The 72,089-nt window shown below is 36.1% G+C and overlaps 1 pseudogene; it reads right to left on the reverse strand.

The window, feature by feature from the left end:
- Positions 1-12,323: 12,323 nt before the first annotated feature.
- On the reverse strand, positions 12,324-51,753 carry LOC125869842 (probable indole-3-pyruvate monooxygenase YUCCA10; annotated as a pseudogene).
- Positions 51,754-72,089: the final 20,336 nt, after the last annotated feature.

A 72,089-nucleotide genomic window follows, 5' to 3' on the forward strand; every position in this document is an offset into this window, starting at 1 on the left:
AAAAATTCATTCACAACACAACAATAATAACATTGATACTTCACTCTCAAAGCATCCTTAAAACATTTACATCACTTTCATAAGAACATGCATAATTCATAAACTCATCTTTCACATTTCAAAATCCACTTTCAATCATGAATATCTAGAAAACATGGGTTAAGCATGAGTTCATGGGGGATTCATCATAAAATCATGGAACTTTATCAATTTATGCATAATATTTCATAAAACAAATGATTATATCAATATTGAAAGGAACGCATGACATAGAAGAAAACCTTTCCTCTAATTTCTAACTAAGCAACAACTTACTTTTTTCCAATTACTCATGCCTAATGCGATGACAACCAGACAAATATTTTCCATGAAAATAATTAGTATGTTTAATTTGCAGCAAAATTACAGAGAGCCTCATTAGTACTTCTATGCGTCAATTATATTAGGAATAAAGATCGTTCTACTCTTTCTTTTTTCTTATCACTATTATAACTTGTTTTCACTATTTTCTACCACATTTACCTGTTACATTGCAGACAGAATTGTGGACAGTATTCCATTCTATGTTGCGCGGACTCTGCACTTTTGACGCCGCACCCATGTCAGATTCCCCAAAAGTACACTAATTTTGGAGAATCTGAGACTCACTTGTTGATATTTTTGAAGAGTCCAAGCAACATAGATTCCATTGAAAAAAATAAGAAAACCAGGTCTCTTTATCAAAATAAATTGCAGTTGATATTTGCCTTAATGGAAATAGTAATTCCCTCATTTATTTAGTTGGTTCTACTAATGGAAATAGTCATTTCCTTGAAGTGACAACATATTTTTTACCAAGAGAACATTCATAGCATCAAATCTATGTCGTCTAAAATTCGATAAATTCTTCAAAACTAAAGACAATATCAAGGAAAAGAAGGAATTAACTCAACGATTTACTTTGAAATGTGTATAACTTCCTTGCAAATTTCCTCAGAGTTTGAATCTTCTTCTCATGTGAAATTTTAATTGAACTGTTGTCAAACTTAACAAATAGATCTAGGTCACTCTTTGAATGGAATAGATCCATTACGAATGATCCAAACTCCTCCACTACAGGAACATTACCAGAACATCCTGAAAAAGAAGAGAAGAAGGAGAAATTGTCGCATCTGCAATATTTGAAAAATACAATCCACCAAATACCTAACCATTCAAATATTTTTTATGATACTACAAGCCAGTTCAAACGATCAATTTGCTCAATTGTGTTATAAAAAGTTTTTGTGCAAAGATTAGCATGATATCCTTTGCTATCTCATTAAGAAAAAATATCAAATCTCTCTGAACTTCATAATCACTTGGTTTAGGGCGGCAAGATTTATAAATATCATTAAGCAATTCTTCATTTGAAGATAGTCGCTCCGCGTTCACTTTGTAGTTTTGCATTCGTTTCCGCTCAAGCTTCTCTGCTCTCTTACGAATATCTGTCATCATAGTTTTATCAATTGATGATTCAGCCAATAGTAAATGAATTGATAATTCAATAATAGTGACTTGTTGCTACTAAAGGAACCATTACATATCACCATTGAGTTAATATGTACAACTAACACTCTGTTTGGATAATTGTTACCCATTGTTTCACAATGTATTGTATTGTATTGTATTATATTGCATGATAGATACAAGAGAAAATGGTCTAAAACCCCCCCAACCTATACCCGAAATCCCAACTACACACTCCAACTTTACGGGTGTCCTATTACTCCCCTAAACTTCATATTTCTCTATTTTCTACACATTAAACGCTGACCTCAGCACATAAACCAAACAAATAGTCCATGTGATTGTACGCGCCGGGTCCCCCACCTCTTCAACTCCCAAATTTTTGTTTTTCCCCCATTTCCCTCCTAAAATGTAAAAGACCCAAAAAATATCCTTTTCTCCTTTTTATCTCCTTCACCATTTACTGAGTATTTTGAACTTGATGATCGAAGGATTTTGAATTTCTGTTGATGATCGAAGTATTTTGTTGTGTATTTTGAACTTGATTTCGTAGTTATCAACTAATTTTGGGTCTGATTCATCCATACAAAGCTTATTCAAGTTTTCATTTGCCATTTTTGATGAATTTAGAGAAAATTCAAAATTCAAATTAGAGACCTAAATAAGAAATTAGAGCAGATTACAAACCCTAAATTCAAGATTTGAAGTAGAAATGAACATAAACAACTAAACCCTACTTATTTTTGAGAGAAAATCGTGAATTTTTTCTAAAAGGAACAAGGGTTAATGGTGGGGAAGAAGAAACAATGGTTTATTGAAGGGTGGGGAAGATGACTGTTGGAGAAAGATGAAATTTTCGTCAAAATTCACCTTCTAACGCGCCTAAAGGAGGTGAGAACACCTCCTATGACAGGTCAACGTTTAAGTGTGTAGAAAATAGAGAAATATGAAGTTCAAGGGGTAATAGGACACCCGTAAAGTTGAAGTGTGTAGTTGAGATTTCGGTTATAGGTTGGGTGTGTTTTAGACCATTTTCTCATAGATACAATGTTTGGTTAGACTTTATTTCTTATTGTTGTTTAATAACAATTTTATTGTTTGGTTTGATTGTATCATATTGTTTTGTAATTTATAAATTTACTAAAATGTCCTTAATTATTCCAAGTTAGGAGGTTTGATTCTGATTAAATAATATAGGTAAAGGGTAAAATAGTATTATGAAATATTAACTAAGGATATAATTAGAAAAGAAATCAAGTAACAATGAGAACACACAAAATCGGTTGTTCCATAAAATGGAGGTTTCATTGTTATGTAACAATGAAATTTAACAATACAATATAATACAATTTAAGTAACAATCAAAACAAACATTGTATGTATGGTAACAATACAATACAATACAATGGGTAACAATGATCCAAACAGAGTGCAAGACTCAAAGTATGTTTCTAAAATTCAAAGGTACAACAAGCCCAGAAAATATAAAGTTAGCAAGTAACAATTTTCGTATTATAAGCATTTTATTCTATTGAAATCATATTCTTTGACTTCTCTAGGATACCTAGTTAACTAAGTCGCAACTCTTAGTTGTACTGATCAAAAGAATTGGTACCTAAAAAGGGAAGAAAAAGCTGTCTGATATATTTATTTTCACTGCATATAGATAAAGACAAGTTTCTTTACTCTTTCTGTCCTTTGCAACCAATCAAACATTCTCAAGTGACGAAGATATCACTTGTTATCAGTAGGAGTACTTTTTATCCTCATTAACCTAGTGTATTCAGCGGAACAACATTCACTACATAAGTTCTATATTAAGAAAAAAGGCAAGGAAGTACACTTAGTTTTGCACACAATAAGCTCAAATTGGAACTGCTTTTCTTTTGCAGGGCTGGTTGGGCGATACAAAATGGCTCAAAAATTGGTAATCTAGCTTTGTATTGAAAGAGAGACGCATTAACAAAAACATGCAAGGGGATTATGTATTAAAATAAACATGACACTCACATATAGCAACACTAGCAGTGTACCTAAGTATACCATAATGAGATAATTCTCCTTTCACACTCCCATAAGCCCACAATGAGAAATTACGTCGCAATTTAACCATTGCAACAGTTTCCATAAGAAATGCTACCATTATTTTTCTCTTTTAATTTTAGCAAGAACAAATGCTACCGTTATGTCTGTTCATATTTTTGTAACCAATAAATCTTGAGAACTAGATGTACACGACCCAAAACTTGGTGGATAAAGAGACACCCGTCTACCCTTCTGCACTTAAATACCAAGTTCTTGTATGCAACATATCATTCGATGCACCGCACCCTTATCATTAGACCAAAGCATTGGGGACAAACAAAGGTCAAACACTACTTCTGGACGGTGTTATGGCTAACTTTGTACTAATGGCTCTATTTACATAGTCAAACCATTTTTTTCTTTTTTGTTTCAATGATCATGCCTGTACCAGCTAAGATATATTTTTTTTCTTTAACTATGGTATCCAGGCCAGTTCCCATACACCTTAGCTAATCCACAAATTAGATACTACATAACTCTGATCACCAAGACTTAGATACAAATTTGAACCATAGTCTCCAAAGTTTGTATTCACTACATTTACCACTACGGCCGATACTCTTGGATACAAGTAACAATTTTTTTATCACCATTGCACCCAAGGGTGTGTCCTCCTAGTGGGTTGAGCTAAATTTTTGTTTTATCTTAATAAATGTTAAATCCCCTTTGACACAAGCCAAAAGTTCAGTTCCATGGTAAAGGGAGTTCAAAGTCTCTTAGAGAACACACATTCAACTTCCACTAACCACAATAACTAATCTTGATAACTTGAAGCATTTTTTTAATCCCCTTAGCACAAAATTCTGCCTCCGCTACCATGAATGACATTGTCAAATCACAGTGGAGGAAAAACCCTCCTTCTGTCTGAGACTTGGTGGCTCGATTTACTTAATACTTGTGCTAGGGGAGGTATGACTATCCAAAATAATAAAACAGAACTTTCTTACTAGGGTTAACAAGAAACAAGCAAATAACTCATTAATTCTATCAAACAACCTAAGAAACAAAAAATCAGAAATAAGGGTCTTCAAATTTATAGTATAAAATGATTTAAGCTCACATACGAAAGTACTGACCTTTAACTTGATACACCATGGACATGGGAGAAATGGGAATTTGATGATGATCTTTCTTATCTATAGCTCAGAAAAAGGGGGTCAAAATCCATTGTTATAAACAAAGAAGAAGAAGAAGAAGAATGGAGCAGAAATGTACTACAAATGAAAGCACAAGCTACAAGTTATTGAAACAGAGTGAGCTTCTATTTCTTGAAATCATCACTTCCTGTAAGAAGAGGAGGAGTGAGAGGGGAACAAGGCCAAGTGTATTTAACTAAACTTTTTAAAAATTTCTCACCGGTGTTAAGAGCCTGGACTAAATTCGGATCACCCGTTTTCAACAAAATTTTCTATACTCAAGGCTTGAACTGGAAAACTCTAATTAATAGTGAAGTTGTTCGACCAGGTTACCACAACTCATGTTGCTTTAATTATTATTTTTGGGGGATTCTATTTAGAATATATATATACCTTATATTTATAAATGAAATGTAACATTTATACCACTATTGTTACTAAAATGACTTAAATATACTTCTTTTTTTATTAACGGCAGTAAAAAAATTATTTAAATTTACTTTAAGAAATATAATTAATCCTTTTCGCAAAGTTTAGGCCTTAAGGATAATCCTTTCGCATATTATTTTCTTGCTTCATTATCTTTTGACATAATATATAAATGTTACACTCAAATTTAGCCTAGTTTGATAAGTAACCATTACAATTTTGAATATGTAAATCTAGATACTTTATATTCCGTAACAGCGTAAAACACTTCAATTTACGAAATGATTATTTAGACACTTTCAAAATTTATGTGTCACGTCAATATTAACTGTCCACAAGATAGAGAAAAAATAAATTAGAATATTTAGTTATTAATAAAAATTAAATTTTAATGTCTAGCTGTGCACTTTCAAATTAAAGAAAGTCCATTAGTCTGAAAACATGAAGAATTTCAGGAGTTGCACTTAATATATAATACAAATACAATTTGGACTAAATTCATTTATAAAAATACAAATTATATCTAAAATTCATTTTTATTGTTATAACGTTATATGAATACAGATAAGTATCTCAAATTGTATTTGTATAGATAATACAGATTTTAACATTGTGGTTAGGGTGGTGTGATTCAATATAAAGATATTGCTATCGAAATTTTTTATATTGTAATATTTAGTATGTATTTTTTAATTTTTTTATTCAGTACGATATTTGATATTCATAAAAGAAATATCAAAATATTATACATAAGCATATAGTTACATATACAACATGTATATTATTATAATACTACAAACATATAAGCTAGTATAGATATATAACTAAATGTTTGAATGTTTAAATTTTAACTACTTTATTTTAATTAAGATGTTCTTTTTGTATAATTGATTAATGAAGGTATCAATTGCTTGTACTTCTTTTGAAAATCTCTACGTTTGTAAGATTTTAGTATTATATAATCGAGATGTTTCTTGAAAATTTAAAGCAATACTTCTCTATTAAAAGATTATATGGACGTCAAAGTTCAACAAACTATGATTACAAATATATTAATTAAACTCAAAATACCAAAACCAAACTTAGTAATATCAAAACATACTGAATTAATCAGATATGGTAATTATGATACATGATTTTTAAAAATCAAAAATCAATTAAACTGAAATTCTTAATACCATATCATGATCACCCCTAATTATTGCAACCCATAAATGCAAACCTGATTATTAGGGAGAATTGCATCAGAAAAAGGCAAGAAAATAAAACTTATTATATAACTAATCAAGTCAAGAAAAAGAAGGAAACAAATGTATATCTTAAAGAAGTTTGGTAAGCTTCATCTGCTTCTTTTCTCTTAATTTGTACATTTTCCAAATAATGGATATTTTATCCCCTTCGCTCATATATGCATCCAATCATAATTCTGTTGTAAGGGAAAGTTGAATGTCACTTATCCAAAAAAAAAAGAATGAAAAAAGAAGGTGGTGAAATTTCAATGGGAGACAGCCAAGTGGTGAAGAGAGATGTATATCATAAGGCGATATCAATGAGGGAATGTATGAAATATCTCTACTACATGTACTTTTATTCTTTAATTATTACAAATACCTTAATATCATAAGAAAAGTAGAAAAACAGACTTGGAAATGTGAAAAATCCATAAAACTAGAAATTTGTAAGGTGTCTCCTCATGTTTTGTTTGTTTGTTTGTGACCATCTGAATCCTTTGAATATATTTACTCCATTTAGCATTTTAATTTATCACTATCAGGATTTAGTGTTTGTCTTTTTTCATCTGTGGTTTTCCGTGCTTCAGGATGTGTGCATGTTTATGGTGTTTATCCAATAACAACTGTCAAGGTGCCCATTCTGAAAGTTGTTGATTGTGGTACGAGAATCGAGTGCGATATATCATTTGAAAACAAGAATGGAGTTCCAAAGTCTAAGATAATACACATGATTTGTTCACTCGATGAATGGTTTCAGAAGCTGAGCTTTTTGGTAAAATTCTACAATCTCCTGTATGTTTGCAATATGCACAGTTCTTCAATAGTTTGGAAGGCCTCTTATTTGATTCATGGATGCATCGTAGCAATACCACAGAGCTATAGTTCTTGACACAATTACCTATGTCCCTAGAACTTAAATGAATAGGATAGCCATTATATCAATTTCTCTAGCTTCACTTGAAGTACATTCAGAATTAAAATTCCCATCACATGCCACATGATATATACAATACAAAGCAAGTAAGAGGAAGTTAACAAGTTAGGACTATGCCTTCTATTTTTGGAAGACAAAAAGACATGGTGTGTTATCACACGGGACAATGGAAGTGGAAGATTAAAGAGAAGAAAAACAAGAAACAAAAGGAGCCAATGGCCTTTGTTGGTAGCATAAAACAAAATTACACTTTTCTATTTTGAAGGCGAATTTCAAATTGAAAGGAAGCAAACTCGGAAGGTGCATCAATTAGTTATGCCACAAAGACTTGCATCTTTTTAGAACACAAAATGACAAACAAAACCAACTAAGGGGATAGTTTCTTTTAATTATATGTGAAATCTTTTTGAAATGTTTTTCATCCTTTTGAATCATCTTAACATGTAAAACATGTAAACGAAACTGAATCCTACCTACTCCAAACATTGGGGAAGTACAAATATTTTATCTATATCTATAACCCAGTGTTATCAAAGGCGAAGAGCGCAAAATAACTCTAAGGTCTGTGGGGGCTTTAAGTGCAAATTGCAAATAAAATGTGGGCTTTAATGAAAAAAGGCACAAACGGGAAAAAAATACAAATATATATGTTTAATCCAAGACTAATGATCATAAACATGAATGACAAATATATGACCAAAGAAATTGAATTTTTTTATGATAAAAAGAAATATTAATTGTTTGGTGTCACTTCTTCAGAGGAGGATCATTGACAAGGAAAATTTTGCCTTAGAACCTTGATGACGAAACAGAAGCGCATATAAAGAGTGGCGAAGCGCACAACACGTTTTGAGCCTCGCTTCAGGGTTTAAGAGCGCCTTTGACTACACTGCTATAGCCTCAACAAAGAAATTATTAGGTTATGTGATCTTCCATGACTGTTTATTTATGAGAGAACTTCAGTGGGAGGAAGGAAATACCTAAGTCAAGTTATATTGATGAAGGGTCAACGATGTAGTTTCCAGAGCTTGTTTGCTCCATGTATGATCTCTCTTTTGTGCTGCAGAAAATCACCAAAATATTTCTTTTACTTATTCTGGACATTTTACTAAAATAAACATTCTTAAGTTGTTTCCGTTCTTTTTGCTAGAAATTTTACATTTTAGCCTAAGATCTTCTTTAAAATGTACCTTAGGAGTTTCTACAGATTTTTCCTGCATCACCCCTATGACGATTACATGGGAAAATGGTGGAGGCGGTGGGGGTTTGAAGGATGGGGGAAGGCGGTAAATTTAACACTAAGTAGATCAGACCATACAATAGACAACATATTCTACTTAAATGAAATGCTATCTAGAATTTTTGGAGATCAGAAGCTCATGCTTAATATCTAAAATTAGTATCATTGTGTAATTTGACATGTAGTGGAAGGTATGGAACTTTAATTGTATCGAATTTAATGTAGCTAGATGGATAATCTTATCAGAAATGTATTGCTTATGCTATGTTCAAAAGCTTGTCATATCCTTATATTCTTTGCTGATTAGATCTTTAATTACTTGGAGGAAACCGACATCTATTTTTGTGAAGAATAATTTTCTAAATATTTATGAATGGTAGGCTGCAATATCAAAGTTTAGAAAGTCCATGTAACTTCTGTAGTATGTTGAATGCATGTTACTACCAATTTAAACAGAAGTTAGAAAAAGAAGAAAGATGGAAATCAAAGTTGTTGCTTAGACAAGGACTACTAAATTCATTTTTCAGTTCATATTCTGATAATATATGCCCCCTCCCCTCCTCCTCTGGAGGCAATGTTGATTGTTTTAAACTTCATGTTCATCAGGTCTTATTTAGAAGAGGATACATAGGTAAATTTATGTATGTGCTGATAGATATCAATTGTTATATGATCCGTTGTTTTTGCTAGTGAAAGCTTGGGCAAAAACACAGAATATTAATAGCTCAAGAGACAAAACTTTGAACTAATTATTTGTAATACTTTTGGTTGCTTATCATTTGCAGGTATGATCCATGTACAAGTTATTTTTTTGTTTCATCTTACTCTTTGTTTCTTGATTACATCTTACGGAATTTGAATGCTGATCAATTTTTAGTCAATACGAATTGTGCCTTCAACTAACTGTTTTGTTATATTGGTTAATCAGTCTGCCAACATTAGAGCTACTAGTGAGCTTATACTTTACATAACCTTACACAACATAAAATTTGTACTGATTATAGTAATGAATAATTTCATTAACTTATTAGAAGAAAATTGACTCTAGTAAAATGTGCATAATATGCTATAAGCAGTATCCTCTAAGGAGGCTATTCTAAGTACAATAAAATGCCCAGTTTGTTACAGTGTCCTTACCACACCAAGTTTGTATTGTTTCAACTTTCAAAACACAAAAAGTAAGAAGAAATTTACTTTCTATACTTTTGCAGACTTACAGTACCTTCTTGGTATTATTTAATGAGATTTGCTTTGTCTTATCCAAAGAAAAAAGGAGAAAGAAAAAAATGGTTTGGTGAATCTTTTGTAAAGCACCCTCTTGTACAAGAGGACAATGGTTTTGCTCTTGTAAACTTCTTGTTGCTTTATTTAACCCCATTTTGTCCATAAAAACAAAATATCCTTACTTTTTAGGAAGGCCATAGCTTATTAACATCTTCTCAATTCCCCCCCTCATGGCCTTAGCTTATTTAGAATAACTTTTAATGTTTCTGAATGCCTTCTTGCTTATTTAGTTTTATATGTGTATATTTCTTTTCTAGAGGGCTATTAATGTAGTGGTTTAGTTAATAATCTGTTTTTTTCTTTCATTTTAGGTCATGTGAACTTCATAGACACGAAATCCTTCAATACTACCGCCATTTTCTGCCATATTAGAAGGTAACTATGAATCTTTACTTTTTCAGTTATCGAACGCCTTTTGAAAGGGATGTACTGACTTTAGTTTACTACATAGTTTTGTGAAGTACTCTAGTAGAAAAGAATAATTCTCAGGAATCACAAGATCATGATAGAAATACATCTTCTGATGAAATATATAGGACCCTAAGAATCGGAATTGGATGTGTATGAAAAATCTTCCATTTGTGAGGCTGTAAATGTGGATGAAATACATACTCATAATTCTTTTCTCTTATACATAACTTGGCAATTTTTGTTTAAGCACTTGCTGCCTTGTTTGACTTTTAGCACTTTTCTCTTTGCATTAGTTTTTTCATGAGAATTTTAGTTTTGAGTAGCTCGGTATTATTTCTTGGCTTGTAAATATTCTAGATGGCTTTGATCCAGATGCGGTGGCAAAGTTGTTGCATAAGTTTGTGAACTATGGGAAAATAACAAAGAGCCAGTGGCGGCTGAGTTGTTAGTTACGTTGTTAGTCAATGTACTATGAATTCAGTAAATCTGACCTCATCTTAAAAAGACTCCCAGTTCCTAGAAAACATCCCGTTATCTGGCTCATCGTGGTCTAATTTCGTTGCAGTTATTGTCGATTGAGAGGCTATGGGCCAAAAGACTATACGCAAGTTTCTACAAAGCATCGTGGCTATCTAAGTCATGGGACTCCAAACTTTGTTGCATCAATGTAGTTATCTTTAACTTATTAATGTCCTTTCTACTAAGTAATATTTGAAGTGTTGTATTAATGGCTTATCGTGATCTTTATAGGCTGAGGATTTCACTAATCAGTCTCAAAATTCTGCAAGGGATGTTGGGAAAACAGAAGTGAAACGCATATACAAGTGTATCCGGTGTACTAGAGAATACATTTATGCTTTTATAGATGGCCTTGTCAAAATACCCACATTAAAATATCAGTTGTTTGGACGTGCTACTCCCTTTCAAGACAGTTCTGAGACAAGGAACAATATAGAAGAAGGAAATACAACCACTCTTCCTTGTGGAGATATCAAGAAGCGGGATCAAAATAAAGAAAGTCAGAAAGGAAGTCAGTCAGCTATATCTTCTGAACCTATTGCGACAAAAAGAAAATTGTCTACCAAAGGTTGGGAAGGATTAACTTCAGTGAATCTCCCTTGTCAAAAGGGGAATGGTATACCAATGATAGCGGAAAAGCATCTTCAGCGAACTGGGGACAGTGTACCACCCGACTCTATTTGGAAAAAAAAGAAAAGATCAGAAGAAATCTGGAGAGAAACTTCTTCTTCTCAATGGTTGGGAAAATCAGAAACAAAAAGTTGGCCCAAAAGAAAGCACGACAATAAGCATGCACCTAAAGCTAAGTGGTAAAAAATGCATACAGGAGGTTGGGGAAGAAGCTAAATGAACCATTTTGTTTTGGATTAAGTAGGTTGCGCTTATTAAGTTGAATCATCTACAACAACTTTTACATTCTTGGTAGGATGTAGGGAGTATGTCGTATGAGCTAGGTAAGATACCTCTCATTATCCTCTTGTTTTTGTACTGGTTTGTTGGGAAATTTTGGACGAATCGACTTCGCAATGACCTTAACAAGATGGAATGTTAATTGCTCAATATACATTTAATTTTATGTACCTTATGAAAATCAAATAATTGAAGGAAAAAGAAATTCTCAAAAAGCCAATTCTATCTCTCTCTCTCTCTCTCAATCTACTTTACTATGAAAAACTGAGGAACTGAAATGTTAGATTTCATTCATGTTGCCAACAAATGTCTCTAATTAAAGTTACCCAATTTGGTGGGTGGAGTTATTCGATACTTGAGCTGGCAAGAGATGGCTATAAAAGTCGAAATTTGTGCGGAACCCCACATCATCATTATAAAAATAAAAAAATCAACAAAGAAAGACAATCAATCAGAAAAGATCCATCAAATTTCTAAGACAGTAGAAACTATATCAAAAGAAAACATACTAAAATAAACAAGGTTTTTAAGTTCTAGCGGAACCTAACAACATAGTAACAAGTCAAGCCCAGTGAAAAAAACATCATGCATTCACACAGGGTCAACAAAATTTATTTAACAACATAGTTTGATATAATAATAATAAAAGTCCAAATTTTGTCTCCTCTAACAATCTTAATATCATCGGCAATAACTATAGCATCGATTGAAATACCAGCAATCCCTCTTTTTGAAAATCCAGCATAGTAGAGCCCAATCTCTCCTTTCCAATTTATCAATGTGCCATGTTCAAGAAATATTGAGCTATAATCCTGCATACAAAAGAAAAATAAACTATACATTATTTGAGACAATGATGGTAAAATTAATAGTAAGTGAAATAAGTAACCAGGAAAACTTATCGAGAAAAACTTATCCGCACACGATATTTACAAGCAAGTGGAACAATTTTAAGATTCAAAATTAGAATTAAAAAAAAGAACATAATGATAATTTGCAAAACGTACCTTTAACCATTTGGTAGCAACATTCTTGTATCCAGTAACAAAAATGATTGCATCGAATTGATGTTCATCTCCATTGTCAAACACTACTATATGTTCCTTTATTTCCGATATTTCAGGAAGTACCTAATTAACAATTCACCAAAAGTTATTTAAAAAAAAACAAGTGTTATTTCTTATTTTTAATATTATATTATTAATGCATATTAGATGACACACAAATTTATTGTTTTAGCCAAAATTACTAAATTCTACCGATTTTTAACTATATCAGTTCAACTGTTGCCCATGATACTAAACATGTTTTTTTACTCTTCTTCATTAAATACTACTACTAGTTTCTTGGCAGTAATCAAATTTGAACTCGTGATATGCGCCTAACCAAAACCCTCATAGAAACTAAAGTCAATTGTATTTCACATAATATTTCTGTAAATTGAATGAAATAAAATAAAGATAGTATCATACCTTAATTTTTCCAAGTTTAATCTTGTCAATGGCACCAACATCAATTACTGGGATCTACCTTTTGAGAATTTAACAGAAAATGGGCCTTCTTCTGGTTGTAGTTTTCCTAATTCTGTTAAATTTTCAAACTAAAACTTTGCATACTTTGCAATTATAGTATCAACCAAAGATATTGGTAAATATTTAGCAAAAACATTGCAGTATACACCATCTCGCTTGTTAGAATATGAATCTGTAAAAATATTAGGACAAAATATATTAAAACCTTTAGAATTAATAACCATACTTATCAAAAATATAATTGATTGTGCATGTGAAAAACTTGTATTATCTAACTATAGAAATGTTATAGCACTTTGGGAGAACATCATGAACTATAATATACATTTTTACGGGTGTAAGTTTCATATTTGACAATATATTAAAAAAGAAGTACAAAATCAGATCAATTATAATGTAATTGCATATAACTCTTTATAGTAAGCATTATTAATAACCATATAAAATTATAAACGTTAAACTATATATGATACTACTATAAAAAATTTTAACATTGTAAGTTTACATAATTTAAATTTGATACAAATTACTCTCATCACAAGGATAAAATACAAAACTCCTTAGTCAATGTTGCATTTTGTGAAAATGTTGAGATCTGAATTTGAAATATTAATTTCAATCAAATATATGCATTTCATTCTTTCGATATTCTTTTTGATAGTTTTTGTGAGGTCGCATCGGGAGTCTATGCTTGCAATGTAAGAATTTGTCTATAGATCACATTGGAATATTTGGTCACTCTTTGGGCTTCTTTGGCAACTGTGAAGTCACCAGATGAATTACCACTATTCCTTTTGTGCATTATATATCCTTTCCTTGATTCTCATGTTAAAACAATTGGTTCAAGTAAGAGAAGAATGATATGACATTCCATTTGTGGAAGAAATCAAATACTACTTATGAATCAACAACATTCATGCAACTGTTGTGCTCTTTCGCCCCGCCTTGAAAATATTTCTCAACATCCCAAAATTTAATCATTTATGTATGATTTATCTTACATTGATTTATCCATGTTAAGCAAACAATGGTCATGGCTACATAACTCGTTGAATATAGAAATGGAGAATGTAGTTAATCCATCAACTCCATAAATTGAGCTATTAATGAGTATTGACCTCTCTCCCTATGAAAAATAATCTTACCACACATGAATTCGATTGACTCTGATTAGGTAATCACATTTATTTCGACGAAATCACTTACAATAAGTTTTTAAATGATTGTAGGTGGTTGATGTACCAATTGGTGGTTCCATCTCTCAAGCACAACTTTTTTGAGCATAACATCGTGAAAAACCTATTGGCATAGAGGGAAGCCCGGGACGAGGTCGGCACTTGAGAACCATTGCTGGCCCCAAGCGAACCCTTGGCCTGGCTCAACTCTCTGCAGGAAAACTTACTCATGATAAGATAACTCAAAGAAAACCTTAACTCAAGAATCTCAAATACTTAGAACATTTAAATATTCAAACTGACCACAAGGGCAACTCAAGTCTCGAACATTTAACAAAAGAAAATGGAAAAAGGCTCATGAACTAATACTGTCTATCTATCTATGAAGCCTCTAATACTATGAGGGACGTCGGGACAAGATCACCGATCATCCTACAAAACTGAAATAACATGACATAATAGAATACTAAGGGATCTTCCGGAAGCATGAAGGTTCACCAAACAACTCTGGAGTTGCGAATGGTATCAATGAATCGCCTGCTGATGAACCTGATCTCCTGTATTTGCTTCATAAAAGATGCAAGCCAAATGACGTTAGTACATGGAATGTACGAGCATGCAAGGGGAAATATAAAACATGACATAAGCTTGAACTGGAACTGAAGAAACAACTTACCTCGTCTCAACTCAACTCAACCTCAACTCAATCTCAACTCATTTAAATATAAAGCAGTAGTAAAGATGCAATATAAAGAAGAGTTTTTAAAATAGTAAATAACAATTCAATGTATTGAAAAATACAATATAACTCTGTTTGCATATAAGAATACAAAAGAACTCTGTGGGAGATTCTCTAATTGACAACCATCACTATAAGCTATGTGATGATACACCGTCTCGCCCACACTGCCAAAACTGTCCTATAATTTTCTGGAGTACAGGACCTACTCACTAAGTAGATCCACTAAGCTATTCTTAAAAGCAACAAGGAATCATCTAAAAAGTACGACCCTTTCTACCCACGTTGGCTACATGGTTTATTAGGACTTTGAGTTATCTGAACTCGTCCCCATATCGGTGCTCAATACTACTCCCAAAATATAACTTAGCTCAGATGTTTAAAAACATTTCTCTTCCTCTAGTTTGAGATAATTACTCAAAAGATTTCTTTAAAAAGAGATAGTACTCAGACTCCTCTTAAACTCCTTTGGAAAATCATAGTTTCCTCCTCTTTTAAATGTAAAGACATTTACTCTTCGTAATACTTAGTTTCCATACATTCATTTTGTAAAATGAACTCAACCTTACTCATTATCATATTCAAGAACTCAAGTCTTAAAACAAGTTATAAAATATTGTAAAAGACTTCTCAAAAAGATTCAAAATAACTCTCAAGACTTAACACTTAACTCTACCTTGAATATGAATTATGGATTTAAGGTTATGATTCAATTTATGAATGATCTTTCAATGTTTAGATGTAGTTTTGAGTGATTAGAATCAGTGGGGGCAGGCGATCCTTGCGCACTGCTGGCATGGGGCGCCAACCCCTAAACTTCAGAGAAAAAATTGTGGCCCACTGCTGGGGCGCTGTGCCATCCCCTCTGGCACATCTGGGGGGAGCCGCCCCAGCCCTTTCCCAAAACGTTCCGACGAATTATTTACTCGTTTTCTGATCCTAAAACACTTTTATTCAATTGATTTCCTCAAAATTTCCTTATATTCAATTACCCAAAACAAGAACACAAGAATGTTATAAAAAAACAACTCTTAAACTCCATACAATTATCTCAAGAACTCATCAAACCGCTCCTAATTCAAGAACGAAAACAACACTTCAAGAACACTAATCAATAACTTAAATCTTTCAATATTTATGGACGAATTTGAAAATGAAAATCATGATTGGTGTTTGGGTGAACGAACCCAACACTATGAGAACTCACATGCCTTAATTCGGCGAAATCCCTCGACAAATATTTTGAATCTTGACGAACGCCTTGAACTTTTCTCCTTTCCTCCTCTCAAAACCCTAAGCGTATTTGGGATTTACAAAACTGATACAAATCAGATTTGACACGAAAAATAATACTAAAATAGTTTTAATCTGAAGGGGTAAGGAAAAGACCAAAATACCCCTCTTAAATTCGGATTACTTTCCTTAATTGGAGAGACAGATTTCAAATGGACATATCTCCCTCATCCTAACATGAAACATAGAAAACTCGGTTGCGTTGGAAAGATGATTCCAAGACCTTTCATTTGATATCTTATGGTCCTCCTAACTCATCCTGTACTGAGAGTTATGGTCGTTTGAAGTTGACCCAAAACTCATAACTTAAGCATAACTTGAAAAGTTCTCAATTTAGCTATTTCCAATTTAGTGCTTTCTAAATTTAGTTCTTTCTAAGGCGGGATATTACATAAAACTAAGAAAACTTTCGATAATTTTAAATTAGCATTCCTATTTTATTTTCCAAAGAAGATACAAAGACATATAACTTAAAAACTACTTTCACAGGACAACTTAGGACCTCATACCCAATTAATAGGCATATATGTCCTTGATTATTCTTTTGACTTCCCCTTCAACACTTATCCATAAGATGTGTATAAGAACTGGTCTTTGTAGCTGTAACACCTTGGACTTCAAAAGAGCTAAATTGAGAATCGTACAAGTAACTCTTCAAATTTTGAGTTTTGGGTCAAATTCAAATGACCATAACTTATAGCACATAACGAGTTAGGTGGCTCATGAATTATCAAATAGAAGGTCTTTGAGTCCTCTTTCCAACGCCACTAAGTTTTGTAATTTTTAAGTTCAGATGAGGGAGTTATGCCTGTTAAAGTGTAGCCTCTCTAGATAAGGCATTTTCATCCATTTTAAGGAGGGGTATTTTTGTCTTTTCCTTACCCCACTATCCTAACACGTTTTACCCACCCAATTCAAGGGGTCTAATCATACTAAGTCAATTTTCATTCATTCTTAAACGTTTAGAAAGTTAGGAAAAAGTTCAAGAGGAGAAAAAGAGAAGGTTTCAAGAGTTCATCAAGAAATTTGGGGAAATCACCAAGAACTTAGTTCTTTCAAGATATGTAAGCCTCTCATAGTGTTGGGTGTATTCGCCCACATGCCCCACATGTAATTTCTTCCATGAATTCTTGCTGAAATCGTTGTATTGGAATTTTTGGTGAAGTTCTTGAGGTTTTAGCTTCATTATTTAACAATGGAGTCTTGTTGTGTTCTTAAGGTGAGGGTCTTACGAATGAGTTTTGTTCTTGGTGGTTTTGTGTGGATTTCGTTGTAATTGTGTTGGGTTTATGATTCCATAAGGAATTTGAAGGAAATTATTCTATTTTAGATAAGTTAGGACTTGGAATTGAGAAGAAAAAATTGTCGAAAATCTGGGCACGAGGGTAGGGCGGTGCACCACCACTCCGCTAGGACTACTTCCCAGTAGTTTGGGGCCTGGCATGGTGCGCCACTCAGTGCACCAGGGTTGCCAGGTCCCTTACCATTAGACCTTATTCCCGTGTGTGTTCCCTCGAATCGTACCTATGTTCTCTACTTGATGTCCACACTTAAAATCTTCATTAATCCTTGAGAAATCATGCATATTCTAATCAAATCTCTTAATTTACATTTCAAGTTAAATAAAGTTAAGAGAAAAGGTCAAGAAGTCTTTTTCGATTCATTTGAGAAGTCTTTTGCAATTAACTAAAGATTTGAACTAAGTCTTGAGTAAACGAGTATGAGGCTAATGAGAGTTGAGTTTCATATTTCGAAATGATTATAAGGGAACTAAGTATTCCCAAGTATATAATACGTACACATTTAAAAGAGAGAAAGACCGACTTCTAAATGAGTTTATGATTAAGTCTAGAGTATTACCTCTTTTAAGAGGATCTTTTGAGTAATTATCTCAAATTGAGGAAGATTAATGTTTTTAAAATATTTGAGCATGAGTTATATCTATACTTGTTGGAGTAGTATTGAGCACTGATTTTGGGATGAGTTCAGACAACTCAAAATCCTCATAAACCATTGTTGGCTGTACTTTTTAAATGATTCCTTATTGCTTTTAAGCATAGCTTAGTGGATCCACTTAGTTGAGGATGTTCTATACCCCGGAAAGGTATAGAACAGTTGTTGCAGTGTGGGCGAGACGATGTATCATCACGTAACTCATAGTGATGCTTGTCGGTTAGATAATCTCCCAAATAAGAGTTAAAGAGTTTATTATTGTATTTTTATACATATTGAGTTAATATTCACTGTTTTAAAAGCTTTATATATTTCATCTTATTACCGTTGCTTTCATGGTGAGTTGAGTTGAGTTCAGGTGATTATGTCTTCCCTTTCTATCAGTTCAACTTTATATATCTTTATGTTTCTGTTTTCCCCTTACATGCTCAAACATTCAATGTACTGACGTCATTCGACCTTTATCATTTTATGATGTAGGTACAAGTGTTCAGGGTCATCAACATGCGCTTCGTTGATACCACTTGTGATCCAACTAGCTTTGGTGAGACTCCTTGTTTTTGGAGGGTTCCAGATTTATCTATTTCCTTGTTAAGATGTCATAGGTTTTTTCCTGATTTTTATCATAGTTATTAAAGGCTTCATAGACAATAGTAGTTGAGGAGTCTTTCCCCCTTTTTCATTGTGGATGTTTTTAAAGACTTAAAGTTGAACACTTATGTTCATTTGAGTATTTCATATGGTTTGAGTTAAACTATTTTTATTAATGAGACATTATGAGGTGTTCTTTTTATTTGGGTTTCCTATAATGTTGAGTAAGTCTTTCAGTGAGTACTAAGCAAGGCCAATGGTTTTCTTAGGGACCAGCGATGGTTTTCGTGCGTCGGCCACGTCCAAGGTGTTGGCTCAGTGCGTGACAAACTTCGTATAAGAGAACAGAGTTCAAGAGTCCTAGGGTTCTATGAAACCGTGTGTGTAGAGTCCATGTTATCGGTGTGAAGCGCGCCACATCTATAATTAGAAGGCTACAACATTTAGGAAACACTTCACTTCTTTCTAACTCTCTTTCGTGAGATAAAGTTCAACTCTATAAAAGTTTCCTTCTAATTCGTGCTTGCGCATATCATTTTAGATCATGCCTCCATGAAGAGCTATTTGAGGTCGTCCTACAGGGAGAAATTATGATCCTCAAGATGAAGGGGTGCCTAATGCACTAGAAGTGCAACCCCTCAAGGAGAGGTCACAAATGCTGAGTTTCAAGATGCTAGTCGGATATTGAGTCAAGTGGTGGCCAAACATGTTGGTCAACAAAGAGTGGTTTTTCAGGGTGTCGCTTTTACGTCCAAGATCTGTAAGTTCTTGAGAATGAACCCTCCAGAATTCACAGGTTCAAAGGTCATTGATGATCCGGAAAACTTTGTGGAGAAACTGTAGAAGGTGTTTGAGGTGATGCATATTGCTGAAGCTGAGCGTGTGCAGTTAGATGCATAAAAACTCAAAGGTATTGCTAGGATTTCGTACGACCATTGGAAGAAGAGCAGGGCTGAAGGGGCAGCAATTATAAGCTGGGTTGTGTTTGAAAGTGCCTTCATGGGACGCTTCTTTCCCCGTGAGATGAGGGAGGCAAAGGTAAGAGAATTTCTGAATCTTAAACAAGAGTCCATGAGTGTGCATGAGTACAACCTCAAGTTACTAAACTATCCCGTTATGCTCTGGATATGGTGGTTGATATGAGAAGTAAGATGACTCTATTTGTATCTACGCTATCCCGTTTGTTAAGCAAAGAGGGTAAGGCTGCTATGTTGATAGGAGACATGGACATTGCAAGGCTCTTGATCCATGTGCAGCAGGTTGAGGGAGAGAAGATGAAAGATAGGGAAGTGTTTCGTAATAAGAGGTCCAAGAAAACAAGTAATGAGTTCAGACAACAAAAGGCCAGAAATGCAAGCCGTTCATCTTTTCCGCCAAATCCAACTGCACCTACTCCATTGTCAGCTAGTGCACTTTCTTCAAATAACAGTTGTGAGTTCAAGAATCAGAATTCACAGAACTTTAGAGCTCGACCTACTCAGTCTTAGGGTAGTGTGGCACAAGGGGCTAATTCGACTCCTATCTGTGCTAAGTGTGGTAGAAACCATCTAGGAGCGTGTTGTGATGCCTCCAATGGCCACTCAAGTGTGGTCAGCCAGGTCTCTTAATGATAGAGCTCCCTAAGAACAGGTAGGGTAATGGTAATGGGAGGCAATAAAGCCCAGTCTTCTTCAGCGGCTCCAACAGACAGGGTTGCACCTAGAGGAGCTACTTCAGGGACATGCAGAGGAGCTAACCGTCTATATGCTATCATTTGTCACCAAAAAAAAGAGAATTCACCTAATGTTGTCACTGGTATAATAAAAGTCTTTACTTTTGATGTATATGCATTACTTGATCCAGGTGCGAGTCTTTTTTTTATGACTCCAGATGTTGCTATGAGGTTCATTATTCTTCTCGAATGACTTCTTGAGCCCTTCAGTGTTTCTACACCTATTGGTGACTCTATTCTAGCCGAGAGAGTTTATCGTGATTGTTTCATTTCAGTCAATCACAAGGAAACTATGGCTGACTTAGTTGAGTTAGACGTGGTGGACTTTGATGTTATCCTAGGTATGGACTGACTTCATGCTTGTTATGGCTCAATTGATTGTAGAACTCGAGTAGTCGAGTTTCAGTTTCCTAATGAGCTAGTTGTAGTGTGAAGGATTAGGTCAGCAGTGCCTAAGAGTCGTTTCATTTCATACCTTATGGCCAGAAAGTCAGTCTCTAAGGAGTGCATCTATCACTTAGAACGGGTTAATGACTTTAGTGTTGATACACTGCCTATCCAGTCAGTTCCAGTTGTGAGTGAGTTTCCAGAGGTCTTCCTAAATGATCTTCCTGGAGTCCCTCTTGAGAGGCAAATAGACTCCGGTATAGATATTCTTCCCGCTACTCGACCTATATCTATTCCGCCATATAGAATGGCTCTAGCTAAGTTAAGAGAGTTAAAAGAGAAGTTTAATGATCTTCTTGATAAGGGTTTCATTTGACTTAGAGTCTCACCTTGGGCCACTCCGGTCTTATGTGTGAGGAAGAAAGATGGTTCTCTTAGGATGTGTTTTGACTACCACCAATTGAACAAAGTCACCATAAATAATAAGTATCCTCTTCCAAGAATTGACGATCTTTTCGATCAACTCTAGGGTTCCACTTGCTTTTCTAAGATAGACCTCAGATCTGGCTATCATCAGTTGAGAGTGAGAGAGAGTCCTGAATACAGCTTACATGACCCGTTATGGTCATTATAAGTTTCTTGTTAGTCCTTTGGCTTGACTAATGGTCCTGCATCGTTCATGGATCTTATGAACAGAGTATTTAAGCCGTATCTTTATATGTTTGTTATCGTATTAATTGATGACATACTGATTTATTCGAGGAATGAGGAGGATCATGCTAGTCATCTCAAAATAGTTCTCCAAACTCTCAAGGAAAGAGAGTTGTATGCTAAATTCTCTATGTGTGAGTTTTGGCTTGAGTCTATGGCATTCTTAGGCCACATTGTATCTGCTGAAGGGATTCGAGTTGACATCAGAAGATTGAAGCAGTGCAGAACAGGCCCAGGCCCACATCTCCAACTGATATACGCAGTTTCTTAGGGTTGGTTGGTCACTATATGTCACGACCCAGGGTATCCCTAGATGTAACAAGGCCTATAAGTCCCCGAAAGGCCTCATACAAGCTACTTAGCATATCATAACATAGAGTAGTAGAAAAGATGCGAAAATTTGAAACATTTCAAACAATCGGAGTCTTTCATAAAATGAGCGGAGGTCTAACAACATTGTCTCTACCAATCTAACATAAGTGAATACAATCTTGGGACGCAACCCATAGCATAGTCCAACATGAAAAGAAAGACATAAAAGAGAAAGAGTGATCCAATCCTCAAATACAATGAGGACTTACCAAAGCTTTACTTCCTTCATCAACTACGAACTTAGCCACAAATGTGTGAATCGAGAGCGCCACACCCTACACTTATAAGAAATGTAGGCAAGAGTATGTGTTAGTACAAGAATGTACTAAATATGATAGATTGCATAAATAACATAAACATAAGCATAACATAGGCATTAGTCAACATAAGACATATACTATAATCATAACAGATAATAACATAAGTCATAAGCATATTCAATGCTCATAAATCATCATATCATGAGAGGAACACTTCTCAAGTAAGCTCAACTTATTCTTACTTAAGACTTTGGTCATCCACCTCTAGTCATACATATCAAGGAAGGCAATTCAAGCAACAATCCAAGCTAATCTAACATCATACAAGTAAATCTCATATTAAATCATACTTACAATACTTCCTTGAAGTAATCTTGTTTCATCATAAACATGCTACTCTGATTATAGACTTGTCTCTCTTTAGTCATTATTACTATTCATGAGAGAGTATCTCTCTACTAGTCCAAGACAAATCATTACTGATGAATGGTTACGATTTACCAATTCAAGGCTATCAAGGAAAAACATCTCATCATGCTAGACCAAGCTATCATTTTCATAACATAATTACATTATTCATACTTACTTTTAAAGACATGGGGATTCACCTCTTTGCCTAATTCATAATGGCTAACATGTATTCGCCACTTGCCTTACTTACTTTTAAGATTGCATGTGCTCGCCTCCATAATCACATCATATGACACAGTTACTCGCCTCCACATCATTTCATAAGGATCATGGGTACTCGCCTCCAAGTCAATAAATCATAATAGGAACATGGGGAATCACCTCTTGTTCAATTTAAAGGAGTATGAGAGATCATCTCACATCCTTATAATATGGAGGTCAAGGGTAGTCGCCTCTAGCCTCATCACCCATTAAGACTTTTAGTATAGATTCATTTTAGGTGAGCAATCCTTTCAACCTAGAATCATTCATGTGAGTAAACCTTTCACATTGATTCAATCATGCTTATCAATTCATTGTGCGAAGTATCCTTTCCACCCCATAACATCAACAACCAACCATTCATAGTATAGGCTTTACTTCTGAAAAAACTACATCTCATGATCATCAACTAAGCTTTACTCTCAAAGTCATATTAGTCATAACTCATCATATTAGCTTTACTCTACAAGCCCTACTAATCATCATACATCATACATGCCTTAGTCTCAAGAAAATTCTAATCTCAAAGCCTTACTAATCATAATTCATCCTATATACTTTGGTTTCAATCAATTCTTGTATATATTCTTAACTCTCAAGAGATCTACAATATATATTATCAATTCTAGAAGATTACATCTAAATCCTCAGTTTCCCCTTTCATGGCTTAAACCTAATTTAATCAATTCTAGGTTAGAAACAAGGGTTAGGCATGGGTACATGTAAATTCATCCTATAATCATGTAATTCTATAAATTCAATCGTAAACAATCATAATCCACTAAATTGGATCATAACCCATAATATTAGAAGAAGCCCTAACTAGAATTGAGGAATTCTTCTTCTAAATTGGGGGAAATCATGGGGGCTCCATGGATGAAGGGGTTCCATGTATAAATAAACCATCATACCTTGATAACAAAGCCTACCAATCTTGGAAGAATGGAGAGTTTACTTGACCTAGCTTGAACACTCTTCTTATTCTTCAAATTTCTAAAGAGAGAATTATTTGAGAGACGAACCCAATTCTTTTGGTGAGTTTGAGAGAATGACTTGAATAACTTAATTTAGGGGTCTAAAGTAATTATATAGGTGGTTTAGGCTAGGTTAAAATGACACCATTTCATTCTAATTAAATTCAGAAATGACCCTTGTATCCCTTATTTAATTGACCAGTCACCAACCATGAGACCACATCGATGTGCCATGGATGGACCTATAGTCCGTCCTGGTCGAATGTTTTTTGTGGTTAGAGATTCTGTAAATGGGGCCTTAGACCTACAAAACCTAACCACGGGCCGCGGACCCATCCACGGGGCATGGGTCCTGGCGCGGTTACTGCCTTAGGATTTTTTCATGGTGCCCTTGAACTTGGCACACCTACGGGGCGTGGATCCAACCACAGGGTGTGGTTGGTCCTCGTGGGTGACACCTGGGAGTTCCAAAATTTCCTAAGCTTCATTTTTTCGTATACGGGGTGTTACACTATAGGAGATTTGTCGAGGGGTTTTAATCTAATTCATCCCCATTGAAAAAGTTGACTCATAAAACAGTTAAGTTTCAATGATCTGAAGCTTGTGAGAAAATCCTTTAGGAATTAAAAACCCAGTGGATTTGAAAACCCAATGGAATTGAAAACTCGGTTAACTACTGCCCCATTGTTGACCCTACCAGAGGGTACACAAGGCTTTGTTGTGTATTGTGACGCGTCAAGAGTTGGACTTGGTTGTGTATTGATGTAGAATGGTAAGGTTATAGCCTATGCCTCTAGACAACTTAAGATTCACGAGAATAATTACCCAACTCATGATCTACAATTGGTTGTTGTAGTATTTGCTTTGAAAATATGATGTCACTATCTCTATATTGTTCATGTAGATGTGTTCACCAATCACAAGAGTCTCCAATATGTTTCAGTCAAAAAGAGCTTAATCTCAAATAGAGGAGGTGGTTAGAATTACTCAAGGATTACGACATGAGTATCCTCTATCACCCAGGTAAGGCTAATGTTGTTGCTGATGCTTTGAGCATGTTATCTATGGGAAGTACGACCCATGTTGAGGAAGGAAAGAAAGAGTTGACCAAAGATGTGCACATACTTGCACGTTGAGGAGTCCTTTTGTTAGATTCTAATGAAGGTGGGGTGGTGGTGATTAATGTGTAGAATCATAATTAATGTCTTAGGTGAAGGAGAAACAAGATCAAAATCATGTTTTTCTTGAATTAAAGGCGAATGTTCATAAGCAAAAGGTAATGGCTTTTGAACAAGGGAGAGATATTATGTTGAGGTATCAAAGTAGATTGTGTGTACCAAAGATGGATGAACTACAAGAGAGGATCATGGAGGAAGCTCATAGCTCCAGATATTCGATCTATTCCAGTTCCACAAAGATGTATCGTGACTTGAGAGAAGTCTATTAGTGGAGTAGTATGAAGAAGCATATTGCAAAAGTCGTTGCTAAGTGCCCAAATTTCCAACAAGTCAAGGTAAAACACCAAAGGTCTAGTGGTGTGGCTAAGAATATAGATATTCTTGAATAGAAGTGGGAGATGATCAATATGGATTTCATTTCTGGTTTGCTGCGGTCTCGCAGGCAACATGATTTGATTGAGGTTATTGTAGATCAAATGACTAAATCAGCCCATTTCTTGGCAGTAAAGACTACCAACTTAGTAGAAGATAATGCCAGGTTGTACATTCAAGAGATAGTCTGGTTACATAGAGTTCCTGTGTATATCATTTCAGATAGGGGTACACAATTCACCGCTTAGTTTTGGAAGTCTTTTTAGAAAGGTTTAAGTCGAAGGTCAATTTGAGTAGTGCTTTTCATCCCCAGATTGATGGCCAACAAAAGCGCACAGTTTAGACATTAAAGGAGATGTTGAGGGCATGTGTGATCGATTTCAAAGGTAATTGGGATGATCACTTACCTCTCATAGAGTTTGCTTACAAAAATAGCTATATTTCTGGTATCCATATGACTCATTATGAGGCTCTTCATGGGAGAAGATGTAGATCTACTATTGGATGGTTTGAGTTTGATGAAGCTCAGTTGATAGGACTAGATTTGGTTCATTATGCCTCGGAGAAGGTAAAGATTATTCAAGAAAAGTTAAGAACAACGCAACGTAGTCAGAAATCCTATACATATGTTAGGAGATGAGAATTAGAGTTTGAGGTTGATGATTGGGTTTACCTGAAGGTTTCACCTATGAAGGGTGTTATGAGGTTTAGCAAGAAGGGGAAACTCAGTCCCCGATATATTGGTCTTTGCCGGATATCCAAGAGAATTGGCAATATAGCTTATGAGTTGGAGTTAGCGTCAGAGTTAGACGCAGTTCATTCAGTATTCCATATTTCTATGTTGAAGAATTTATGGGTGATCCTTCACTCGTTGTGCCTAATAAGAGTTTTGGTATTAAAGACAACCTATCTTATGAGGAGGTGCCGGTTCAAATTCTTGAATGGCAGGTTGGCAAGTTGAGGACAAAGGAGGTGGCTTCAGTCAAGGTCTTATGGAGAAATCAACTCGTCCAGGAATCTTTTTGGGAGGCTGATGAGGATATGAAAAAGAGATATCCGCATCTCTTTCCTTACGGAGAAATTCCAGACCAAGGTAATGATTTCTTGTAAAATACTCTTTAAATTGATATGTTGGATTATGTTAAATGCATGTTGGGTAGTTGAGTTGGGTTTTAGATGTTTCGCACCCCTATTCTACTTAGAGTGATCTCATTCAAGGATGAATGTTCCCAAGGAGGAGATATTGTAACACCTAGGACTTCAAAAGAGCTAAATTGAGAATGGAACAAGTTACTCTTCAAATTTTGAGTTTTGGGTCAACTTCTGACGACCATAACTTTTAGCACATAAGGAGTTAGATGGCCCATGAAGTATCAGATCGAAGGTTTTGAGTCCTCTTTCCAACACCGCAGATTTTGCTAAATTCTGAGTTCGAATGAAGGGGTTATGCCCATTAGAGTGCAGCCTCTCTAGTTAAGGCACTTTCACCCGTTTTAAGTAGGGGTATTTTGGTTATTTGCTTACCCCACTAGCCTAACACAATTTATTCACCCAAGTCAAGGGGTCTAATCAGACTAAGTCAATTTTATTTCATTCTTACACATTTAGAAAGTTAGGGTAAAGTTCAAGATGAGAAAAGGGAAGGCTTCAAGAGTTCATTAAGAAATTTGGGGAAATCGCCAGGAACTTAGTTCTTTTGAGGTATGTAAGCCTCTCATAGAGTTGGGTCTTTTCAACCACATGCACAACATGTAATTTCTTCCATGAATTCGTATTGAAATCATTATATTGGAATTCTTGATGAAGTTCTTGAGGTTTTAGCTTCATTCGTTAGCAATGGAGTATTGTTGAGTTCTTGTGGTGAGGGTCTTGCGAATGAGTGTTGTTCTTGGTGGGTTTTGTATGGAATTCATTTTAATTGTGTTGGGCTTATGATTCTAAAAGTGTTTGAAGGAAATTATTTGATTTAAGATGAGTTAGGCCTTGGACTTGAGATGGAAAATTCGTCAAATATCTGGGCACGGGGGTGGGGTGCCGCTCCACCACTGAGCTAGCACTACTGCCCAGTAGTTTAGGGCTTGGCGCGGTGCGCCACTCAGTGCGCCCCAAACATTGTTCAGTAGTTTTGGGGCTAGTGGCCCGTGCCACTCTGTGCATCAGGATTGCCACGTCCCTTACCCTTTCGACCTTCTTCCCGTGTACTTTCCCTCAAATCGTACCTATGTTCTCTACTTGATGTCCACACTTAAAATATTCATTAATCCTTGAGAGATCATGCACGTCCTAATCACATCTCTTAATTTACATTATAAATTAAAGTAAAGTTAAGAGGAAAGTTCAACAAGTCCTTTTCGAGTCATTTGAGATGTCTTTTGGAATTAACTAAAGATTTGAACTATGTCTTGAGTAATGAGTATGAGGATGAGGAGAGTTGAGTTTCATATTTCAAAATGCGTATAAGGGAACTAAGTATTCCCAAGTATATAATACTCTTACATTTAAAAGAGAGAAACACCGATTTCTAAATGAGTTTATGATGAGTCTTGAGCATTACCTCTTTTAAGAGGATCTTTTGATTAATTATCTCAAATTGAGGAAGAGTTATATTTTAAAACATTTGAGAATGAGTTATATATATATATATATATATATATATATATATTGGGAGTAGTATTGAGCACCGATATGGGGATGAGTTCAAACAACTCAAAATCCTCATAAATCATGTATGTGAAAGAGGGTAAGGGGTCATACTTTTTAGATGTTTCCTTTTTGCTTTTAAGCATAACTTAGTGAATCCACTTAGTTGAGGATGTTCTATACTCGGGTAAGGTATAAAACAGTTCTGGCAGTGTGGACGAGATGATGTATAATCACCTAGCTTATAATGAAGGTTGTCGGTTAAAGATTCTCCTAAATAAGAGTTAAAGAGTTTATTGAGTTGATATTCACTATTTTAAAAGCTTTATATATTGCATCTTATTACCATTGATTTCATATTGAGTTGTGTTGAATTTGGTGGAGTTAAGGTGAGTATGTCTTCTCTTTTCATCAGTTCAATTATATATATCTTTATGTTTCATTTTTCCCCTTACATACTTATACATTCAATGTACTAACATCATTCGACATGCATCATTTTAAGATGCATATAGAGGTGTTCAGGGTCATCAATAGTCGCTTCGTTGATACCACTTGTAATCCAACTAGCTTTGGTGAGCCTCCTCATTTTTGGAGGATTCCATATTGATCTTTTGAATTGTTAAGATGTCATGGGTTTTGTCCTGATATATATCATAGTTATTAGAGACTTCATAGACAATAGTATTTGAGGAGTCTTTTTCCCCCTTTTTCCTTGTTGATATTTTAAAGACTTTGAGTTGAGCACTTATGTTCATTTCAGTATTTCATATGGTTTATGTTAAATTATTTTTATTAATGAGACATTATGAGTTGAGCTTTGTATTTGGATTTCATATACTATTGAGTAAGTCTTCCTCTGATTATTGAGCTAGACCAAGGGTTCGCTTTGGGACAAGCAATGGTTCTCGAGTGCCGGCCACATCCAAGGTGTAGGTCCGGGGTGTGACAATAGTCATAGAAGAAGTTGAGACAAAAACAAGATCACTTAGCCAATATCTAGTATGATATTATCCTTCTATATGTAGAAGATTTTGTAAGACAACTTCCCTAATAACGACTTTGTGTATCAACATAGTCTCAATAAGGTACTATTTCAATGTCCCCAACATTGTGACTTTGCATCTCTTCATTAGAGAAATTGACGTTGCAAAACATGTAAAAAGTTTCTTCAACAATACTAGTGTCACACCCCAAGCCTACACCCTGAATGTGGCCAGCACTCGAGAACCATTTCTGATCCCCAAGCGAACCCTTGGCCTGGACGACTATTTAGCGAAAGACTTACTCAAAAATAAAGAAGCTTAAAAATTGAATTTATGACATTCAAACTCAAGTAAATACTTAACTCAATGGTCTGAAATATACTTAAGTGCAAAAATAATAATACTTTGCAAAACAATCTCAAAACAACTCAAACAAAAAGGGAAATACTGAGAGACTCCTCAACTCTAACTATCAATTAAGTCTCTAATACTAGGATTGAAGTTGGGACAAGACCAACGAAAACTCAACAATAACATGAAAGTAAATTGTGAAATCCTCTGGACAACAATAAGGCTCACCAAAGTTGTCTGAAGCACAAAGTGATCTCAACGGAATGCCTGTTGATGTTACCAAACACTTGTATCTGCATCATAAAAGATGCTGGCTGAATGACATCAGTATATTAAATGTAAGAGTATGTAATATAGTTGAATAACAAACAACTGAAAGAAAGGGGCTGCAATAGATGTAGATATATACTCAACTGAATGTACAGAAATAAAGAAGTGAGATCATTAAAACTTTACATAAAAATACTTTGTCATTCTCTGAATTTTAGCATAATAAGTGATATGTAAACATACACTTTAACTCTATTGGGAAATTCTCTAACCGACAACCATCACTATGAGCGCAGTGATGATACAACATCTTGTCCACGCTGCTTGAACTGTCCTATATCATGCCGGGATATAGAACACCTCAACTATGTCGATCCACTAAGCTGTGCCCGAAGGCTCTAAGGATTCATCTAAAAAGTATGATCTTGTGCCTATGTTGGCAGGACATGGTTTATGGGGGCTGTGAGTTGTGTGAAATCTCCCTCATATCGGTGCTCAATACTACTCCCAATAATATTTACCTTTTCTCAATGTATAAAAACATTAATCTTTCTCTGGTTTGAGATAATTGCTCAACTATCCTCTTAAAAGAGGCAACTACTCTGAATTAACTCCAAACTCATTACTTGTTTAGAAATCAAAGTTTCTCTTTTCTCAATATAAAAATGATGAATTTGGGAGCCAATAATTCCCTTAAGCTTTACACAAAATGCTTCTTTAAACTTTCCTTAAACACTCTTTTTTACCTTATGAGAAAATGAATTAAAGATAACTATTCGGTTAAAATGATTCTTATCAAGAACTCAGTGAATACTTCAAATAATAGGGGTCATGCTGAAAAATAGGCATGAATATTCAACTAAAAAATCTCAATACTTAATATATAGCAACTCAAAACTTAGGAATAGCAACTAAGAATTCAACAACAAATTCGTCTCAAGAATTTTAAAAACTAAGGATGTAACCCTAGATTATTATTTACTAATAGAAAGTAGATGTAGAGCGTGAGGACGAACTCAGCCTATCACTATGATAGTCTTACGTACTTGGGAAGAACAATGTTCTTGGCAAAATCGATGGACTTTAAATAAAGATAGAAAACCCTAGCTTTTCTCCTCTTGAATCCTTGCTCTAAGTCTTTGAAGTATTAAAGAACGTAAAATAATGTATTAACACCGATTAGACCTTAATTAGGTGAAAATAGTTGTTAGTTAGGCTTAGGAAGGGTGAGAAAAGACTAACCTACCCTTCTTAAAAATTGTCAAAATAATCTATGAGACCATCTATGGGTCGTGGTTTGACCCACGGATCGTAGATCCCATCCGTGGATTCTATACTGTGTTTTGAGGCTCAAATGTCCATATATAAGTCCAAACGACAACCCGTAGGTCCACCTTCTGAGTATCGATTGGGTTCGTTGGATTTGGGTCCAAAAGGTTGATCCCAATATTCTAATGACGTCTTGACATGATGGGTCATCGTTTAAACCATGACCGAACGATTGGAGTCGTCATTCACAGATTTAGAAAACACTTGTTTGACAATCTTTGGTAAAACGGTCATAACTTTTTACTCCAACCATTAAATGAGGTAAACTTGGTGGCGCTAGAAATAAGATTCAAATACCTTTAATTTGGTAGGTTATAGACTACCTAATTAATTATGAGCTGGGAGATATGATTGTTTGAATTGACCTACGTAGAATCTTATGTAAAAACTTAATCAGAAATGAAGGTTTCATTTCAACTTTGTGTTAGGGGATTCTTGTGACCTTAAATCATATCCAAATCCATTTGAACACCAAAGAAATGACATTTACACATATGAGTAACTTAAGGATCACCCAATTCAGTTTTATAGGTAATTAAAGACTGGTTCGGGCCTTAGCTTAGAAATTTTTGGGGTGTTACAACTAGGGGTCATTTGGTTACAAGGATAATGTATTTGAAATACATACACAACTAATGCCACAAAAACCAAAATCCAAACAAGTATCAATTTCACACCTTTCATGCCTCAGACGGTCAATATCTCTATGTTTTTTGGGAAATGCATGCACGCACAATCACCATTTCCTTCTTCAATTGGTTATTGTTGTTTATTTCTTAAGCTCAAATCAATAGATATTTATATCTCGCATCATGCCTTGTCATCTGAGTATATCTATGGTAAAATCTGGATGAGGCATACCACTTTCTTCAAAAGGATCAATTGGTTTTGCGATCCATTTTGTTCCCTACAGATAAGAGATTGAAGGTATGGGTCCCCTTGTAACGATTCGAACCATCGTTAATTAGGAAAAGCAAAAAATCAGGAAATTCTGGGCCGCTGTCCAGGTAGGTTAGGTTTTATGAATTGAGTAGTTATAAATCTGTGCTCACTATGTGATATATGTAAATCAATGGTAAGATTTATGTGTAGGCCTTCGTGCACTAAACAAAAGATGATTTAATCATAGGAAGAAGCCTTAGGTGATCTAGAGCTAAGTTGGTTGAATTATGGTTAAGTGATATATGTCGTTGAATACTTCATTGCGATGGGTGTGATTTCATGATTTTGTGCTATGTATTATTCTAGCTTCATTATGATACATGTATGTATGTGAATGTTGCATTGTTAATCACATTAGTTGTAAAAGAGGATACACGAATGATGAATGCCATGAATCAGGACTTGATTGTATGATTATGAGAATGTGATTTGTGATTGTGATTGTTGCTTGTTGAATGGATCGGGTGTTGCGTTCCGACACACAAACTTGGATCGGTTGCCACGTTCCAGCATATTTATGGGATCTGTTGCCACGTTTCGGTATACTAACTATTTAGGTTTGGGTTCCCTGAGAGGACCAATGATTTGACATAATTGTATGCCTTGAGGATTGTGAAACTATACCTTGTTCGTACTGATAATTGATGTTGTATTTAACAGAGTTGTTTTTATGGTTATAAGGACTTATGTTTGATTGTTCTTCTATGTTGAGTTACTTCAGATGTACCTTCATGTTGAGTGAACGGAAGGGGCACACCCAACCGGGATGTGATACGGTAGGTGGAGAGTCAATGTTTCAAGAATTGTTGATGTCCGAGTAAAAGTTGTCGTGTGTTGTAATGGTGAGGTGTGGGGGTAGTGTTCGGGATGTAAGTGCTTAGGTGGATTTCACTTTGGAGAAAGGGAATTGTGTTTAATGGTTTGAAAGCTTGATGTAATGTACTATGTGGCCAAAGCTGGGTAATAGGAAGAGGGAGTAAGGGTAGGAGAGGTTAGTTGAAAAGCCTGTAGTTGTAGTGGAGGGACTTTTCTATGCGTTAGAATGGTTATGCTATGATCAAGAACCTAGTAAGTAGGTTGACTGAAAAGGTGGTTAGTAGTTAGACTACTAGCGTGATTCGAAGGTAGTTTGAGAGAGGGTAAAGGTGGAGAAGCGAGGGGTTTTATTGCATGCTCTAACTAGATGTTTTATTATGTTATATGGTGGGCGTCAGGTTGACCGATGATGCCTACCAGTACGTGTGGTTCATACTGATACTACTCTTGCTACGTCTTTTGACATAGTCTGGATGCAGATTGGTAATGTTTCATTAGATGAAGATGTAGAATTCTCTGGCAACTTCTACTTTTACTTCTGCATGGTAGCAGCTGTGTCTTTTATTAATTATGTCCAGTTTGTACTCTTAGTAGCTCTTGTACCTTTTTAGACTAGATTCTTGGGGGTGTTAGTTACTTTACAAGTTTTAACTCTAAATTGTTTAAAATTTTATTTATGGAAACTCTATGATTTTGTTTATATCCATTTTTCATTAATTTTCCGCATGTTTTAACTATTGGGATATGAGGGTTCTGCTACTTAGGCATTAGAGTGGGTGTCCGCACGGCCCGGTGGGTTGGGTCGTGATAAATTGGTATCAGAGCCCAGGTTACTGGTCTCCTAATACAAGAGCAAAATATGGACTAGACTCCTGCGGATTGGTGTGTTGACGTCCATATATAATCCTTAGGAAGCTAGGAAGCTTTCTAGGAAATAGTTCCACTCATTCTCTCCTTTCGTGTGAAGTGTCGATTGTGGTATGAGTTGATTCCAATTGGTTTCTCCCAATTCCAATTGGTATCTCAATAAAGTGAATCGGATGTCGTGGTCACAACTGAAGGAACACAAGCAAGGTAAATTGGAACTGAGAAGGTTCCAATTGGTATCTGGCCCTAGGGGCGGTGTGAATACATAGATGATCGGTAATGGTCATCCATGGAACGAAGTAACTAATTAAGAATTTGGACTTGTCTATGAGTTGTAACTTGAAGTTTGAGAATGTGCTCTTCTTGTTTCCTGAAGTATCTGTGAATGTGAAAGTTCTAATTCCTCGAATGTTATTATGTGGTTATGTGCACTATAAATGAGTATCTAAACTTTGATATGTGCAATGTGTTGTCTTAATTGATTGAAATTATGCAAGTTGTAAAGGCCTGAGTATTGTGAAGCCCGTTGCGAAAAGAAGGTCCTAACTAGATTCGATGAGAGGGTTTAGAAAAAACTATGGGGCGATTTGTGAGGAAGACCTGAATGTGTCTTGCGCTTGTGTAATGACCACGTGAAGGCCTGGGTGTATCCTGGGGATGTGTGGGTTGTGGTGCTGAAATAGTGAAAATGTTTTGGTTCGCGTATCGGGTAGACAGTGATTTTTCCTAGCTTGTAGAATTATCCTAAAATTGTTTGGTGAGGCTGGGAATATTGGGGAAAATTAGAAAACAGAAAAACCCCAGAAAAATGTTGGCTTGGTAACTGGTTTTGGTTGAGCCGTTGAGGTGGGATTATTCCCCCCAAGGCGAGACCGCCAGAGCGAGATGAGGCGAGGTAGAACCTTAGCCTGCCCTCTCTAGTTTTCCAAGTTTCCCGATAAGGAACCCAAATGGTATTCGAGCTAACCCCTGCAATTCTATCAGTGTTCAACAATTTAGAATAGCTTATAAAACTTAGTGATTAACCTTTCCTACGAAAAAGCAGGAAATCTAGCATCCAAGTGCTTATAAAACATAAGAAGGTCGAAAACATAAAAACCAAGTTGTCCTAGAATTTACAAGCCCAAGACGGGCGAAAAACCAAATCAGGGACTATGGGGCTGGGAGGTGTCCAATCGGAGTCTAGCTCCTCTGGAGGTACAAGGCCTGTCACGACCTCGTCCAAGAGAGTAAAGTGTTGGAAATTTCCTTTCTTGACCCGGGGAAGCTCCTGATTAGGGGCAACGCAGGTGAATATGGTCCTCACGGTCTTCCATATTTGGACCAGCAGACGATCCCTCTCCATACCTTTCATCCTCTCCTAGAGTAGCTCACGACGGAGCATCTTGACCTCTAGGGTAGTGTTTGGTGGAACCGGAGTGAAGTTAGTAAAGAAACTCCCCAATCTCTTTCAGACGGCCGCTAGATCCTCTTCGACCCATGCACCTGAGAGTGGGGCCTCGCCGTCCAAATCCACGACCGCCTTACTGCTGCTAGCCTTGCCCATTCTCATCCTCTTTCTCCTGGAAGTAGAACTTGCTCTAACCAAAAGAGGGTGAAGGGGGGGGGGATCAATAGAAAGTACCTCATTGGCGTCAAAAAGTGGCACTCCCTCCCGCTTGCACAACGCAGTAATAAGTCATGGTAGGAACAAAGCATTCTTGTTACCCCGATAGAACATCTTCTACTCCGAAATGATCTGCTCCCCCTACATTCAACTCGATGCCCTGTATAGCACACACAACCACCAAGACCCAAGGAAAGTTCACGTCGATACGGTTGCCCGACGGGCAGATCCTCCTAGTCACCAAGTGTAGCCACCTCTTAGCATTAGGTGACCAATCCGTGCTAGTAATGCCCTCCGCAGTGGCCCAATAGACTCGGTCCCGACCAGTAGGTTCCACCAGGGTGTCTCTTAGCCGTTCCAGATCCATCTCCCTCAGCTTGGAATCGCACTCTGTATTCGAGACCTCCGGCACCTCTTGAGCCTCATAAATGGCGGTGGCATTCAGGGGAATGTCAACTCCCCGGATATGGATGACGGGGTGAGGGTCGTCCCATCGCACAGTAGGCAGGATGGCGTAGAACTCCCACACCCTAGTGGAACGTGCATTCGGGGGAGCCACAGTTAGTTGAGCCTATCCGTAATCCATCAAGCGAGCATAAAAGGTAGGAGCCTTCTCTTCCAGCTTAAGTAAGACCAAACCTCTCACACAGCAGAATCCTATGTTTCTATTATCGTGATGCGTTTCCCGACTCATGGCATCGGGGAACCGAATGCAAGGTAAGGTTTCCTCATTTAGACCTGCCATTTAGAGAGTTTGCAATAAGTTAAATATAAGTTATAACACGATTGGAATAGATAGGTTAAGGCCAAAGTGAGAAGAAAGAAATTTTCTGAGTTAAGGGATGTAGGCCGCTGGTTTGGCATATCCCGCCACAGTGGCCAAAATCCCGCCAGGGCGGGATTATGAAGGCCGCCACAACGGGATGAATGTCACCAGAGCGGCCTTCATCTAGGACAAACAGTAATGAGTCCACAAATTGGACTCATTTAGGGCCATATTTTATTAGAAATAGTGTCCTCAAATGCTTCTTTTATGTCAATATCTGAGGAAAACTCTTAAGTTTCACGTATTTGATGATTTAAGGAGAGCTTGGACACTATGGGGCTGAACAGTTCCGTGAAGCAGTACTATATCTCCCAATGGTCCATGATGTGAAGATGTTGTAGGCAAGAACGGAAGGCGATGAACTGTACCAAAGGGCGTATCATGACTTGATCGGCAATTCCGACTAACTTCGCCGAGTGATCCGCCGCAACACTATTTTTTGAAAACTATAAATACTAGTTGTAGCTTTTATTTTAGATATCAAGAAATCACTATCATCGAATATCAATTACTACTATCAGATACAATATTTTTCTCTCAAGTTTGAGAGGGTTTTGAAAAGAAGAAGAAGAAAAGGGTTTCATCTCTTTCAATTTGGGAGTGGGTCTCTTGGATTCTTCAATCTTGACCTAAATTGAGACTTAAATCTTCATACCTATTTGTATGCAACATCATTTACGTATAAATTTCTATCTCTTGATGTGTGGCTAAAAACCCCAATTCTTGGGTTGTGATATAGCGAATATGGGTTAAGATAATTGTTAGGTCTTGCTTGCTGATAGTTTAAAGGTAGTTTAATGGTGATTTCGTCTAGTAGTTGTGGTTGAATCAAATGGATTTGTAGTTTCAAATAAAAGTTCACTCATGTGTTTTCGGCTTACTCGAGAGAGAAGTCGTGAAACCAAGACCACTAGATTGATGGCCTAAGGAGTGGGTCGACATGAGGCTCAGCCCGAGAGGGTGAGCCCTAGTCCCATATCCTAACACTCAGCTCGAGAGAGTGAGTGGGATAAGGCGTAAGCTGGTCTTCATGCTGCAAGTCTGTGTCCGAGAGAAACCCATTTCAAATGGGGTAAGTTGCTCGAGAGAGAACTTCTTTCCACATAAAGCTTAGCCTAGTCACTATTACTCGATAAATTTTCTATCGAAATCATGTACTCAATACTTTAGATTAACCCATATTCCGGTCACATCCCAAGAATCCCCCTCTCATTGCTAGATTTTCTTGTTAATCTTGCAATTTTTTGCTTACTTGTGTTAAAACCCCCAATTTGATATTTGACACTTTCGTGTCACCCCCTTAATTTATTATGACTTTACTCGTTAACTTCTTCATCTAAGACTAGTAGGAATGAAATTTTATTTTTATATAAATTCTCAAAACCACTCCCTTGGGACTATCCCAACCTTTGGTTGGGTTATTATACAACTGCACGATTGTAAACACCCGAACTGTAAGACGTGTCGTTGATTACGCAAACATTAAAATGGCACTGCTGCCGGGGAGTGGTGTTATTTGGGAATTCTTAGTTAAGTAGAATTTTTTGTTCTTCTTAGTTTTAGCTTTACTAATATAAATTGTAGTTTTGTTTTGCTTGTTTCAATATCAAAGCGGGGAAATAAGACTGGATGATCATTATGGGTACTGTAACACCCCGTATCCAAAAATAGAGATTTTAGATTTCTGGTATTACAAGTGGCACTCATGGCACCATCCACGGACCGTAGATGGACTCACACTCCATCCTGCAGGTCCGTGGTTCGTGACAGAAAACTTCCCCAGAACTCAGTCAGAAAATTTGGCTAAGTCCCGACTCACGGACAGACCCACGGTCCGTAGATCAGACCACGGTCCGTGGTCTGTGTCCGTGGATAGAGACTTCCCTTAACCAGCCTCTGACACAAACTACAGTCGACTAGCACGGACAGTCATTCGATCCACGGTCCGTAGGTCTGACCGTAGATGAGGGTCAGTGTAACGACTCGGAAAAATGATAGGTTAAGCAAGAGCCTATGACTTTGTGTTGACTTTATAATGAGGTTCTATGAGGGGTTTTTTTTGTAATGTCGTTTTAATTGTGTAACATCGACGATTTAAAATGAATATGAAGAAGCTTGAAATTAGAAGTAGTCACTTTTGGAAAAAAAGTTCAGAATCTGGAAATTTGGCTAAGTTCAAAACCTGGAAATTTGGTTAAGTGTGGGAAATCAGTGAGTTTTTGGCCAACTTTGAGCAGTCATAACTCCTAGCTCAGGATGATCCAGGAGTAGTTCCAGTTATGTTTGGAAAGCCCTTGGAACGATCTTTCCAACGCCACTGAGTTTTCTCGATTCCGAGTTCGTATGAGCGAGTTATGCCCTTTGAAAGTTGGGCAGTTGGCAAGGAGTCCGTCCGGAAATTTAAGGGCATTTTGGTCTTTTCACAAATCTTTTCTTTTGAGGTTATATTATTGTGTTAGGCTGATTGTGGATCATTTTATTCCATTTTAAAAGAGTAAGGAAGGGTTCTCTTTGGAACACCATTGAAGGCCAAGGTGAAGTTGGAGCTAGGGTTGAAGGTTTTGAGTGCTTTCTTCTTCAATTTTTCGTGGGTTTCAACTTAGAGGTATGGTGACCCTTGATCCTTGATCAATCTTTCTTTCAAGGAGTCCAATCAAAAGTGTTTCAAAGAACAAAATCTCAAATTCTAATCTAAGCATGGGTTCATTGGCAAAACGTTTTCTAAGCCATTATATTGATGAATTAATGTTTGATTAATGTTTTTAAGATGATTTCATATGGAATTCCTTGAAGAACCCATGTTTTCCCTAAATTCCTAAATTTGCTTATGAAGTGGGTCTTTTGCTTATGATTCAAAGTTTATGAAATTGTGTTTGGATTGGATTGTATTAGTGACTCTTATGATTTTCTACATCTATCTATGATGAATTGATGATGTGTGGATGAATTGAAAGTTGTGGCCTTATGGGCAAGTTATGATGAATTCTCTTGTGGTAAGTAAAATGGTTGGGACTTGAGTGTTGTTGATTATGGCTTTGGAGGATGGTAAGTTGGCTTAATCTCTTATTATGGATAAAATTGTTCTTGTTTAGTTTGATCCACTTATGGTGGAGGTGTTTAATTATGGAATGTATTATGAACATGGACTTGAAGGCATTATCTATTGAATTAAAGTGTAATCAAGTTATGAAATGTTATTGTACTATGTGAAGGTATTCTTATGGTTATAAGGTGATCTTGTACAAAGTGTTATTGTATTGTATATTATATATATAAATGAGGCTATATGTAAAGTCCTATATGAAGCTATATGTAAAGTTTTATGTGAAGCTTTATGTGTGAAGGTATGATGTGAATGAGTTTATGTGATCTTGTGATGATCCTATGAAAAGTGGATAGCATTGTGATTTAAAGTATGATTTTTCTCATGATGTATATATGAAATGATGTTGGATTATGAAGTATCCTTAGATGATAATGTTGTGACTTGGTTGGTAGACTAAAGTGTCTCTCCTTGTTACTTAAAGTCTTGAATGCATGAATGTGTGAAGTGGGCTAGAACTAAGAAATGGTGCCCTTTCTATAAATGATAAAAGAGGAATTCTAGGCCAAGACTTGAATCGGCAAAACTAAGAAATGGTGCCGTTTCATAAGTCTAGCTTTCCTAAGTAAACGTATAACCTTGAAGGATGGGCCTTGGGTGAAGTTCCCTTCTTGAGTGAGATGATAGACTTAGAGATGGATGGAGCCGGAACGACAAGATAATCCTTATCTAAGAAAGTCAAATGAGCTATCCTTATGAACCTTGATTGCCCATGACTAAGAAATGGGGTCTTTCTTGGGAAGAGGTACTATGAGTTGGTTGAACTAGAAAAGGAACCCTCTCTAAGTACATATGTGATCGAATACTCTATGGGAAATAAGGCTAGCACCGAGTGGATGTGGTTAGGAAGGTGGCCTAGTTGAGTATGAGATTAGGCACAATGAACTTCCTTGGACATCTCCTAAACCATGTGCCTACATGGGTTGCTTATTAGTTCTACTTTTGGCAAGTAGAACACCTTCCACGGAGTAGGGTAGACTCCGGATTCCATACCTAGCTAGTATGGTCTATGTCGGTTATGCCTATTCCCATCATGTGGGATGTGCACTCTAGTTATTGGATAGGTTCTACAACGTGTAGGTAGTAGTATGGGATGCTATCTACACATGGCACGAGTAGACTTTGAAGATACTGAAGTGAGTTCCCTAAGTCTAACGACTATTATATGAAAGTCCCCTTATGTGCTTGAATGTCTCCTAAATGGTTTCTTAAAGAATGTTGGCCTATTGAGGTTATGTTGTAAAGGAAATGCCCTTATCTAAGGTAATCTTGAGGAACTCTTAAGTGTGCTTGAAGAGATTGTATGGGCGGTCACTTCTTGTCTTACTCAAGTGTGTCTTAAGGTTATATTAGGTAGAGGTCCTATGGTAATGAAATGGCATGTGTTCCTTTAAAGTTAAGCATGGGTTGTATATGAATATATGTTGAGTATGTATATGGTTGGCTATGGTTTTATATGTGAACATTGACTTGTATTATGTCTCTTATACTTGTGAAGTGAAGGTTTTATCAAAATGATATGAAAGCATGCATTTCTTGTAAGTGTCCGTTGTGCATATTTTCTTGCATGGTCATCATATTTAGTACTTAATTGTGCTAATTCCATATTTCTCTATTTTCTACAAGTGTAGGTTCCGGGAAGTGAGCGGGTTCTACAGTAAGCTTGGAACTTGAAGTTCTTCCAAGATCTTGTGGTATGTCCTCATATGTCGAGGACAAGACTTTTCTATTCTTGTTTTATGATAAGGTTCTTGTAATAGACTTAATAGACTTCTTTTGATTGTAAAGGGCCGTGTCCCTAGTATGTTTTCACGTTTATGTCTAAGATGGCTAAGAGACTTAGTATTCCGCTTGTGTACTTTTGAATGATGTTTTTAAAAGTGACCTTTGAGTCTTATAGGATTTTATTTAAAGAGTTTTTAATTCCGCGCTATTTTACATATCTAATGTGATGAATGCTAAGGGCTTGTATGAGACCTCCGAGAGGTCGAATACGCATGTTACGACTTGGGGATGCTCTCGGGTCGAGACAGTCAGCAACTAATTAGCTGAAAAATATTGATGGGTCAACTTCAGACGGTCATAACTCTTAGCACAAAATTAATTATGTGTCCCATGACCTATTGTTAGATATATAATTGAATTATCTTTCCAACGCCACCGAGTTTGCTAAATTCCAACCTCCAAGTAAAAAGTTATGCCCGTTTTAGTGAAACACTGTTGGGCAGACTCGACCTACGGACCCAATCGACGGACCGTCGATTGATTGACGGACCGTAGGTCCATTCCGTCAGTCACTCCGGCAGCAGTTAATTCAAGGGTCTTTTGGTCTTTTCCTATTTCGTTTAACCCCTTCGATACGTCGTTTAAACCCTAAATCATGAGGTTTTAATCAGTTTAAGCCTAGAAACATAACTAGAACTTATCCAAGTCAATTCATTAATCAAAATCTTATAAAATTAGAATCAAGAGAGGGGAAAAAGGTCAAGAACCCTAGTTCAAGAACGCAGGAAGGTTCCATCATTTCCAGCCTCGAAATCAAAGGATTTCTCCGTGGAATTCGTCACCAAGTATGTGGGATTTCACTAGTGGGTTCCTTTCGCCCATTAGGTCCCTAGAATTCAGTCAGATTCTTGATCCCATGATTATGAACAAACCTAGGATTTCTAGAATCTCAACAGATCATCATGAATTAGTTATTTAACTGTTCCAAATCAGATTATCATGTTATTGCTCAGTTTCTTACATAAATTTCAGAACCCTAGCTATGTATTTCATTAGTTCTTGAATTACACCTGATAGGTCAGATATTTAAGTTATTCAGATGTACATGCTTCAGTTTTATGCCACATTATCAGTATATTTCAGCATAAACCGTATTTTGAGTTATAAATCATGAGAAGCTTTTCTTTAAGACAACATTTGAGTTTTAAACTGAGTTTTTGAGAAAGTTAAGATGAGTTTGAGAATGAGCTTCTAAAACATGATTAGTATGACAATTGAGTAGGTTATCAATGTATGAATAGTATGGTATCTAGATATACCATCAATGTTTATGCAATATGACTTCCCAAGTCATCAATGATCAGAGTATTGTTTTCTAAAAAGGCGTTTTCAAGTATGAGTATCTACATGTCAGTATTTTAAGCTATTCAGTATTTCAGTTATAATATATTCAGTTATACATGCCTCAGTTTATGAATGCATCATTATCAGATTAATTGTTGCATTCTCAATTTGCATGTTCAGTTTCGAGCTATCCAGTATTTACAGAAATTCAGTCATAACCAGTTAACTACTTAATTCATTGGGAGTAGCATAATACCGAGTTGGACTAGGGTTCAGCGTACCTGTATTGTCCTAGAACTACGAGCACGTAGCTGTAAGTCCCCTCTGTGGGCAACATCAGTTTAGTGATCACACCAGCATGCCTTTATACCTCTGGCAGGGTATATTGGGTCCTCTCGATGGGGCGTATACATCGGACTCCGCATTTAGCTCATGTGGTTTTATGTCGGTTATTAGTAGCTCCCACAGTTCAGTCAGACTCTATTGCATTGACCATATTTCAGTACAGTTAGTATTCAGTCTCAGCATGTTATAAATTTGGTCATTGCATCAATTAGCTCAGTATTCAGTATTTTCAGTATCTATATCATGTTTAGATTATTTCATTGCTTTATTGTTTTGTTCAGCTATATGTTATTTCAGCTTTACTCTATCCTGCATGCTCAGTACCCTTCAAGTAGTGACACATACGTGCGCTACATCTTCTCGTGATGTAGGTTCAGGTTCTCAGCATCCAGATCACGCTTAGATCGATTCCCGATCTTCAATTCAGCATCATTAGTGGTGAGTCCTCATTCTTTGAGGACTAGTGACATGTTTATCTTTATCGCTTTTAGTCTTTAGTTTCAGTTTTTCTAGATCTAGTTGGGGCATGTCCCAACATTTCTAGTCAGTTTAGAGGCTTAATTCAGACATAGTTAGATTCAGCTTAGTGTTGAGTTAATATCTTCTTTGCATTAAACTCATCAGTTTTCATATATCTCAGTTATAGTAAATGGGTATTTCCCATTTTTCAGATTTATTTATGATTTAGCTTCCGCACAGTTTCTATTATTCAGATTATATTTAGTATGCTCATGATCGCCGATCCCGATGGTTACTGTCCTTTGAACTTCCATGTTTACTGGAAGATCTATAAAACTCGGCGAAGTGAGTGATTACTCGGTGAAATGCCGAATGACTTAGCTATCGCGACTGATGTAGCCTAATGGGAAAGGACTGGACTCTTTGCGAGTAAAAGGTTTAAATTCTTGAACTCGCTCACTTTTACATGCTTCCATTCCTCCAATTGCACCTGTGCACACTAATTTCCATATATTCATTCATTACCTAAGTATTTTAGTTAGCAATTTGTGCTCGGAACATGGATTACACTCTATATTGGCCAGCGCAAACGGGTGGCTGTGACGCATTCGAGAACGTGGGTTGAAAATAGGCGCATTGGGTTGCTTAGCAAAGTTGTGTTAAGCTCGCTGAACCTCTCAGGCATTCGCTTAATGTCCACACCTTTCCTTCTTAGTAAAGAAAATTTGTTGAAGGACTATGACTCGAAACAACAGATATAGCCAGACATAAAGTCACAGGAAGAACCATGCCACCCAGAAAGATGGAGCGACTTCTTAGACAGGATCCCCTCTTTACCTCCCTCTCTATTTTTCTTTAATTGACTTGTTGGATATTTTTGTTATTTGCATTTGAGGATAAATACTTTTTAATTATGGTGGGATGATACCCACCTTTTGTGTGTTACTCGCGCTTTGTGTTGATATTTGGATTTTTTTGTTTAAATTTTGTTGAGATACTGCGCATGTGTGGACGTTTGAGCTTATGGCTCCCTTCTTGTTTTTATTGTAAAATGATTTTGACCCTTCTCAAAAAAAAATTCACACATTTTTTCCACCCCTCGTATGCGCTTTAAATGTAAATGTTCAGTAGCAAATTTGAGTCTCGGTTTTGATCATTACCGATGACTTAAATAGTGCTAGCAATTGAATGAACATGAGTGTATGGCTACGATGAGGCCAAATGATGTTGCATAGACAATATGTGAACTTTTTGCATCTTGTTGTGATTAGTCATTTATCAAATTGATTCTCTTGTGAAGACAATTGCACAATAGCTAAAGTGTGGAGTCTTGTTTGACTTTAGTATCAATGCCTTGTGTGATGAGCTTACTTTGAACCATTCATGAATACACCTAGAATTTGCCCCGTTAGTCCGGTTGATTAAGTAAGGCTTATTCTTGAGATGATCTTAGGCAACTTTAAACAGTGTGAGCCAATTTGACATATACCTCTTTTGTGGCCTACCCGTGAGTCTGTTAACCTCTCTTGAACACCCCTTGAACCTTACCTTTCTTTGGAAGAAACATGATGAAACCTAGACCTTTCTTAATCCACTACCTATAAGTCTCTTTATTTGTGGTTTAGTGAATAGCCAACTTAGGCCAAAAGCCTAAGTTGGGGGTGTGGTGAAAAGGAAAAGGGAAAATCAGGAAGTGAAAGAAAAGTCTCCCTTAACCCATGGTGTTGCGAAAAATGGAAACCCCCCATATAAAAAAAAGAAGAAAAAGAAAGAGAAAAGAAAAGAAATGAAAAAGAAAGTAGTGGAATAATGTACAAAAGAAATTGGGTTTCCAAGCAATCCACGGAGAGTGCATCCTAGGATGACTTATGAGCACTAGAAGAAATTGATGAAGGAAAAGAAAAGTGTATTGAGAGCACCACATTTCATACGGATGAAAATTCACTGAGCCTAAATGACCATACCATTGAACTCAGCCCCATTACAAGCCTTGAAAAGACCTTCGTAATCTTGAGTGTGCTGAACCAAATGTTAACTGGAAAATATGGGCAAACCTATGGGTGAAAGCATGCATTGTGTTCCTGTTTTTGAGTGTGAGTGTTGCATCTGATTCCTGATCTTCAAATGATTAAACCTTCTTTTGTGAAAATAGAATCATTCTTTGTGTGAGGGAATTTAGATACTTTTGTTGAGCTTGTACTTGCATTTGAAGCAGGTATTGCGAGCATCAGAATCTTTGGTAATGGTGTGTCACAACTTGAATCTTTGAGTACACAATTGATTCTTGTACGAGTAAATTGAGTCTTGTTGTGTACATTCAAGATTGAGTCTTGTTGTGTACATTCAAGATTGAGTCTTGTGTAGCACTTTTTGAGACATCCTATTTGCACTGCTAAACTTGAGTTTTACTTGAGGACAAGCAAACATTTAAGTTGGGGGTGTTGATGAGTCCATAAATTGGACTCATTTAGGGCCGTAGTTTAATATAATTAGTGTCCTCAAATGCTTCTTTTATCTCAATATCTGATTAAAACTCTTAAGTTTCAGGTATTTGAAGATTTAAGGAGAGCTTGGACACTATGTTGCAAAAAGGAACAAAAAGTCTAAAATCAATGAAGATATGAAGGACTGAGCATCGCCGAGTCCACTTGGTGAGTCGCCGAAGGGTCTTACCTCGTCTTTTGTTCCGGTGTGCTGAGCCTTGAAGAAAAGTTTCAAATCGGCGGTGAAGAGGAGCAGTTGGCATGTTGGCGAACAGTTCCGCGAAGAAGTACTATATCGCCAAAAGGTCCAGGACGTGAAGATGTTATAGCCAAGAATGGAAGGCGAAGAACTACATGAAAGGGCAAAAGGCCGACTTGATCGGCGATTCCGACTAACTTCGTCGAGTGATCCACCATAGCACTATTTTCTGAAAACTATAAATACTAGTTGTAGCTTTTATTTTAGATATCAAAAAATTACTGTCATCAAATATCAATTACTACTATCAAATACAATGCAAATATGGGTTAAGATAATTGTTGGGTTTTGCTTGCTGATACTTTAAATATAGTTTAATGGTGATTTCGTCTAGTAGTTATGGTTGAATCTAATACAAGTTCACTCATGTGTTTTCGGCTTGCTCGAGAGAGAAGTCGCAAAACCAAGACCACTAGATTGATAGCCTATGGAGTGGGTCGACATGAGGCTCAGCCCAAGAGGGTGAACCCTAGTCCCAATCCTAACACTTAGCTCTAGAGAGAGAGTGGGATAAGGCGTAGGCTGGTCTTCATGCGGCAAGTGGGTGTCCGAGAGGAACCAATTTTAAACGGGGTAAGTTGCTCGAGAGAGAACTTATTTCCACATAAAGCTTAGCCTGATCACTATTACTCTATAAATTTTCTATCGACAGCATGTACCCAATACTTTAGATTAACCCATATTCCGGTCACATCCCAAGAATCCCCCTCTCATTGTTAGATTTTTTTGTTGATCTTGCAAATTTTTGCTTACTTGTGTTAAAACCCCCAATTTGAAATTTGACACTTTCATGTCACCCCCTTAATTTACTATGTTTTTACTCGTTAACTTCTTTAGCTACGCCTAGTTGGAACGAAATTTTAATTTTTTATAAATTCTCAAAACCACTCCCTTGGGACGATCCCAACTGTTGGTTGGGTTATTATACTATTGCACAATCGTAGACACCCAAACTGTAAGATGTGTCATTGACTATGCAAACATCAAATAGTAGGCGCAATCATGGCACCTATTCCTCCCAAAATCCCCATTTTCAACAGAATTCCAGCGATCGGAGTATATTAACTACCTAGAACCTAAATATACAATTATTCAACAGAATAACCCCTAAATAGTGCCCAAATACGAGATTTATATCAACAGACCCTTCAACTTCCCCCACCCATTTTGGTATCGATTTAACCATATTTCTACAAAATCCTTATGCCCAGGACGTTATGGAGACGTTGGGGACGTAAGGCAAGTGTCGATGCTACGCTTATCTATCAAAACTAGCAACCTACTTTCATTTTTTAATAACTACCAAAAAACCGTTTCAATTCGATCAGTTAGTCGGCATGTAATTGTTGTTAATCAAGGACAAAATTAAAGAGCGTAAGGAACAAGATTATTACCTGAGTTTTGACGTTTGAAGGAGAGTGATTTGAGAGGAGTTTTGGGAGGGTTTTGGAAGTTTAGGGTGAAATGGGAAAAATGTTTCCCTTTTTCCCCCTTTACTATAGCTCGATCTACCGCCTCAGTGGGAGATCCTCGCCACACCGGGAGGGCTGCGCCCTAGCGGTCCAGGCTGTGTACTTTGAACGCGTTTTCTTCTTCTTCTTTTGTTGCCTTAATTTTCTTCTTGTCTTTGGGTATAGTACCTTTCTCGTGTCAACTAGTTGAAAAGTCACCATTTTTCCTGGTTTCGTGATGTCCCTATTCGTTAGTTTGGAAGTTCTCTGAAAATAGGGCATGTGATTATTCGTGTATTAATCATTCGGGGAAAAATGAGGGGTAAATTGGTATCTATTGTAACAACCTAAATCATCGTTAATTAGGAAAAGCAAAAAAAATGGGAAATTTTGGGCCACTGTCCCGCCAAAGTGGGCCAGATGCCGCTAGGGTGGCGGCGCCAGGGTGGGGTAAGTTGGCGCTAGAGCGGGATAGGTGAGACAAAATGTAAATAACACAAAATCCTATTTTTGTCCTTCTTCCTAAAACACCTAATTTAGTCGTAAAACACCCTAGAAACCCCCAAAACACTGCTTCAAGCTTGGGAAAGAGCGAGGGAGAGATTTCTTGATGAAGATGTCAATGGATTGCAGATTTTCGAACAAGATCACCTTCACAAATTCCGAAAATAAGAATCAAAGATCAAAACTCCGTGCAGCTGCTTGGCGCCCAGGTAGGCTAGGTTTTATGAATTGAGTAGTTGTAAATTTGTGCTCATTGCAAGATATATGCAAATCAATGGTAAGATTTATGCGTAGGCCTTCGTGCACCGAACAAAAGATGATTTAATCATAGGAAGAAGCCTTAGGTGATGAACTAGCGCTAAGTTGGTCGAATTATGGTTAAGTGATATATGTCGTTAAATACTTCATTGTGATGGGTGTGATTTCATGATTGTGTGGTATGTGTTGTTCTTACTTCATTATGATACAGGTATGTATGCGAATGTTGCATTGCTAATCATATTAGTTGTAAAAGAGGATACACGAATGATGAATTCCATGAATCATGACTTGATTGTATGATTATGAGAATGTGATTTGTGATTGTGATTGTGCCTTGTTGAATGGATCAGGTATTGCATTCCAACACACTAAATTGGATCGGTTGCCACGTTTTGGCATAATTATGGGATCGGTTGCCACGTTCCGGCATAATTATTGGATCAGGTACTATATTCCGGTATGCTAACTATTTTGGTTTGGGTTCCCTGAGAGGACCAATGATTTGGCATAATTGTATGCCTTGAGGATTGTGAAACTATACCTTGTTCATCATGATAATTGATGTTGTATTTACCAGAGTTGTTTTATGGTTATGAGGACTTATGTTTGATTGTTCTTCTATGTTGAGTAACTTGATATGTACCTTGATGTTGAGTGAACCAGAAGGGGCGCACCCAACCGGGATGTGATAGGGTAGGTGAGGAGTCAACGTTTCAAGAATTGTTAATGTCTGAGTAAAAGTTGTCATGTGTTGTAATGGCGAGGAGTGGGGGGTAGTGTTCGAGATGTAAGTGCTTAGGTGGATTTCACTTTGGATAAAGGGAATTGTGTTTAGTGGTTAGAAAGCTTGACGTAATGTACTATGTGGCCAGGGCTGGGTAGTATGAAAAGAGAGTAAGGGTAGGACGTGATGAGGTTAGTTGGAATGCTTGTAGTTGTAGTTGGGGGACTATTCTATGTGTTAGAATGGTTAAGCTATGATCAAGAACCTAGTAAGTAGGTTGACCGAGAAGGTTTTTAGTAGTTAGAGTACTAGCGTGATTCGAAGGTAGTTTGAGAGAGGGTAAAGGTGGAGAAGCTAGGGGTTTTATTGCATGCTCTTACTAGTTGTTTTATTATGTTATGTGGTGGGCGTCAGGTTGACCGATGATGCCTACCAGTATGAGTTGTTTGTACTGATACTACTGTTGCTATGTCTTTTGACATAATTTGGATGCAGGTTGGTAATGTTTCATTAGATGAAGATGAAGAATTCTCCAGCAACTTCTACTTTTCCTTCCGCATGCTGGGAGCTATGTCTTTTATTAATTATGTCCAGTTTGTACTCTTAGTAGCTTTTGTACCTGTTTAGAATAGATTCTTGGGGGTGTTAGTTACTTTACAAGTTTTTACTCTAAATTGTTTAAAAGTTTTATTTATGGAAACTCTATGATTTCGTTTATCTCCGTTTTTCATTAAGTTTCCGCATGTTTTAACTATTGGGATATGAAGGTTCTCCTACTTAGGCGTTAGAGTGGGTGCCCACACGACCCGGTGGGTTGGGTCATGACACCCCTAGATCTCCCTACCTTTGAACTTGAAGTGATTGGTATATATTTATTTTTTAGTAAATAAATAAAACCCTTTTCACTATATATATCTCTACTAGCCGAATAATCAACTTTTTCGATCCTCCCCTTCTTCATTAAGAATTAGATATTTCTCTTCATAAGTAGAGAGAAACTTGAATTAGGATGAACTCATCATTCAAGAGTATGCAACATCTATTATCGTCCATATATAGGGCTCCCTATTTGGACATGCTTTATTTTATGCAATACATATTTCTCCCGATGGAGAAAGAGGTTCTAAATTGAGACATTACAGTATTCAAAAACATAGATCAAAGTTGGTAACTAGAATTATCAAGGGTTCAAAAAATGAAATATATATGGGTAATGTACGAAATATTAAATTAAATAAATAATTTAAGTTTCATATACAGTTAGTGTAAACAATTTTTTGTACTATCATTTATCAAGTCATCTAACTGATATCTATAAACAAGTTTCTTCAAAAGTATGAGATTCAAAATCACAAAAAAAATATGTTATCTGGGCGATAGGTTAAAACGACGAAGTGTAAAATCTTTTATAAGACAAACTTAGCAAAAATCAAGAGTTTTCTTATAAGAAAAAGAAACCCTAGTTGTTTTTCTTCAAATAGTTCCTCAAATGAAAAATAAATATGAGTTGTTTGAACAAATTAACTATATATATGATTTTTTATACTAAACAACTTGTCACCTCTCCAAATCCTAGTCTTCTTTTTCTCACGATATAAAATACCTTATGACAAAGTGAACCTGAATTTTAAATACCTAATTTTGTGAAATTTAGAAATGGAATAACGAGATCTTTCCATTTTTTTGGGAGATTTAAATATCTATCTCAAATTTTTGTATTTACAATAATCCAACACCGTATTCCTAAATCATTTTCTAGTCAACTAATATCCCCCTTTAAAGAACAATTGATTTAATTAAATCAACTTTGAATTCATAATCGAGGTTGTTTATTCAATTTTGTATCCTGCTTGGAGAGTATGTTTGTGAATTTAACACATATGAGGAATCAGTATAAATTATTGGAGGTGAAGGTAATTCAAAAATTATTTTTAGATAAGAAATACCACAAGGTATATATGATTGGGTGGTCAACAAAGTAGAATGATAATCATGAGAAATCATGTTCATATTCTGGCCCTTTCACATAAGGGTATGACCTGGTGTTGACGGTCAAGAAACTCACACCCGATCTCTTGATGAATAGAGTTTCAACATTACAAATGCTAGTAAAATGTAACAGGTACCATGTAAAAAGTTGATGTACAACTGAACTGTTCGAACACAACCATCATCAATTAAAACATAAATTAACACAAACCTACACGCATGAAAACAATAAAAAAAGATAAAAGTAATGATAAGGCATAGAGAAATAGAGATACTTACTGGACTTCTAACAACAATTGATAAAAGATCAAAAGTTATTTCCATCCCTGAATTTCCTGATCCAACGATCAATACCTTTTTATCTTTATATTTTTTACCGGATCTATAATCACTTGAATGGATTATTTCACCTTCGAAATTTTCTATCCTTACCACCTTTGGAATATAAACTTCATTATTTTCTCCAATAGCCAAAATCAAGAAATCACTAGCATACAATTCAATTTCTACACTAGACAAATTTCTTGTTTTGACATTCCATTTCTTTTCCTCACTGTTGTAAAAGGCTGATTCAACACAAGTTTTGAATTTTGGCTTGATATTGAAATGCTCAACATATTCATCTAAGTATTAAGTAAATTCTTTTTTGGGCATATACTTAGGTGATGAAGTTGCATGTGGTATAAATGGCAATGAACAAAATCCTTTTGATATGTGCAAATAAAGTCTGTCATAAGTTTTTTTTTCATAAATAGGCACAACAATCTTCTTTTTCTAAAACAACATTGTTTATGCCCAATTTGTTTAAACAAGCTGAAACAGCTATATCGGATGGTCCAGCTCCAACCACAAAAATATCAACTTCTTTCTTTGCGAAATTAACCATTGAGAAATTTTCATAAAATTAAAGAGAAGTTCTTTTTTGAGAATGTTCAAAAGAAAATTACAACAAGATTTCAAGTAAGGAAATTTAGATCATAAGGTATGTGCATATATGGTCTTCAAAAAGGATAAAAATGAAATTTATTATTTTTTTGCCTTCTTTAAAAGTGTAATGGAAAACAACAGTTACATGTAAATGCAGATTAATTTGGAAGAAAGACTGTAATTTTGTCATTGAGTGTTATGAATGCATAGTTTCATCTAGAATTTTTTTTAGATGAAGACAAAATTGTTTTAATTTTTTTTTTGTCTTCACTTATTATCATGGTATTTGATATAGTTACGTTCGCGGTTTTATTTAATATGATGACAACTAAATATGAAGGTTAAAAAAAGAAATTAATATTTTTAGAACTTGTGTTCGTCTTAAATTATATGCAATAATATTTCTATAGTTATATGCACCACAAGTGTGGGGAACATTTTTCATCAATTTTTTCCTCAAAAATAAAATGCTTGTTTTGTATATACATATACACAGATATATTGAATCTTGTTGAAATATATTTATAATTTTTAGTGTAAAGTAATTTCTTATTTCAGAATTTGTCTTATTGAAACAAAATCTGAGTTTTGATTTTCTCAATTCTTTGGTAGATGTGAAAATGTTTAATCTGAAGTTATCTTTAGCTTAAGCTAAAACACGTCATATGCATTTTGCTATTAATGAATTTTGCAGATTCAAAAAGAGAAAGATGAAAAAAATTTAATTGAATTTGACTTAATTTTATTGACCAGCTAAACCAAAGTTTAATTTTGTCTTTTTATCCATTTCTCAGATTTTTCAAATAGACACTCAAGTAGTTATTTGTTATTGATTAATTTATATTAGCGGATCACTTTCTTTGTTAAAGAAAATTAGAATCAAGAAGAAAGATGATTTTATGATATATTAAATAGGAAAAAAGCTCGAATATGCCATCAAACTTTGAGAAAAAGGCTCATCTATGCCATCCATTTGAGCTTTTTCTCAAACGGAAATCACATAGATGAGCTAAACTTTTAACACATGACATAGATGGGTATTTTCACAAAATTTGATGACATATTTGAGTCTTTTCCATTTTTATTTTAAGCCAATTTTTTAAGAAATAAAAAGATACATATTTAAACAATTTATTGACAAACACCACTCAAATTGGGCAAAAATGTTTTCCATCAAGTATTCTGAGGATCAAGTCGAGTATGAAAATCTAGGGAAAAATGTTTACACATGGAAACTTAAGGGGAAATTTGTGTTGTGTTTGCATCAACTTTAGTGATATACAATGCAAAGGGTGATTCACTCAGATATACAAAGGTTATTAATTATGATATATAGTTAGGGCGAGACACAAATCTATGCTGAAAACATAGTTTGTACAGAAGGGATTGATAAATTTTATTTCTTATTTGAAACATAAAACAACCAATTCATATGTAAAGAACATATGCTATAAAGTCAATCATATTTCGAGGGATCTTGTTAGTCATTTTCCTTTATACTCTAATATTAAAGTAACAATAAGGGGTGCGTTTATCATTTAGTCTGAGTTAATGACTCTAGTGTTGAGAAACCGCCTATTCAGTTAGTTCCTGTCGTGAGTGAGTTTCCATAGGTATTTCAAAATGATCTTCTCGGAGTCCCTCCTAAGAGTGAAATAGACTTCGGAATAGACATCCTTCCTAATACTCGACCTATCTCCATTACGCCATATAGAATGGCTCCAGCCGAGTTAAAACAGTTAAAGGAATAGTTGAAATATATTCTTGATAAGAGTTTCATTTGACCTAGTGTCTCGCCTTGGGGCTCTCCAATCTTATTTGTGAGGAAGAAAGATGGTTCGCTTAGAATGTGTATTGATTACCGCCAACTGAACAAGGTCCTCATAAAGAATAAATATCCCCCTCTAAAAATTGATGATCTTTTCGATGAACTTCAGCATGCCACTTGTCTTTCTAAGATAGACCTCAGATCCGGCTATCATCATTTGAGATTAAGTGAAAGTGACATCCTGAAAAGAACAATCAGTTATGATCACTATGAGTTCCCTGTGATGTTATTTGGCTTGACCAATGCTAATGCAACAATTATGGATCTTATGAACAGAGTGTTTAAGCCATATCTTGACATGTTTGTTATTGTATCTATTGATGACATACAGATTTATTCGACGAGTGAGGACGATCATGGTAGTCATCTCTATTATAGTACTTCAAACTTTCAAGGATAGAGAATTGTATGCTAAATATTCTAAGTGCAAGTTTTGACTTGAATTCGTGCCATTCTTAGGCCATATTGTATCTAGTGAAGAGATTCGAGTTGACACTCAGAAGATTGAACCAGTGCAGAACTGGCCCAGACCCATATCTCCAACTAAATAAAGAGCTTCTTAGGGTTGTATGGTTACTACAGAAGGTTCATCGAGGGGTTTTCATCTATTTCGTCCCAGTTGACTAAGTTAACTCAAAAAATGGACAAGTTTCAATGGTCTGAAACTTGTGAGAAAAGCTTTCATGTGTTGAATACTCGGTTGATTACTGCTCAGTGTTGACCCTACCAGAGGGTACAAAAGTCTTTGTTGTATATTGTGATGCATCCAGTGGTGGACTTGGTTGCGTATTGATGCAGAATGGTAAGGTTATAGACTATGCCTCCGGACAACTCAAGATTCATGAGAAGAATTACCCGACTCATGATCTCGAGTTGGCGGCGGTAATATTTGCTTTGAAAATATGGCGTTACTATCTCTATGGTGTTCATTTGTATCTGTTCACCGATCACAAGAGTCTTCAATACGTTTTCAGTCACAAAGAGCTTAATCTCAAACATATGAGGTGGTTAGAGTTGCTCAAGGATTACAACATGAGTATCCTCTATCACCCCGGTAAGGCTAATGTTGTTGTTAATGCCTAATTAGAGTAGGTTATCTATAGGAAGGACTGCTCATGTTGAAGAAGGCATGAAAGAATTGTCAAAAGAAGTTCATAGACTTGCCCATTTAAGAGTCCGTTTATTGGATTCCAGAAAAGGTTGAGTTGTGGTGATGAATAGGGCTGAATAATCTCTAGTGTCTCAAGTGAAGGAGAAACAAGACCAAGACCCTATTTTATTTGAACCGAAAGAAAATGTTCATAAGCAAAAGGTGATGGGTTTTGAACAAAGGAGAGATGGCGTGTTGAGATATCAAGGTAGATTGTGTGTACCAAAGGTGGATGAACTCCAACAGAGGATCATGATAGAGGCTCATAGTTCCAGATATTCAATCCATTCCAGTTCCACAAAAATGTACCATCACTTGAGAGAAGTCTACAAGTTGAGAAGTAGGAAGAGGTGTATTTCAGATTTTGTTGCTAATTGCCCAAATTGCCAACAAATGAAGGTAGAGCACCAAAGAATTGGTGGTGTGGCTCAGAATATAACTCTTCCAAAATGGAAGTGCGAGATGATTAATATGGATTTCATTACTGGCTTTTCGCGATCTCGTAGGCAGCACGATTCCATTTGGGTGATCGTACATCGGATGACTAAATAAGGCCATTCTTTAACAGTTGAGACTACTAATTCAACAAAAAATTATGCCATGTCATATATTCAAGATATAATCCGATATCATGGGGTTCTTGTGTCTATCATTTCAGATAGAGGTGCACAATTCACCGCTCATTTTTTGAAGTCTTTCTAGAAAGGTTTGGGTTCGAAAGTAAATCTATTTTTCATCCTCAGACGATTGGCTAAGCATAGTGCATAATTAAGACCTTAGAATACATGTTGAGGGAATGTGTCATAGACTTCAAAGGTAATTGGGATGATCACTTACCTCTCTTAGATTTCACATATAATAATAACTATCACTCCAATATCCAAATGGCTCCTTATGAGGCAATTTATGGGGGAAAATGTAGATCGCCTATTAGTTGGTTCGAGGTTGGTGAAGCTGAGTTGATAGGGCCAGACTTGGTTCATCAAGCCATGGAGAATGTGAAGATTATTCAAAAAGGCTAAAAATAGTGCAAAATCGTCAGAAATCCTATAATGATTTTAGGAGGAGAGACTTACAATTTGAGGTTGATGATTGCGTCTACTTGAAGGTTTCACCCATGAAGGGTGTTATGAAATTCGGTAAGAAAGGGAAACTAAGTGGCCATTATATTGGACCTTGCAGGATATCCAAGAGGGTTGACGATGTAGTTTATGAGTTGGAGCTACCTTCAAAAGGAGCAGCAGTTCGTCCGGTGTTCCATGTATCCATGCTAACGAAGTGTTTAGGCGAACATTTTCTTATATTACCTATAGAGAATATTGTTGTTGAAGTGCCTATTTAAATTCTTGATCGTCAGGTTCGCAACTTTAGAACCAAGGAAGTTGCATCACTGAAGGTCTTATGAGGAATCAATTTGTTGAGGAGGCTACTTGGGAGGCTGAAGAGGATATGAAGAAGAGATACTGTCATCTCTTCCTTCCCAAATCAATTCCAGACCAAGGTACTTATAACTTTTGTAAAGTACTTTTTAAGTTGATATGTTGATTATGGGGAAGCATTTTTGTGAGCAAAAATGGCCCGGTCCATTTGGACTTGAGTTTGCCCGGAAACAAGCGCAACCTAGAGTTGAATAGAAGCACAAGATCACCAACAACAAATTCTCGCTATTCAATTCTTTGATCATGATACCTCTTCATCTTCTCTTTGTACAAGGCTGAACTTTCATAAGTTTTTAAGCGAAACTTATCAAGCATATTCAAGTCATCCATTCTTTTATTAGATGTGGTGCCCCAATCCTAATTTCGCTTCTTCATCGCCCACATAACCTTATGCTCTAGCTCTACTGGCAAATGGCAAGACTTCCCATATACAAGTTGGTAAGGAGACATACCTATGGGAGTCTTGTATGCAGTGCGATAGGCCCATATAGCATCATCAAGCTTCCTTGTCCAATCTGTTCGATTAGCATTCACAGTCTTCGCCAAAATCTGCTTGATCTCTCTATTAGACACTTCAACTTGCCCACTAGTCTGCGGATTGTAAGGAGTGGCTATATTGTGGCGGACACCGTATTTCTCAAGTAGCGCCTTGAACAACTTATTACATAAGTGGGAACCTCCATCACTGATAATCTCCCTCTATGTACCAAATCTGGAGAAGATATTCTTTTTCAAGAATGCGGTGACACTTTTACCTTTATTGTTGGGGAGCGCAACTGCTTCCACCCATTTTGATACATAATCAAATGCAACGAGAATATACTTCATCCCATGTGAACTCACAAATGGACCCATAAAATCAATGCCCCATACATCAAACAACTCTATCACCAATATAGGATTCATATGAAGCTCTTGCCTCTTTGAAATCCCTCCTTCTCTTTGGCAACGGTCACAAGACTTGGCGAAATCATGAGCATCTTGGTGGATGGTAGGCTAGTAGAACCCACACTGCAAAATCTTATGCGCAGTCTGAATACCACTATGATGCCCACCAATAGGCGATGAATTACACACCTCAAGTACATTCAACATCTCAACTTCGGGCACACAGCGACGAATAATCCCATCAGCACAACTACGATACAATTAAGGTACATCCCAAAAGAATTTCTTCACATCATACATAAACTTTTTCCTTTGGTTAAAAGACAAATCTGGGGGTACCAAATCACTTGCCAAATAATTAGCAAATTCTGCGAACCAAGGAATCAGATCATGAGAAGCAGCCAATACCAGTTCATCTGGAAAAGAATAATTAAATTCAGCCCTATCATCAAGCTTGAGCATAGCCTCTTTCTCTAATTTGGACAAGTGATCGGCAACTTGATTTTCGGTCCCCTTTCTATGTTTTACCACAAAATCAAACTCTTGCAGCAACAATATCCATCTAATCAACCTCGGTTTTGCATCCTTCTTCGCTATCAAATACCTCAGTGCAGAATGGTCAGTATGCTCTATGACCTTAGTACCAAGCAATTAGTATCAAAATTTCTCTAATGCGAAAACCACCGCAAGAAGTTCTTGTAAAGTCACAATATAATTCTTTTTGGCCACATTTAGAGCTTTGCTAGCATAGTAAATAGGATGAAGAATTTTCTCTCTCATCTATCCTAATACTACACCAAGTGCCACTCCACTGGCATCACACATTACCTCAAATGGTTGTCCCCAATCCGGTATAATAATTATAGGTCCAGTAACCAACTTCTCCTTTAACTCTCCAAATGCTCTTAGACAAGCATCATCAAAATCAAACTTATACTCCTTTTCGAGCAGTTTGCACAATGGATGTGCAATTTTAGAGAAATCCTTGATGAACCTCCTATAGAAACCATCATGCCTAAGAAAACTTCTAACACCTTTTACAGAGATAAGTAGTGGAAGCTTTTCTATTACATCTACTTTTGCTCTATCAACCTCAATGCCCTTCTCAGAAATCCGATGACCCAAAACTATCCCTTCATTCACCATAAAGTGGCACTTTTCCTAATTTAGCACCAGATTGCAGTCTTCACACCTTTTAAGCACCTCAGCCAAATGATCTAGACATCAATCAAAAGAGTCACGTACCACAGAGAAATCATCCATAAATACCTCAATAGTGTCCTCCACTATATCAGAGAATATCGACATCATACAACGCTGGAAGTTCGCTGGAGCATTGCACAACCCAAATGGCATCCGTTTGAAGGCGAAAGTCCCATAAGGGCTAGTGAATGTGGTCTTCTCTTGGTCTTCCGGGGCTATCGAAATCTGATTGTTGCCTGAATAACCATCAAGAAAACAATACCAACCCTTACCTGCAAGTCTATCCAACATCTGATCCATGAATGGCATAGGGAAATGGTTTTTTTCTTTCTAAGCATTTAGCTTCCGGTAGTCCATGCAAACTCTCCATCCAGTCATGGGCTGCATCGAAACAAACTCGTTTATCTCATTAGGAACCACAGTAATCCCACATTTCTTAGGCACACATTGAACAGGACACACCTAACTACTATCTGGAATGGGATAGATAACTCTAACATCCAACTACTTGATGATCTCCTTTTTAACTACCTCTTGCATAGACGGATTTAATCTTCTCTGGTGCTCATTACTAGGCTTGTGATCTGCCATGAGTTGGATTTTGTGAGAACAGATACCAGGAGGAATCCCAATAATGTCTGCAATAGTCCACCCAATAGCTTGCTTGAACCTCTTTAACACATAAACCAAACACTCTACTTGTCGCCCATTCAAATTTGCCGTAATGATGACCGGTAAAGTATCATCTTTTCCCAAGAATACGTACCTCAAATGTGATGGTAGAGCCTTAAGCTCCAATTTCGGTGCCTCCTCAACAGATGGTCTTGTGGGTGGGGACTCACGATTTTTCATGTCTAACTCCAATTTCTTTGGTATTGAACGATAGTTTCACCTATCAAGTGCGGCGACCAACTCATCATACTGTTCAATACCATCACTCTTAAAGTTCATCATAACCACTGCTAGTGCCTCAACACCTAGTCTCTCTTCGATCTGCACCTCAGACTCACTCTCAACTCTATATGTTATCACAGATATTAATTGGCGCACTACTCTGCTTCATAGACCTACAGATATTGAAAGTTGCCTCTTCATTGTTCAGTCTGAACTTCATCTGCCCCTTTTCCATATCAACTAAGGCGCGCCCAGTGGCAAGGAATGGTCTACCAAGAATGATGGGAGCCTCAAAATCAACCTCACAGTCAAGAATCACAAAATTCGTCGGAAAGATGAATGACTCCACTTTCACTAGTACATCATGGAGCACACCAATGGGCCTCTTGACAATTCTATCGGCCATGAGCAACCGCATCGCAGTCTATTTTGGATCTCCTAGACCCAACTTCTTGTAAATAGACAGTGGCATCAGATTAATGCTAGCACCCAGATCACACAACGCCTAAGCAAAATGCAACAACCCGATAGTAGATGTAATAGTAAAGGCATCAGGGTCCTCCTTTTTCTGCACAAGGGACCTTGTATTAATCGCACTACAATGTTGCAATCTATCATCATCTTTGAAGCTCACTGCCCTCTTCTTTGTCACCATGTCCTTCATAAATTTTGCATAGGCATTTTCTCCAAAGCTTAGATCAACAGAACATTGATTGAAAGTTGTTTCAACATCCTAATAAACCTGCAATATTTGCGTTCTTCAGTCTTCTTCAGTAACCTCTTTGGGAAGGGAGGTGGAGGTCTAGGTATGAGGACAACTTTTTGAGTTACCTCTACTTCTTTCTATGTCGCATTCTTGGACTCTCCACTTACCTCGACTACATCATCATCATTACTATTATCAATTTACACCCCAGACGGCATAAGTGGATCAATGGTTTGCTTACCTCCTCGAGTATTGACTTCCATACAATGCCCATCATTCTTTGGATTTTGGATGGTGTTGCTAGGAAGGGTGCCAGGTTGATGTGGATTTACTATAGTTGACAACTGAGTCATCTGCTGCTCAAGATGCTTGATTGACACTGCATGGGCATCAACTTTTTGACCAATACCAGACAAGTCATTTCTTATCTCCTTCACATTCTCATCAGTTGCATCAAACCTCCTCACATCTTTTGCATCAAACCTCCTCATCATCTTTTGCATCATATCCTCAATACGTGACATATTACTTCCAGCTTCCCTAGGACCAGATTCTCGATTTTGAGGTGGAACATAAGGTCCAACCCAATCATTTATGTTGCCATAGTTGTTCCAGTTGTAGTTGTTGTCGCGATTGAAGTTCCCATCCCAGACATATTGACCCTCTCGATTGTAGTTGCCATAGTTCCAACCTTGGCGCCAATTATCCGTATTGGAACCTTGGGTGTTTGGTCGAAAACCCCCCGTCTGATCATTTACCTCATAAGCATCCTCTTCATAGTAACACTTCTCAACCGGTAGTGGATTCCTAGTCAAATAATTCACAGCATTTACCTTCTCCGCACCTCCGCTCACATGCTTCAAAACCAACCCTAGTTCAGTCCTCGTATGAGCCATATGCTCAAGAATCTCATTTGCAAATGTGTTCCTCCCAGCCATCTCCTCAAGACTATTTGTTTGTAGTTTGAACGGCAAATGTGCTCCAAGATTTGCTATTCTGAGAGATCATCTCCAGTTTCTCCGCAATCTGCTCAAAAGTACACTCACCATATGAACCTCCAGCAATAGTATCAAGCACTACCTTACTGTTGTGATCCTGACCTCGGTAGAAATATTCCTTCAGCGACTCATCATCAATACGGTGATTCGGAACACCTCGTATTAAAGAAGTGAACCTGTCCCAAGAACTACTCATGGACTCTCTAGGTAGTGATACAAAATTGTTGAGTTTATCTTTGTGGTTCAGCTTCTTGGAGACTGGAAAGACTCTTGCTAGGAACGTATTAGTTAATTGTTCCCATGTATAGATTGAGTTATAAGAAAGCTCATAAAACCACACAACAGCATTGTCGGTCAATGATAGATGGAATACTCGTAATCCAGTGACATCCATGTCCAAGTCCGGTCAACCCACACAACTTTTGCAAACACTTCTTAGCTTGGTTACGTACGCATGTGGATCTTCCTATGCCAAACCCGCAAACAAGCCCCTCGCAGTAAGAATCTGCACCAAACTGCTAGTTACCACAAATGTATGCCCTGGAGGTAGGACATGAGGTCCGTCAGTAGATCCTCCTCCGTAGCTCCACACTTAGAATCTTCAAAATCAGGTACTGCAACCCCTTCTCTGAATCATTTGACGGAGCAACAGTACAGTCCGTAGATCAATCTATGATCCGTCGATTGCAACCGTGGTTCCACACTTGGTCAAGAATTCCTTGATCTCCTTTAATGCCTTGCCAGGCCATCTACGACACCCATCTACGGAGTGTGAATGGACCTACGGTCCATAGATCACCTCCATAGATGCCCTTTTCTGCACATCCTTCAGTTGTGTCTCTCAATTCCCACGTCTGAACATATTTCCTGCAAATATGATAAAAAATACATAAAAACAACTACAAAATGGCCCTAGACACACACAACTCTTAAGTGAAATGTATTAAAAATATCGTAAACTCACAGTATATCAATCAACCCATAAGTTGCTTTGTATAGTTGTTAGATAAAATTAGTTAACTACTATTTTATTAGTCATTAGTTACTGTTGAGTTTTACCAATAGTTTGACTAGGTCTCTAACAGTGTGTAGGCTTAGCATTATCTTCCCATTTTGTGGAGTTAGCTTAGGAAATAGTTAGACCATCATCTATATTTATTTCCATTCCAGCAATTACAAGATCAGAGTTCTTCTGCAGCTTATCTTGTTTCTTTACAAACATCATAAAGTTCCACTTCAAGAATAGAACTGAGTGGTACCTCATTACACTTACATAAGACACTTTTCTTTGACATTGATCAGAGTTCTTCAAAACGTTATGAACATCCTTATATAGTGTAGGCAAATAAAATCCACATTGCAACACTTTTGTTGTTGTTCGGGTTCCTCCATCATGTCCTCTAAAATAAGATAAGTAACAGGCCTCTAAAATTGGTATCATTTCTATTACAGGGACACATTGAAAAATGACACCATTAGTACATAGCATAAATAAGTATGACTTTTCCCAGAATAATTTCTTAGCTTCGAAAAGAAATTTATTTTTTTGGTGCGAATTGAGGTCTCTAAACATGACATTACTTTCTATGAAATTCGCAACATAAGAGAACCATGGCATTAAATCATGAGAGGCAGGAACGATGCATTCATCCGGGAATTGATCATTCCACACCCTTTTTTTGTGTCTCTTCTTCTTCCAACCTTGAAAGATGATCATTCCACACCCTCTTCGATCTTTTACTTCAAAATCAAACTTTTGCAGGAGAAGTACCCAGTTGATCAATCATGGTTTGACATCTTTCTTTGTTATTAAGTAACGAAGGTCAACATGATTTATGTGTTTTTGTCTCCTGTATTTAGATTAGCAAATCAGAAATAATAAAAGATGAAAAGAAAAAGAAAAGAACTATCCGAGTCCACAAAACCCATTGTGCGTCCTTAAGAAATTTAATCCCCTCAAGTACCCGAGGTTGCAGATTAATTCCTACCAAGATAAAATGTATTAACCATTAAAGAAGTAGCGGTACCTCAAACTTCAATAATTTCAACGAACTCAAAATGACAGCAACGAATAACAACACACAGACACAATCGATCGATTTTGTTTTGAAAGAAATGTATGCAAGAGATGGGAAGAATTTTGTACAGAAAAATGAGAGAAAGTCTCTCTATTTATAGCCAACAAAGGGTAAAGGTCACAACTCTTTGGAAAGAAGACAACCTTTCATAAAGGTCACAAAACTTTGGAAAAGACACAACCTTTCAAATGGTCACAACCCTTTAGTAAAAACATAACCTGTCATATATGTCACAACATTTCGGCATAGTCACAACCCTTTAGGAGAGTCACAACTCTTCATTTCCTGTTCACACCTTTAAAACTGAACAATCCCCCACATGAATAGGGAATGGTTATTGTTAAAACTTATGCATGAAAAATTGTGTGATTCGTATGTAAGGATTGATTGCATCTGGATAAGTGGGTTTCTCTTTGAACTTTCCATAGTGAACATATATCGGATATAGTCGGCCAATCGATAGATTTGATATCTTTGAACCGTTGAGCTTTGGTGCATACCTAGACAACATAAGTCACACAATCAACCCTTAAACTATTTTTGGTTCTCATTGTTTAGTTCGTTTAAGCCATGAATACGTCTTGGTTTATAAGTGCGTAGAGAACTGGCCTTACCAGATTCTCCTTGAAACGGCTTACACTTCACACTTACATAGGTGATTTCTAAATGTATTATCCCGTAGATACACTCTGTGATATACCCTGTATCAAACTTAGAAACCATTAAAAAGTCCTAATGTCTTTATCATTGCTACTGAACATTGTCTTATCATGAGAATGGATCATAAAAAAAAATTTGACAATATTGAACCGTCATCAATGACTTTGTTTGATCTCCTTCCACCTGGATCCTGGGATCTCCAGTCTTCTAGGTAGAGTTACCGCCAAAATGACTTGTCCTCGGCCATAGTCCCATTCCCTTTGATAATCTATCAACTCCCTCTCTAGTTAGGCCTTTTGTAACTGGATCCGATACTTTATCCTTTAACTTTACATGGTTAATTATGATAATTTCATTAGAAAGTAGTTCTCTAACTATATTATGTGTACGTCATATATGACGAGACTTTTCGTTATACATCATGCTCCATGCCCTACCTATTGTAAATTAACTCTCACAGTGTATGCATACCAGAGCTAAAGGTTAGGGCAAAATATCTTTCAAGAAATTTTGGAGTCATTCAACTTCTTCACCGGCCTTATCTAGAGTGATAAGCTCAGATTTCATAGTAGAGCGAGCGATAAGATTTCCAAGAGATTGCTCCTCCACAAAGAGTAAATACATATCCACTCGTGGATTTTACTTCATTTGACCTGGTGATTCAATTTGCATCACTATATTCTTCCAATACTGTTGAATATTAATTATAATGCAAAACAATAGTTTTTAAGTATGTTTTAAATACTCCAAAAGTCTTTTCATTGTCATCCAATGAGTTTGATAGAGATTACTTGTGAACCGACTCAGTTTACTAATAGCACATGCTATATCTGAACGTATAAAATTCATGATATATATTATACTTCTCAATACTCTAGCATAATCCAATTGTGACTCACTTTTGCCTTCATTCTTTTGAAGTACAAAGCTTACATTTATCAGAGTCTTGACAATATTGAAATTCAAATACTTGAACTTGTCAAGTACCTTTTCAATCACATCAGCAACTTCAATGTCTTTCATAACGAAGTTACTTTGTAGCATATGCTTAGTAGCATTTATGTCAGAAATGTCTCTTTTGATGATCAACATGTCATCAACATAAAAACAAACAATGACCTTGTGATTAGGAGTGTCTTTAATGTAAAAACATTTATCACATTCATTAATCTTGAATTCATTTGCAAACATAGTTTGGTCAAACTTTGCATGTCATGATTTGGGTGCTTGTTTTTAGTCCATAAAGTGACTTAACAAGTTTACAGACTTTATTTTCTTCACCAGGAACCATCAAGCCCTAAGGTTGTTCCATGTAAATTTCTTCCTCCAATTATCCATTTAAAAAAAAATTCACATCCATTTTGAAAAATTTAAAGGTCATATACCGCAACTAGCACAATAACATCTGAATTGATGTAATCCTAGTTAGTGGCTATTATGTGTCAAAATAATCAAGGCTTTCTTATTATCTAAAGCCTATGACAATAAGTTTTGTTTTGTATTTGTCAAAAGTTTCATCAACCTTCTTTTCCTTTTTGTAGATTCACTTTGAACCCAAAGGTTTATTTCCTGGAAGAAGATCAACCAACTCTCAAGTACAATTTCTCAAGATTGAATCTATCTTGCTATTGATAGCCTCTTTCAAAAAAGAATGAATCCACCTAGGGAATAGCTACTTCGAATTTATCAGACTCATTTTCAAGAGGAAATGTTACAAAATCAAACTCGAAGGAAGTAATTTGTCCATTGACATTTACTACGCCTCTAAATCTCTTTATTAAGTAGATTCTCCTTTGATTTGTTCCAAGGTCGTTTAGACCCTTCACTTAACTATATGACGGTTCGGACATATGAACCATAAATTGACATGCTTTACTATTTGTAGCATATCCAATGAAAATACAATCCACAGTCTTAGGCCTATTTTGACTCGTTTTGGAATAGTTCCCTCATTTCCATTTCTCATATGGAATAGACTGCATTGGAAATTGTTAGATCACTATCTTTCAAGAGTTATTGCTTGTATATAATGTAAGGGCGACAAACAATTCTCTATTAGGATACTACAAAGCCTCAACAAACAAATTTTTTTGTTTCTCTCTTTCTGAACATACAAACTTTTTGTTGTACTCTTATGCTATAATGATAGCATCCCCCACAAATTTTGTGGTAAACCTGAACTTATAAGTAGGACATTCAACATTTCCTTCAAATTTTGGTTTTTTCCTGTCAACAATTTCATTAGATTTAGGTGACTATGTGCAGTAATTTGATCGATGATTCTATTTTTTCAAATACATTTCTGCAAAAGAAGATTTATATTCTACATATCTACCACTTCTAATCATGACAATCTTTTTATCCAACTGATTTTGAACTGTAGTTTTTTATTGCCTATATGTTTCTATTGCTTCATCCTTACCATTCAACAAATAGACATAACAATATTTAGTGCAATTGTCAATAAAATTTATCAAAACAATTTTTCCCTCCAAGAGATGGTGTTGACTTCATATCACAAATGTTAGTGTAAATCAATTCTTAAGGATTAAAATTCCTTTCAACAAATTTATAAGTATGCTTAACATACTTAGATTCAACGCATACCTGATATTTGATTTATTGGACTAGAAGTTAGGCAAAAATTCTAAGTTGATCAGTTTTTGCAAGATTTGTAATTGACATGTCCTAAGCATTCATGTCACAAACAATTTGATTCAAGTAAGTAAGAACAAACAAAAATAATGGGTTTGAAAAGACCTTCCGTGAGGTAACTTTTTCCTACAAAAAATTTGTTCTTTACTTTTTATAACTTTGTCAAATAAAGACATTGTTTTAGAGTAAGCACTTTCCCAGATGTCCTTTGCAGAAGGACGTTTCCATAACATTCAATTTGTTATAGAATTACCCATGATCATAGTCTCTTCGGTCCAATAAGGGTAATATGACCCAAATATTTGTTTTACAACACCAACATAACAGATCATGTTTCACCAATGTTCATGTCTATACAAATAGACATATCTTTTCATGAAAATCACAATATTTTAAGTGATATGTTTTCATCAAAGAATACAATTCTTTTGAACGAGTAATATAATTTTGTGGTTTTATACTAGTCATATCATATACTAGTAAAGAGAGACTCAACGACCACAATATCAAATATACTCCAAGAATTTTGTGGGTCTAACATAATACAAGAATGTCATTAAAATACACATTGGCAACACGAAGCCTTCTTTTGGAGATTTAATCCATAGAAACACTCATTACAAGCACAAAAATCACTAATTTTATGTTACTAGTGTTTGTTTTCCCCTTTCTGTCAAAACTAGACAAACCACTTAGTATTTAGAATACTAACAATAAAGATTCAATCTTTATACAACTTGTTTCTCGTTTAATGATGAAGTTTTTATATTCTTCTAATCGTTAACCGAATGAACCTTGTATTCTGATGAAGTTTTCATATTCTTCGAATCAGTTTCACATTCAGACAAAGTAGTAAACCAAAAAGGTTTTAATCTCCAGAAACCTCAAATACAACACTGTTTCTAGCTAATGATGAAGATTTTATCTTTTTCAAATCATTTAGCCTTAATATTCCTGGCAAAGATTTTGTACTCTTCAAGTCAGTATATTCATTCAAATAGAGTATTTGACATATTGGTGAAGTTTCAATATTCTTCAAAACAATGCACAAACTGATTTATTCATGAAATTCTTATATTCTTCAAACCAAAGGAGTAAAAGAATCAGAAGATTTTAGTCTCTAAAAGTCAAACACAATCAAATTTCACATGGAGTAGAAAACTACTAAAAAATTCCTCCTCTAAACAAAATACATATTAATAATAATAAAAACATATTCTGAGATCATCACATAATGACCATACATCCTAACATTTATGAAATAAATCTCATAACTTATAAAGGATAGAAAAGAAAATAATAATCAAGGGAAATAAAGATAGAACCTGATTTTTACTCTTATTGAATCATATTCTATCTGTCAGCAATGATCCCATGCAAGTCACTTTTCTTGCTATTTTTTTTCCTTTTCTCAGTTTTCATCATTATCCTATTTTCCTCGAGAAGACATTTAATTTTAACAAGAAACTAAACTCATGTTCAAATATTGTTAGGAGACAACATTTGTTCATTTACTTCTCTCACATAGATATATAGAACCAAGAATATAGGGAAAAAAAATTAAAGTGCATATCTTAACCTTTAGGCACAAAATTTTTCTTATTGAAAAGAAAACTGAAGAGGTGCAATGCTTCAATGCATTTGGGAAGAAACTAAAAATAATCTTACCATCCAAGGAAACCATACTACAGAAATTATACTCGAACATATTAAAGTAGTACTACTTCATCCCAAATCTCTTTTATCATATGATAAAATAATTCTCTTTTTTCTTCTATCTTGTTTTTTCCACATAAAGAACACATAAAATAAAAGTAATTTACTTACCACAGAAAAACACCATCAATATCAAATTTCCTAAGCTTGTTGTCTCCTATATTCAGATTAGCAAACCAAAAATAATAAAAGATGAGAAGAACTATCCGAGTCCACATAACCCACTGTGTGTCCTTAAGAAATTTAATCCCCTCAAGTATCCGAGGTTGAAGATTAATTCCTCCCAAGATAAAATGGATTAACCATTAAAGAAGTAGCAGTACCTCAAACTTCAATAATTTCAATGAACTCAAAATGACAGCAACGAATCACACACACCGACGCGATCGATAGATGAACTTCTCAGAGATCTTGTGACCCAACAAAATCCCAATGTTCACCATGAAGTTACACTTTCCCCAGTTGAGTGCCAAGTTGGTTTCCTCATAGCTCTTTAGGACAGCCACCAAATGGGTCAAACATTCCTAAAATATCCTTCTACAACTAAAGACTCATCCATAAACAAATTCATTGTATCTTTCATCATATCTGAGAAAATGGACTTAATACACCGTGGGAATATGGCAGGGGGATTGCATAAGACAAAAGGCATTCAGTTGAATTTAAATGTTCCATAGGATCATGTGAATGTTGCATTTTCTTGATCTTTCGGGGCTATGTATATTTGATTGTAACCCCGGTAACAATAGTAATCCTTGCGGGTGAGTCTGTCCAACATTTGATCCATAAAAGGCACAAGAAAATGATCTTTTGCAGTGCTAGTATTCAACATTCTATAATCCATGTACACTTTCCATTTCGTCACCATTTGAAAATATACCAGATCGTCTTTATCATTTGGAACCGCACTAATTCCTTCTTGTTTTTGGAACACATTGCACCTGGCTCACCCATGTACTATGCAAAATTGAGTAAGAGGGTGTTTGGATTGGCTTAAAAGTTTGTCAAACCTACTTTTAAGTTAGTTTTTGACTTCTGGAAATGTTTAACAAATATAAAAAATAACTTAAAATAAGACAAAAATGACTTATTAAAGTTATGAAGTAGAAGGCCCAAAATAGTCCCTCATCTTTGGGTTAAGGCTCAAAGTCATCCTTGAATTTTCACATGGAGCACTAATAGTCCCTCATGTTTGTAATATTGGTGCACTTTTCGTCCTCCCCTAAACTTTTGCCTATTTTTTAACATTAATTTTGTTCATAGTTTTATGTATGGAATGTCCCATCGTCTTTTTATATATTTAGTAGAAATAATAATTCTATGTGAGAGAAGATGAGAAAAAGAACACCTTGTTCTGTTCAGTATAAATATTATTGCAGCTAAACTAAGAACATTTTAACATATGACATTGCAAGAAAACAAAAAGTTGTACTATTGTACGTGAAATTATCGTGATGAACCTCTTGACTTTACCTGTAATACGATTTCTACTAAAAAAAATAAGGTGTTTTTCTTCTCACAATATCTCACATGGAGTTATTATTTTTACTAAATATGTAAAATAACGATTAAACATTTCATACATAAATTATGAATAAAATCAATGTTAAAAAATTGGCAAAATTTTGAAGGAGGACCAAAAGTGCACAAATATTGCAAACATAAGGGACTATTAATGCTCCATGTGAAAACTCAAGGATGACTTTGAGTCTTAACCCAAAGATGAGGGACTATTTTGGGACTTTTCTTGTTTGGCAAGGTCAAAAGTAACTTAAAATAAGTCAAAAACCAAATGTAGGTCTCCCCCTACTTTTTATTTTTTGACTTAAAAGTCATTTCAGTTTCACTTTTTATTTTTGACTTAACAACTACTTTTGTAAATGAATCCAAATGGGCTCTAAATCACTCATGCATCTAACAACTTTATTATCTCTTTCTTGACAATTTGTTGCATTGTTGTGTTAAGACGACGTTGTTGTTCAATTGATGAAGAATTTCCTTCTTGGAGGGTGATTTTGTGTGTGAAAATACACGATAGAATTCCAATAATGTATGTAATGGTCCACCCTAGGGCCTTAACATACTTTTTTAAAACCTTCAACAATGCCTCGACTTGATCATCTTCAACTTAACAGAAACTATCACAAACAATGTTTTATTCTGTCCTAGGAAAGCATACTGAAGATGTGTGGGAAGGGGTTCAACTCAATTTGGAGTCTCAATTATTGATGGTTTGGAATGAAGGTTCTGTCTATTTTTAAAATCCAAGTAAAACTTCTTTGGGTTGTAAGAGTAGGTGCCCGTTCCCGCTAATATGTTGCATGCTTCATCAAACTCCTCTATGTAAGTGCCTAAATGATTCAAGAGGTCTGCTTGTAATGGTTCTTCTACAAGAAACTTTTCGATGTTCCACTCATCAGTTCTAATGACAATGTCTATTCGAGAAACTATTGCAAATTTGCTAGGCTGCTTCATTGTCACGACCCGGAAGCACCCCCTAGTCGTAACCGGCGTACTCGACCTCGAAGAGGTCTAATACAAGCCTCTTAGCATTCATTCATCGCATAGACACTAAAACCATAAGGAATTTAAAACTTTCTTTACCAAGAAAATATTGCATAAAAAAAAATAGCAAGCGGAAGACTTTCTAGACTTTATACATGATGTCTCAAACCATCTAATACCTTAGAGTACAAAATTCGGGACTAATCCCGTACACAACTTAAACAATACTAAAAAGACATAAAAGAACATATTGGGTATTGTCCTCGAATCTATGAGGACTCACCAAGTCTTCATCTTCAACACTTAGAAACCTATCAAAGCCATGACATGTCATCATCTCCAAATCCCTACACTTTAGTCCAAAAAGGGAAAGAAAGGGGTTAGCACAATTAAGTACTAAGTATGGAGACCATGCAAAAACATGCCAAAAAGGACATTTTCAAGGAAGTAAATGCTTTCATATCATTTTGATAAAACCTTCACTTCACAAGTATAAGAGACATAATACAAGTCAACATTAACATATAAGACCATAGCCAACCATACATATACTCAACATATGTCCATATACAATCCATGCTTAACTTTAAAAGAACACATGTCATTTCATTACCATAAGACCTCTACCTAATATAACCTTAAGACACACTTGAGTGAGACAAGAAGTGACCGCCCATACAACCTCTTCAAGCACACTTAAGTGTTCCCCAAGATTACCTTAGATAAGGACATTTCATTTACAACATAACTTCAATAGACCAACATTCTTTAAGAAACCATTTAGGGCACATTCATGTCACATACATTAGGATTTAGAGAAACTCACTATGACCCTCTCCAAGCCTACTCGTGCAATGTATAGGTAGCATCCCATACTACTACCTACACTTTGTAGAACCTGTCAAGAAACCATGATGAAATCTCACATGATGGGAAGTAAGCATTTAACCGACATAGACCATGAGAGCTTGTCATGGAATCCGGTGTCATGAGTCCCCACACCGAAAAGAGGTGGTCTACTTGCCTAAGGAAGACCGGTATATAGCTTAATGGATCCACTAGCTTCCTATGCGGGCACATAGTTTATGGGATAAGGTAGACGATCATTGAAACTCATGCCTAACTGTCGGGGGAGTTTCCATCTAACCAAATCCGCTCGGTGCTTAGCCTACATTCCCATAGAATAGTTCATTACTTTGACATTATCAGACATGAAAGGGTGCCATAAGCCTGCCGATTCAAGTCTCATTATTTAACACATGAAAGGGTGCCATAAGCCTGCCGATTCAAGGTACATTTAGGAAAGCTCATTAACTCCACTTGAAAGGGTGCCATGGGCCTGCCGATTCAAGTCTCATCATTAACCTTTATGGAAAGGGTGCCATAAGCCTGCCGATTCCAAGGTTCATTACTTTTCATTAATGGAAGGGTGCCATAAGCCTGCCGATCCAAGGTTCATTATAAGCATGTGTGGAAGGGTGCCATGGGCCTACCGATCCAAGGATTCAACAATCAACAATATAATCATTTATACCAGAAAAGGATGCATAAGCCCTATCAATTCAAGGTATACTT

The sequence above is a fragment of the Solanum stenotomum genome, chromosome 7 (assembly GCF_019186545.1).
Source record: "Solanum stenotomum isolate F172 chromosome 7, ASM1918654v1, whole genome shotgun sequence".
Classification (NCBI taxonomy): domain Eukaryota; kingdom Viridiplantae; phylum Streptophyta; class Magnoliopsida; order Solanales; family Solanaceae; genus Solanum; species Solanum stenotomum.